This window comes from Loxodonta africana, chromosome 2 (assembly GCF_030014295.1).
Source record: "Loxodonta africana isolate mLoxAfr1 chromosome 2, mLoxAfr1.hap2, whole genome shotgun sequence".
In the NCBI taxonomy this organism is placed as follows: domain Eukaryota; kingdom Metazoa; phylum Chordata; class Mammalia; order Proboscidea; family Elephantidae; genus Loxodonta; species Loxodonta africana.
Genome location: NC_087343.1, coordinates 203653161 through 203725249, shown reverse-complemented (window position 1 = coordinate 203725249; position 72089 = coordinate 203653161). Strand labels below are relative to the sequence as shown.

At 42.2% G+C, this 72089-nt stretch overlaps 1 protein-coding gene and 1 long non-coding RNA gene across 2 annotated transcripts; both read right to left on the bottom strand.

Moving 5' to 3' along the window:
* Positions 1 to 32318: 32318 nt before the first annotated feature.
* LOC111751541 (uncharacterized) lies at positions 32319 to 55432 on the bottom strand. Its single transcript, XR_002786645.2, has 8 exons — positions 52815 to 55432; positions 46180 to 46238; positions 37098 to 37135; positions 36545 to 36638; positions 36022 to 36124; positions 34980 to 35129; positions 34221 to 34352; positions 32319 to 33369 (listed from the first exon to the last, which is right to left on the bottom strand). It is a non-coding gene; the product is annotated as an uncharacterized LOC111751541 (long non-coding RNA).
* Positions 55433 to 55760: 328 nt separating this feature from the next.
* On the bottom strand, positions 55761 to 64321 carry LYPD8 (LY6/PLAUR domain containing 8). The gene is given in 4 exon segments (XM_064279731.1): positions 55761 to 56243; positions 59920 to 60327; positions 61873 to 62009; positions 62142 to 64321. Coding segments are annotated over 4 exon segments (1203 nt in total). The 5' UTR covers positions 62390 to 64321; the 3' UTR covers positions 55761 to 55833.
* Positions 64322 to 72089: the final 7768 nt, after the last annotated feature.

Here is a 72089-nt window from a genome sequence, read left to right as displayed (position 1 = left end):
AACATAACACAGCATTGCCATCTTGGAACACAGCCAGCAATGACCCCAGACAGGGAGTATGAGAAGGCAACTTCAAGGACCTCCCAACAAGAGATAGAGTACCCAGTAACCAGAAAACATGCTTTCCTATCCCACACCTTTCTGCCCCATACACCACCCCCACCTTTTCCTGAAAAGCCACACCACAACACCGGTCTAGAGAGCTACCAGCCTATCATCACCCTGGATCCACCCCAGCCCCACCTGCCAGCTCCTGCCACACCATTTTTTTTTCTTTCTCCCTCACACCTAGCCCGGTAAGCCACCTCTACCCCTTCCCACCGGGTCATACCACACTGCCGCAAAGAGCAACTGTCCCTTCGCCACCCAGGGTTCCTCTCCCACCCCACCCATCAGCTCCTGCTGTGACATCTTTTTTCTTATTTTTTCTTTTCCTCCTTTTTTTTCCCTCCCACCTAACCCCATAACCCACCTCTACCCCTTCCCACCAGGCATCTCCACACCACTGTGGGTAGAGAGCTACAGCCACCACCACCCCAAGTCCACCCCACCTGCATTCACCAGCTCTTGCTGTGCCATTTTTTCTTTAATCCCTTTCTTCCTTATCTTTCTCCCTCCCACCTAGCCCCATACACCACCTCTCCCGTTCATTCCAGCCCCCAGGTTCACCCCACCCCCACTTGCCAGTTACATTTTTTTCTTTCTCTTTTTCTTTCTTCCCCCACCTATATACATATGCCACCTACCCCCCACCCCCACCTGCTGACCCTCGCTGTGCTGCCAAAGCTAGAGCATCCCCAGCCCAGGCCCATCACCACACTGGGCCTGCACTGTCCCTCCCCTCCTGCCACTCAACCAGCTGCTAAATGGTAGGAAGCAAGCCCACACCACTCCCTGTCTGACACTCCCACCTATCTGGCAAGGGGCTGAGCATGCTCCCACGCTACTGGACCAGCATCAGGAGGCAGACAGTACCTGCCCAGTCAGACCTCAGCAATGTCAGCAATCATCATACAGCAAAGAGGGCTTTCCCTGCCTGCTGCTCCTCTGCCCACCCAGAGAAGGTAGTGAGAGCTATTGCACAACCAGACAAGCAACCAGCAAAGCACACCTGGATCGCCCGCCCTGATATATCAAAACAAAGAAGCAGGACAAAACAAATGAGCATATAATCAATAAATAAAGAAAATAATACAAAATATCTCAGGGACAGCAGACAATATCAAAATATAAAAAATCAGGACAAGATGGCTCCAGCAAGAGACCAAAATAAAGAATTAGATGACCTTCTGGTAGAAGTAAAAGAAGTGGAACTACCTGATATGGAATTCAAAAGACTAATACGTAGGGCTATACAACAGATTAGGAAAGAGATCAAGGCAAACACAGACAAAACCAGTGAAAACATAGACAAAACCAAGTAAAACACAGAAAAAGCCAACAAAAACATAGACAAAAGCAAGTAAAACACAGACAAAACCAACGAAAACATAGCCAAAAGCAAGTAAAGTACACAAAGCAACAGAAGAATTAATGACAATAATACAAGAACAAAAAGTCAAAATAAATAATTAGAAATCATACAAAAATAGCAACTAGAAATACAAAAAGATAAACCACAAAATTTCAGAAATGGACAACTCAATAGAAGGTTTTAGGAGCAAATTTGAAATAGTGGAAGACAGAATCAGCAAGACCGAAGACAAATCTATAGGCGCCACTTTGAGGAAAAATCAGAGAAAAGAATGAAGAAAACCTAAGAATTATCTGGGACACAATCAAGTGGAAAAATTTGTGCATGATTGGATTTCCACAACATAGGGAAAAAAGAGAAAACACAGAGAAGATTTTTGAAGATTTGCTGGAAGATAGCTTCCCAAATATCATGAAAAGTTAAAAGCTGACCATCCAAGAAGCTTAATGAACCACATATAGGATAGACCCCAAAGAAAGTCAACAAGACATATCATAATCACACATGCCAAAACCAAAGACAAAGAAAGAATCTTTAGAGCAGCTTGAGAAAAAGAAAAAGTCACTTAACAAGGGTAAACAATAAGACAAAACTCTCGTTACTCGACAGAACCTATGCAGGCAAGGAGGCAATGGGATGACATACATAAAATCTTCAAAGAAAAAAACTTCCAACTAAGAATGATATATCCTGCAAAACTAACAAATATGGGAAATTAGGATATTTCCCAATAAACAGAAATTAAGGGAATTCATAAAGACCAAACCAAACTCACAAGAAATATTAAGAGTCCTTCAGTTAGAGAACCAACAACATTAAAAACAACCAGAGTCTACATCACAAAACAATATCAGCTAGATACCAACCTAGGTAAAGAACTCTCAATAATAAAACAAAGCTAAAAGACTTAAAACATCTCAATCAATACAGAAAAGGCATTCTATAAAGTCCAACACCATTCCTGATAAAAACTCTCAATAAAATAAGAATACAAGGGAAATTCCTCAACATAACAAAGGGCAAGTGTAATAAACCAAGAGCCAACATCATTCTCAAAAGAGAGAGCCTGAAAACATTTCCCTTGAGAACAGAAACAAGACAAGGATACCCTTTATCACCACTCCTATTTAACATTATGCTGGAAATCCTCGTTAGAGCGATAAGGCAAGAAAAAGAAATAAAAGGCAACCCTTGTGGCATAGTGGCTAAGAGCTATGGCTGCTAACCAAAAGGTCAGGAGTTCAAATCTACCAGGTGCTCCATGGGGCAGTTGGACTCTGTCCTATAGGGTCACTGTGAGTCAAAATCAATTCAATGGCAACAGGTTTGGTTTTTGGCTTGGAATTGGAAAGGAAGAAGTATACATATCCCTATTTGTGATGTATGATACTATACATAAAGAACCAAAAAAATTCCATAAGGATACTACTAGAACTAACAGATCAAGCAGAGTAGCAGGAAACAGGATCAACATACAAAAATCAGGTGGTTTTCCAATGGATTGGGCTGGACAATGGGTTGGAGAGGGATGCTGGTGAGGAGTGAGCTTCTTGGATCAGGTGGACACTTGAGAATATATTGGCATCTCCTGCCTGGAGGGGAGATGAGAGGGTGGAGGGGGTTAGAAGCTGGCGAAATGGACACGAAAAGAGAGAGTGTAGGGAAAGAGCGGTCTGTCTCTTTAGGGGGAGAGTAATTGGGAGTGCGTAGCAAGGTGTATATGGGTTTTTGTATGAGAGACTGACTTGATTTGTAAACTTTCACTTAAAGCACAATAAAAACTAGAAAAAGAAAAAAAAACTTCATGGATCAAGTAGACTCATAAGACTATGTTGCCATCTCCTCTCTGGAGGGGAGGTGAGAGGGCAGAGGGGGCCAGAAGCTGACTGAATGGATTCGAAAGTGGAGAGTGGTGGGAAGGAGTGTGCTGTATCATTGAGGGGAGAGCAATTGGGAGTATATAGCAAGGTGTATATAAATTTTTGTATGAGAGACTGACTTGATTTGTAAACTTTCACTTAAGGCACAATAAAAATTAATTTTAAAAAAATCGAGTGGTTTCCTATACACCAATAAGAACATTAAAAAGGACATCAGGAAAATAATACCATTTATAATAGCCCCTAAAAAAATTAAATACTTAGGAATAAATTTAACCAGGGTTGTAAAAGTCCTATACAAAGAAAACTACAAAACGCTACTGCAAGAAATCAAACGAGACTTACATAAATGGAAAAACATACCATGCTCATGGATAGGTAGACTCAACATTGTAAAAATGTCAATTCTTCTCAAAGCGATCTACAGATATAATACAATACAATCCCAATCCAAATACCAACAACATTCTTTAACGAGATAGAAAACTAGTCATTAACTTTATATGGAAAGGAAAGAGGCCCAGGAAAGTAAAGCATTATGGAAGAAGAACAAAGTAGGAGGCCTCACAATACCTGATCTCAGAACCTACTATACAGCCATGGTAGTCAAAACAACCAGGTACTGGTATGATAATAGATACATAGATCAATGGAACAGAATCGAGAACCCAGACATAAATCCATCCAGCTGATCTTTGACAAAGGATCAAAGTACATTAAATTGGGAAAAGACAGTCTTTTTAGCAAATGGTACTGGCAAAACTGGATGTCGCTCTTTAAAAAAGAAAAGAAAAGAAACAGGACCCATATCTCACACCATACACAAAAATTAACTCAAAATGGGTCAAAAACATAGATATAAAACCTAAAATGATAAAGATCACAGAAGAAAACACAAGGACAATGCTAGGGGCACTAATAAATGGCATAAATTCAATAAAAGCCATAACTAACAATTCACGAACACCAGAAGACAACTGGATAGCTGAAGTCTCCTACAAATTAAATATATATGCTCATCAAAAGACTTCACCAAAAGGGTAAAAAGAGAACCTACAGACTGAAAAAATTTGCGAGTACTACATAGTCAACAAACGTCCAATCTCTAAAATCTATAGAATACTTGAACACTTGCATAAGAAAAAGACAAATAATCAAATTAAAAAATGGGCAAAGGATATGAACAGACACTTCACCAAAGAAGACATTCAGGCAGCCTAGAGACACAAGGGGGAATGCAATCATTACCATTTAAAGAAATGCAAATCAAAATTAAAAGGAGACACCATCTTACCTCAAAATTACTGGCAGAATTCGAAATTTAATAGAACAAGAAAATAACAAATGTTGGAGAGATTGTGAGGAGACTGGAACTCTAATGCACTGCTGGTGGGAATGTAAAATGGTTCAACCACTGTGGAAAATAATATGACACTTCCTTAAAAACCAGAAATAGAAATACCATATGATCCAGCAATCCCTTGTCCTAGAGGAAAAAAATCCGTCACACAAATAGACAGATGCACACTCATGTTCATTGCAGCATTATTCACAATAGCAAAAAGATGGATACAACCTAAATGCCCATCAAAAGTTAAATGGATAAACAAATTACATTATGTACACAAAATGGAATATATGATAAAGAACAATGATGGATCCTTGAAACATCTCACAACATGGATGAATCTGGAGTGCATTATACTGAGCGAAATAAGTCAGTCACAAAATGACAAATATTGTATGAGACCACTATTATAAAAACCAAAGAATATGTTTACACACAGAAAAAAAAATAATCTTTGATGGATACAAGTGAAGGCGGGGTGGGAAGGGGAACCACTAACTAGATAAAACCAAAGACCAAACCCATTAGTATCAAGTTGATTCCAACTCATAGAACCCTATAGGACAGAGTAGGACTGCCCCATCGTGTTTCCAAGGGGAGCAGCTGGTAGATTTGAACTGCTGACCTTAAGGTTAGCAGCCAAGCTCTTAATCACTGCGCCACCAGTGCTCCAACTAGATAGATAATGGATAAATGTTAACTCTGGGAAAGAGAAAGAGAGCACACAATACGGAGGAAGCACAACTTGACCAAGGCAAAGCCATAGAAGTTTCTTAGACACATCCAAACACCATAAGGGACTTAGTTACGGGGGCTGAGGTGTGGGACCATGGTCTGGTAGGACATCTAGGTCAACTGGCGTAGTGTAGTTCATAAAGAAAATGTTCTACATCCCACTTTGGTGAGTAGTGTCTGGGATCTTAAAAGCTTGTAAGTGGACATCTAAAATACATCTATTGGTCCCATCAAGTTCGGAGCAAAGGAGAATGAAGAAAACCAAAGACACAAGGAAAATACCAGTCAAAAGGACTAATGGACCACATGAATCACAGCCACCACCAGCCTGATCCCAGAACAACTAGACGTTGCCCGGCTACCACCACCGACTGCTCTGACAGGGATCACAATACAGTGTCCCAGACAAAGCAGAAGAAAAATGTAGAACGAAATTCAAATTCACAAAAAATACCAGACTTGCTGGTCTGACAGGCACTTGGAGGAACCCCCAAGACTATGGCTCCTGGACAGCCTCCTAACTCAGAACTGAAGCTGCTCCCGAAGTCCACTTTTCAGCCAAAGATTAGACAGCCCTATAAAACAAATAATAACACACATGAGATACGTACTTCTTAGTTCAGTCAAGTATACGAGAACAAAGGGGCATCACCTGCCCAAAAGAAAAGATGAGAAGGCAGGAAAGGACATGAAATCTGGGTGAATGGACACGAGGAACCTGGGGTATAAAAGGAAAGGGGGAGAGCGCTGACACATTGTGGGATTGCAACCGATGTCACAAAACAGATTGTGTAAATTTTTTTTTAATGAGAAATAATTTGCACTGAAAACTTTCACCTAAAATACATTAAAACTAAAAAAAAGTGGGGTGGGCCCTGCAGGCATGCCTGTTTACTTTCTTCTAAGAATTTTATGGTTTTAGTTTTCACGTTTAGGTCCTTGATTCATTTTGAATTGGTTTTTGTGTATAGTGTTAGGCATGGATCCCGTTTCATTCTGCAACTTTCCTAGCACAATTTTTTGAAGATTCCTCCTCCCTTACTGAATTGACTTAACCCCCTCTTTGAACGTCATGATCATAACTAAAAAAAAAAAAAAAATTGCCATCAAGTCAATTCTGACTCACAGTGACCCTATAGGACAGCATAGAACTGCCCCATAGGGTTTTGAAGGAGCAGGTGATGGATGCAAATTGCCAGCCTTTTGGTTAGCACTGGGGCTCCCAGTTGACCACAGATATATGTCTATATGTCTGCACTCTCAATTCTGTTCCATTGGTCTATTGTTATACCGGTACCAGGCTGTTTTAATTACTGTGAATTTATAGTATGTTTTGAAGGAAGAGTGAGTCCTCCTAATTTACTCTTCTTCGAGATTGCTTAGCTATGCAGAATCTCTTGCCCTTTATGTAAATTTGAGAACTGATTTTTCTTTTTCTACAAAGAAGGTTGTTGGGATTTTGATAGGGATTGCATTGAATTTATGAATTGCTTTGGGCAGTATTGACATTTTAACTATATTAAGCCTTTCAATCCACAAATATGGACTGTCCTTCCATTTATTTAAGCCTTCTTTAATTTCTTATGAGCTCTAGTGACACAGTGGTTAAGAGCTACAGCTGCTAACCAAAAAAGCTGCCAGTTCAAATCTACTAGCTTCTCCTCGGAAACCCTAGCGGGCAGTTCTACTCTGTACTATAGGGTCGCTAGGAGTTGGAATAGACTTGATGGCAACAGGTTATTTTAGAAATGTTTTATAGTTTTCTGTATACAAGTCTTTCACCATCTTGGATAAATTTAGTCCTGGGTATTTTATTCTTTTAGATGCTATTGTAAATCATATTTCCTTAATCCCTCTTTCCACTTACTCATTGCTAATGTATAGAATCCTGATTTTCGTGTGTTGATCTTGTACTCTGTCACGTTGCTGAATTCTTTTACTACTTCTAATAGCTTTCTTATGGAGTCTTTGGGTTTTCAATGTATAGAAAATGTATAGGATCTGTGTATAGGATCTTGTCAGCAAAAAGGAATAATTTTACTTCCTCTTTCCCAATTTGAATACTTCTTTTTTTTTCCCCCTGCCCTAAGGGCTCTGGCTAGATCTTCCAAAATGATGCTGAATAGTGATGAGAGTGGGCATTCCTGTCTTGTCCATAATTATAAATAGAAAGCTTTCAGTCATCCTCCATTGAGTATGATGTTGGCTATGAGTTTTTCGTAAATCCCCTTTATTATTTTGAGGAATTTCCCTTTTATTCCTATCTTGTGGAATGTTTTTACCATGAAAAGATGTTGAATTTTGCCAAATGCCTTTACTGCATCTATTAAATTGATCATGTGTTTCTTTTCCTTTGTTCTATTAATGTGGTGTATCACATTGATTCATTTTCTAATGTCGAACTTCCGTTGCATTGATCAGGATGTATTATCCTTTTGATATGTTTTTTAATTTGGTTTCCTAGTATTTTGGTGAGTATTTTTGCATTTATATTCACTAGGAATATTGGTCTGTAGTTTTCTGTTGGTGTCTTTGTCTGACTTTGCTATCAGGGTAATGCTTACCTCATAGAACGAGTTAGGTATTGTTCCTTCCTCTTCTACTTTCTGGAAAAGTTTAAGTAGGATTGGAATCACTTCTGTGTGTGTGTGTGTGTGTGTGTGTGTGTGTGTGTGTGTTTTAGGCGAAAGCCTACAGAGCAAATTAGTTTCTCATTAAATAATGTGTCAACACTTTCCACTCCAGGTTCCCTGTTTCCATTCATCCAGTTTTCCTGTCCCTTCCTGACCTCTTGTCCTTGTGTTTGAGCTAGTGTGCTCATTTAGTCTCCTATAAGTGACTGAACTCAAAAGCACATTCCTCACATTTGTTATTGTTTGCCTTATAGGCCTATCTAATATTTGGCTGAAGGGTGAACCCCAGGAGTGACTTCAGTACTGAGTTAAAAGGGTGTCCGGGGGCCATACTCCTGGGGCTTCTCCAGTCTCTGTCATATCAGCAAGTCTGGTCTTTTGTTGTTGTTGTTGTGAATTTGAATTTTGTTCTACGTTTTTCTCCCACTCTGTCCAGAACCCTCTATTGTGATCACTGTCAGAGTAGTCAGTGGTGGTAGCTGGGCACCATCTAGTTCTTCTGAGCTCAGTCTGTGGAGGTTTTGGCAGTTGCGGTCTTTAGGCTGATTTTTCTCTAGTGTCTGATTATGTTCATTCTCATTTGCTCCAGCCAGGTTAGGACAAGTAGATGTATCTTAGATGGCTACTTGCGGGCTTTTAAGGCCCCAGACACTACTCACCAGTCAGATGTAGAACATTTTCTTTATGAACTATGTTATGCAAATTGAGCTAGATGTCCCCCAAGACCAGGGTCCCAGCCCTGAGCCCAGTAACTTGATCCCTCAGGGACTTTGAAAGTGTCTATGAAGCTTCTATGACTTTGCATTAGTCAAGTTGTGCTGGCTTAACCTATATTGTGTACTGTCTTACCCTTCAGCAGAGTTACCACTCATCTACTATCTAATTAATATTTTTCGCTCCCCACCCCTCCCATCCCTCATAGACATTAAAAATTGTTTCTTTCTGTGTGTACTTTTCTCGAGTTTTTATAATAGTGGTCTCATACTGTATTTGTCCTTTTGTGATTAACTTATTTCACTCAGCATAATGCCATACAGATTCATCCATGTTGTGAGATGTTTTGCAGATTCATCATTGTTCTTTATCATTGCATGGTATTCCATTGTGTGTATGTACCACAGTTTGTACCATTCTGCATTCCCATAGCAGTGCTTAAGAGCTCCATAATCCCCACAATCTCTCCAACATTTGTTATTTTCTATTTTTTTGATTGGTGCCAGTAATGTCAGTGTGAGATGGTATCTCACTGTGGTTTTGATTTGCATTTCTCTAATAGGTAGTGATTGCAGGTATCTCCTCATGTGTTAGCCGCCTGAACGTCTTCTTTGGTGAAGTGTCTGTGCATATCCTTTGCCCATTTTTAATTGGATTATTTATCTTTTCATTGTAGAGGTGTTGGATTTTCCTAGAGATTTTAGAGATTAGGCCTTTGTCAAATAATTTCTCCTAGTCTGTATGTTCTCTTTTTACTGTTCTGGTGAAGTCTTTTGATAAGCATAAGTGTTTAATTTTTAGAAGCTCTCAGTTATCTAGCTTATCTTCTGGTGTTTGTGTATTGTTAGTTATGCTTTGTGTCCTATTTATGCCATATATTAGGGCCCCTAGTGTTGACTCTATTTTTTCTTCTATGATCTTTATAGTTTTTCGTTTTATATTTAGGTCTTTGATCCATTTTGAATGAGTTTTTGTGTATGGTGTGAGGTATGAGTCCTGTTGATTTTTTTGCAGATGGGCATCCAGTTTTGCCAGCAACTTTTGCTAAAAAAAAACAAACTGTCTTTTCCTTCATTTAATGGACTTTGGGCTTTTGTCAAAGATCAGGTGCCGACAGGAAGATGGATTTACATCTGGATTCTTGATTCTGTCCCATTGGTCAATGTGTCTGTTGTTGTACCAGTACCAGGGTGCTTTGGCTACCATAGTGGTATAGTAGGTTCAGTGATTAGATAGTGCAAGGCCTTCTACTTTGTTCTTCTTCAATAATGCTTTGCTTATCTGGGATCTCTTTCCTTTCCACATAAAGTTAATAATTAGTTTTTTTCATTCTGCTAAAGAATGCTGTTGGTATTTGGATCTGGGTTGCATTGTATTTGTAGATTGCTTTGGGTAAAATTGACATTTTTACAATGTTGAGTCTACCTGTCCATGAGCATGGTATGTTTTTCCATTTATGTAGGTCTTTTTTGGTTATTTGCAGTACTGTTTTGTAGTTTTCTTTGTACAGGTCTTTTACCTCCATGGTTAGATTTGTTCCTATGTACTTTGTTTTTTAGGGGCTCTTATAAATGGTAATGCTTTCCTGATTTCTTTTTCATAGTTCTCTTTGTTGGCATATAGGGATCCAACTGATATTTGTATGTTTATCTTATACCCTGCTACTCTGCTGAATCTATTAGTTCCAGTAGTTTTCTTGTGGAATCTTTAGGGCTCTCTATGTGTAGTGTCATATCATCCACGAATAGGGATACTTTTACTTCTTCCTTATCAATTTTGATGCCCTTTACTCTTTTTTTTTTTTTTTTTTTTTTTTTTTTGCCTTATTGCTCTAGATAGGACTTCCAGCACAATGTTAAATAGCAGTGGTGATAAAGGGCATCCTTGTCTTGTTCCTGCTATCAGGGGGAATTTTTTCAGCCTCTCTCCATTGATAATGATGCCTACCAGTCTACTCCATGTCACACTCTGCTGTGGGTTCTGCCACCTTTTCTGCCCAACCTTGTCAAGCACTTCTTTACCTGGGAAGAAAGCTCCTGAATACATAACACTGGCTCTACCTGGCTCTAAGTTTATTTGGTGTCTTAGAGACCCAACCCAGTGCCGTCGAGAAGAGGGTGGAATAAAACAGCTGGTTTGATTCTTGCTGAGGCACATAGGATGCATGAGAGGAGGACAGGTCAGTTTTTTTTTCAGGGCTCCTGATATTACCTGGGTGCTTCATCTCAGAATCAGAAGCTGCACTTTCACCCCTATGTTCCAGCTCTTAAGATGTTGTAATCAGCTGCCTCTCTCCAACATGTCTGCAGTGCTTTCTTTGACACATGGTGAAGATGCCATACTTATTACTCACCTCAGATGCATCTAAAGTTGCTTATTCCAGAATAGAAAGAAGTGGAGGGAAAGAAGATTAGTGAGATGGGAAAATAATTAACTGAGAGATGAAAAGACTATGAGTTGAGAAATGAAATGAGAAGAAAGTGAATAGAGTTGAGAAGGAAGAAGAGAAGAAAAAGAATAAAAGCAAGTATCTATTAAGCAAATACTATGTACCTGATACTATACCAAGCACTTTATACATGAGCAATAGCTGAAAAACCTCACTCAATATGTCAATCCATTTCCTCTGTAATTTTTAGAACAACAGTATTACATAAAGGAGCCAGACTATCTGGGTCCCTGTTATTACCTTTCCTCCTCTGTAAAATTGGGGTGATGATAACTGTGAAACTCACCTGCTAGAGCTGTTGAGAAGTTTTTAAGAGTGGAACCAACATAAGATTTCCCACTGTTAATTATTCTTTAATAAGGATTTTCTTATAAAATGCCTCCCTGCGACTTCAGTTTTAATTTACTGGGTCTCTGAGGATTTTGGTGTTTGAACATTTCCAAATTTGAGTAGATGTGGGTTTCCCTTGCTCACACACCCCTCCCTCAAGACCTGTCTCAGTTTGCCACTTTGTATATCAGCATTGACTATGCTTCCTTTCCCCTTGCTGAGCTGTTCCTATCCCTACTGATTATCTATGCTTAGAGATTCATGCAGTTAACTACTATGCTGTCACTGTTCTCTGCATATTAGCTTTGCGCCCCCCTCCCCCCAGGAGGAACCTGCACTTTTCATGGCTCTTATCACTCTGTTGAGCACACAGGGAGGATGTGAATATTTTGGGAAATTAGCAAGGCTTTCTCACCTAGCCCAGTTGTCTTCTTATAATCAATTAGAAGTTGAAGTGCCAAGAGTACAGGGGGGAGGGAAAGGAAGTGGTTCACACTGCTCCATGAAAATTTAATAGAAAAAGACATATATGGTGCTAAATGTCATGGATGAAGAAAAATGTCAAGATGTTGGATGGAGTAACAGGAGGCAAGATGGCAAAATAGCTGGTTGCATAGTCACATCCCACTGCAGCAATGTCAGAAATAGACAACTAAGAAGTGATGTAACTGAAGATCTTGAAACCCCAGACAGCAACTGAAGAGTTAGAGAACCAAAGGGAAAGCAGAATCAAGTGGAAGATAGGATATACACAATGGGAATGTGGAGTTTGGCAGATCATACACACCTGACTTTGTATCCTGACTCATCATGGCCATTTTCAGATGGAGACAAAAATACCTCCAAGGAAACAGCACAGGAAGGGAGAGCACAGGGAAAGAGCAATACAAACAGACCAAGACAAAAAAAATTAAGAAACCAGCCTGGAATGGAGCAACAAGTTGGGAGGGGTGCATACTGGCACTAGGCAGATCTGGAAGAGAGTGGGGCTCTGGTATAGCACACAGTGCACTGAATACAGAAATTATTAACAGACATCTACTTTGATTTTAAGGTTTTTCTTATGCAGGAAACAAAATATTAACCATAAAAATCTGACCCAAAATGCAAAAGTCTGCCAGAAACTGCTCTACAGCAATGTGAATTTGACTTAGCCTGCTGGAAAATGGTAGTTGTCAAATCTTTGTGATGGCTCATGCTATATTGTCAATTTGGCTAGGCCATGCTTCTCAGTGGTTTGGCAGATATTATGTAATCATCCTCCATTTTGTGATCGGTTGTGGGCAGCCAATCAGTTGGAAAGAGTTTCCTTGTGAATGTGGCCTGCATACAATATATATGGATGTTCTGGCAAAGTTCATGCTCTCTCTCAATCCTACATTCATCTTGTCATCTTCTCACCTCTGGTTCTTGGGATTTGAGCCAGCAGTCTGCCTCCTGTCCTGCAGATTTTGGGCTCATCATCCCCTCCAGCCATATGAGGTGAAGAAGCCTCCAGCACGCTGTCTAATCCATGAATTTGGGACCTGCTAGCCTCCAGAATTGTGTGAGCGATTTCATTGAAATAAATCTTTTTATATATATTTGTATATTCATTTCAGTGGTTTTGCTCCTCTAGAGAACCCAGATTAAGACATTTGGTACTGGCAGTGGGGTTCTAAAGTAACAAAATTTTAAGGAAGATTTTTCTGCATTAGTTCTCCATCCCAGCTAGCCTTAAAAGCACTGATATCACTATCTCCAGTAGTAAAGAGGGCACCGTTAATCCATTGCATAAGGCAGCAATAAATCACCACCATTGGATCAAATATTTGTGAAAGACAAGACTCTGGGTGACTGCATATTTGACACTTTTCTACAGTTTTGTCAGAATGACAAGTATAAGGAAGCTGGCTGGTTTGTCCTACTTTTCTTATACAAAGTGGTGAAAGAAAGGGATGAGCTTAAGACTTCAGAGTCACGGCTCAAGTGTTGCATAAAAGTCCTGAAACTTGCCACTTGTGCCTGAAAGAAAACCTTATCTCGTGTAGTAACAGAGCTGATATTGCCAAAAACCAAACCCAGAGTTTTGTCCTAAGAGTGGCTGATTTACAGTATCAATTGAATTCCCAAACTCAAATGGTGTCTGAAGTTAAAGTGAGGGCATTGATTGGGAAGAAATGGAATTCTAAAACTTCGAATGGGAACATATGGGAAGATAATCAGGAAGCTGAGGACTTTGAGCCCCTAAATTTCATTGAATCACTCCTGTCCACAGAACCAGTGCTCTCACTCCTATCTGAAAAGATTAGTCTAGCTTTGTCTGCTAAGCCACCCTCCCCAGTAAAACCATTATCCCTTCCACCCGCATTTCATGAGATTAACCCAGCTGTGTCTAGAGGGTTTTGTCTGAGATACTCCCTAGGACAGTGGGTGGGGCATTACCTGGGGCATTGCCTGAGGCAGATACCTTACAAGACATTGCTAAATGTACCCAGGACCCACCCCCACCACCCACTTTAGCTTCTAGACCTATAACTAGATTTAAGTTCCAGGAACCCCAAGAGGTGAAGTACAAAATATGACCCACTAGGATTCTTCACTCAATATCTCAGGCCAAGAGATTGGAAAAGAATTTAATAGTTGATTTGGTTGATTCACTGAAGCATGGATTAAGCAGTGGCCTACACTGAATCAAGTTGAAATGCCAGAACTGCCTTGGTATCTTGTAGAAGAAGGTGTCTAAATGCTTAGGGAAATTGGTATGTAAGAGTGAAATTATCAGATTGGGCCCACAGACCTACACAGAAGGTGCCCAGAAGATACACATTTCATCACAAAAGTGAGGAACAAATTTGTAAAGGGAGCCCCAGCATCCTTGAAGACTGCTGTGATTGATACTTTATATAAGTCATATTTGAAAATTGGAACTTTCCTAGCTGAATTAAGACACCTAACTACAATGAGGCTAATTGGAGCCCAGGGTGGTAGGGGCCAAGTGGTGGCAATTAATCACCAAAGACAAGATGGGCATGGTTACTATAAAGGATGGCAGAGTCAAAGCAGTAATCAGAATAGTCTGACTCGCATGGACTTATGGTATTTGCAGTTTAGTCATGGTGTCCCTAGGAGTAAAATAGTTGGGAAATCTACTTAATTATTTACTCGATCTGTATAAGAGAAAAAATTCTAGGTCAAATGGTTGGCTGTCTAACTCAAGGCACCAGAATAGAGAGTTGTGGTCCTTCAATCAATTACTAGACTTAAGCCAATTTACAGACCCACAACCTCTTGAATGAAGGGGAGGCTGAGTCCCCTTAAGGAAGGACCGCACTGCACTGACAAAAATTTACACTGTTAATCTTTCTCCTAGCTTTCCCCAAAGAGATCTGCAACATTGTACCAGAGTACAATTGAGGAAAAGGAAATAACCAGAATTTTCAGGGAATACTGGACACTGACACTAATTACAAGAGACCAAAAACATCACTGTGACCCACTAGTCAGAGTAGGGTTGTATAAAGATCAGGTTATTAATGAAGTCTTAGCTCAGATCCGCCTTACAGCGGGTCCCAGATCCCATCCTGTAGTGATTTCCCCAGTTCTAGAATGCATACTGTATTTTTGCATGAATAGCGCTTGCCTTCTATGTTTGTTTGCCAACCACTCCCTCTCCCTGTGAGGTATTTTCATAAGTTCGGTATGCTGATTTTTTACAGCAACATGTAAAAACAATCGGCATAGTGGCACTTACAAAAATACCGCACGAGGGAGGGAGCACCTGGCAAAAAAGTAGATGCACATTATTTGCATAAAAGTGCGATAATTGGAATAGATATACTCAGCAACTGGCAGAACCTTCACATTGGATCCCTGTCCTGTGGAATAAGGCCTATGATGGTAGGAAAACAAATGAAAGCCATTAGAACTGCCCCTACCTAGGAAAATAGCAAGCCAAAAGCAATATCACAATCCGGGAAGGATTGCAGAGATTAAGGACTTCAAGGATTCAAGGGCAGTAATTCCCACCGCTTCCATTTAAACTTGCCTGTTTGGCCTCTGCAAAAAGACAGGTGGCTCTTGGAGAATGACAGCGGATTATCACAAACTTCACCAAGTGGTGACTCCAATTGCAACTGCTGTTCCAGACGTGGTTTCATTATTTGAGCAAATTAATACATCTCCTGGTAACTGGTATACAGCCATTGATTTGACCAATGCCTTTTTCAGCTTGGGTCTCACGGTGACTTGGTGGCCCATGGTTAACCATTCAATCTCTATTAATGCCCAGTATGAAGCCAAAAGCTCTTCCTCAAAAGGAAAGCAGTAAGCTGCAGAGAATGGCAGAGCTTTGCTCCAAATCCTAAGTGTCTGTGCTGTGATTCACCAACAGGGGCCTGCCAGAGACTCCAAACAGCATCTACATCTGCCACTTACACTTCAAGAACTGTTGAATCAGCTGGATCATACGACCAAAGTAGCAGAGGGGCTTGCATGACAGCCTGAACCTGTTGCAGGTTCTCTTCTGGGCCCCACTCAAAACCAGTAGCTTTCCAAAAAAAAAAAAAAAACTTGATAAATAGGCCAGAGAGTATCACACCTAAATGAGGTATATGTTGCCTCCAAAGTCCGAAGAGGCACACTAGGCACTGTGTCTCTTTTTCAGTTGTAGAAGGAGCCAGATGCAATAACTAATCTTTTACTTTAAAAGGAATATCTCAATAGGCCCCACACCACTGGACCCTTAGAAATTTACTTCAGGTGGAAGGCACCTGAATTTTCGTTGGGTTAATTTCCCACCCCCTAACTTGCAAGTGTCTTACCAGTGAGTCTATTGTCATGAATACTTCTTCCTTACTAGGTGCAATCAGTATAATGGCATAATATAATGGACCAGTGTGATGTATTCTGGAAGGGAAAGGTGATCAAAATCCCTGCAGACTAAATTATGACATAACACTGAACAGCTGATATACCTCTAAGGTAGGACAGTGAAGGTGTATTGCTGACTTTGTCAGCTGAAGGCAAACTGCTTCTGGTGGTCATTCCCCATCATGAACTGGGTATTGTCTGACCCACAGAGTCATAAAGTTTGACATGCATAGCAGCAATCCATCATTAAATGGAAGTGGTGTACAAGATTGGGCTCGAGTAGGACCTGAAGGCACAAATAAATTACATAAGAAGTGGCCCAAAAGCCTATGATTCCCACTTCTGTCATACTACCTTCCTACTCCCAGTCTGTACCTCTGGCCTCATGAGAAATTCCTTATGATCAATTGACTGAGGAAGAGAAAACTTGTGCCTTCATTACAGATGGTTCTGAACAATATGCAACCACCACTCAAAATTGGAAAGTGGCAGCCTCTTTCTGGGACCTACCTGAAGGACAGTGGTGAAAGGAAATCCTCCCAGTGGGTAGAACATTGAGCAGTGCACCTGTTGTTCACTTTGCTTGGAAGGAGAAATGGTCAGATGTGTCATTGTATACTGACTCATGGGCTATGGCCAATGGTTTGGCTTGATGGTTAGGGTCTTGGAAGGAACATGATTGGAAAAGTGTTGACAAGGAGATATGGGGAAAAGGTATGTGGATAGACCTCTCTGAATGGGCCAAAGAAGTGAAGATATTTATGTCTCATGTGAATGCTTTCCAAAGGGTGACCTCGGTAGAGGAGGATTTTAATGATCAAATGGATAGGATGATGTGTTCTGGGGATCCCAGCCATCCTCTTTCCCCAGCCACTCCTGTCATTTCCCAAAGGACTCCTGAACAAAGTGGCTATGGTGGCAGGGATGAAGGTTATGCATGGGCTGAGCAACACAGGCTTCCATTCACCAAGGTTGACTTGGCTACAGCCACTGCTGAGTGCCCATTCTGTCAGCAGCAGAGACCTATATGGCACCATTTCTTGTGGTGATCAGCCAGTTACATGGTAGCAGGTTAATTATTTTGGACCACTTGCATTTCAGAAAGGTAGTGTTTTGCTCTTACTGGGAGAGACACTTACTCTGGATAGGGATTTGCCTTCCCTGCATGCAATGCTTCTGCCAAAACTATCATCCATAGACTCACAGAATGCCTTATCCACCGTCATAGTATCCCACACAGCATTGCCTTTTATCAAGGAGCTTTCTTCACAGTAAATGAAGTGCAGGATTGGGCGCATGGTCATGGAATTCACTGGCCTTACTATCTCGCCCGTAATCCTGAAGCACTTGGCTTGTTGTTGTTGTTAGGTGCCATCAAGTCAATTCCAACTCACAGCAACCCTATGTACCACAGCATGAAACACTGCCCAGTCCTGTGCCATGCTCACAGTCATTGTGCTTGAGCCCCCTGTTGCAGCCACTGTGTCAATCCATCTCATCAAGGGTTTTCATCTTTTCTGCTGACCCTGTACTTTACCAAGCATGATATCCTTCTCCAGGGACTGATCCCTCCTGACAACATGTCCAAATCATGTAAGACGCAGTCTCGCTGCCCTTGCTTTTGTTCATTCTTTTGGCTGTCCATGGTATAGTCAATATTTTTCACCAACACAATTCAAAGACTTCAATTCTCCAGCCTTACTTATTCATTGTCCAGATTTCACATGCATATGATGCCATTGAAAATAACATGGCTTGGGTCAGTAACACCTTAATCTTCAAGGTGACATCTTTGCTTTTCATCACTTTAAGGAGGTCCTTGCAGCAGATTTGCCCAATAAAATGCTCCTTTTGATTTCTTGACTGCTGCTTCCATAGGTGTTGATTGCAGATCCAAGTAAAATGAAATCCTTGACAACTTCAATCTTCTCCATTTATCATGATGTTGCTTATTGGTCCATTTGTCAGGATTTTTGTTTTCTTTATGTTGAGGTGTAATCCATACTGAAGGCTGTGGTCTTTGATCTTCATCAGTAAGTGCTTCAAGTCCTCTTCACTTTCACCAATTAAGGTTGTTTCATCTGCATAACACAGGTTGTTAATCCTGATGCCCCGTTCTTCTTCAGATAGTCCAGTTCTCATATTATTTGCTCAGCATACAGATTGAATAGGTGTGGTGAAAGGATACGACACTGATGCGCACCTTCCTGACTTTAAACCATGGAGTATCCCTTTGATCTGTTTGAACGACTGCCTCTTGATCCTTATACAGATTCCTCATGAGCACAAATAAGTGTTCTGGAATTCCCATTCTCCACAATTTTATCCGTAATTTGTTATGATCCACACAGTCGAATGCCTAAGCATAGGCAATAAAACACAGGTAAACATCTTTCTGGTATTCTCTGCTTTCAGCCAGGATCCATCGGACATCAGCAGTGATATCCCTGATTTCACGTCCTCTTCTAAATCTGGCTTGAGTTTCTGGCATTTCCCTGTTGATATACTGCTGCAGCCACCTTTGCACGATCTTCAGAAAAATTTTGCTTGCATGTGATATTAATTCCACATTCAGTTGGACCACCTTTCTTGGGATGAGGCATAAATATGGATCTCTTCCAGTCGGTTGGCCAGGTAGCTGTCTTACAAATTTCTTGGCGTAGATGAGTGAGCACTTCTGGCGCTGCATCTGTTCGTTGAAACATCTCAATGGGTGTTCCGTCGTTTCCTGGAGCCTTGTTTTTCAACAGTGCCTTTAGTGCAGCTTGAACTTCCATAGATACCTGAGCATATGTTACTTCCTGAAATGATTGAAAGTAGACCAATTTATTTGTGTGTGTAGTGATTCTGTGTATTCCTTCCATCTTCTTTTGATGTTTCCTGTGTTGTTTAATATTTTCCCTGTAGAATCCTTCAGTATTAAAACTTAAGGCTTGAATTTTTTCTTCAGTTCTTTCAGCTTGAGAAATGCTGAGTGTATTCTTCCCTTTTGGTTTTCTATCTCCATGTCTTTGCACATGTCATCATAATACTTTGTCTTCTCGAGCCGACCTTTGAAATCTTCTGTTTAGCTCTTTTATGTCATCATTTTTTCCTTTTGCTTTGGCTACTCGACATTCAAGAGCAAGTTTTAGAGTCTCTTCTGACATCCATTTTGGTCTTTTCTTTCTTTCCTGTCTTTTTAATGACCTCTTGCTTTCTTCATGTATGATGCCCTTGATGTCATTCCACAACTCATCTGGTCTTCGGTCATTAGTGTTTGACACATCAAATCTATTCTTGAGATGGCCTGTAAATTCAAGTGAGATATACTAAAGGTCATAGTTTGACTCTCATAGATTTGTTCTAATTTTCTTCAGTTTCAACTTGAACTTGCATATGAGTAATTGATGATCTGATCTGCAGTCAGCCCCTGGCCTTGTTCTGACTGATGATATTGAGCTTTTCCATCGTCTCTTTCCACAGATGTAGTCGATTTGATTCCTGTGTATTCTATCTGGTGAGGTCCACATGTATAGTAACCATTTATGTTGGTGAAAAAAGGTATTTGCAATGAAGAAATCATTGGTCTTGCAAAATTCTATCAGGTGATCTCAGGCATCATTTCTACCACCAAGGCCATATTTTCCAACTTCTTTGTTTCCAACTTTTGCATTCCGATCACCAGTAAATATCAGTGCATCCTGACTGCATGTTTGATCAATTACAGACTGCAGAAGTTGGTAAAATCCTTCAATTTCTTTGTCTTTGCCCTGAGTAGTTGGTGCGTAAATTTGAATAATAGTCGTAGTAACTGGTCTTCCTTGTAGGCATATGGATATTGTCCTATCACTGACAGTGTTGTACTTCAGGATAGATCTTGAAATGTTCTTTTTGACAATGAATGCAACACCATTCCTCTTCAAGTTGTCATTCCTGGCATAGTAGGCCCTATAATTGTCCGATTCAAAATGACTAATGCCAGTCCATTTCAGCTCACTAACACCTAGAATATTGATGGCTATGTGTTCCATTTCATTTTTGACAATTTCCAATTTTCCTAGATTCATACTTTGTACATTCCAGGATCCAATTATTAGTGGATATCTGCATCTGTTTCTTCTCATTTTGAGTCATGCCACATCAGCAAATGAAGGTCTCGAAAGCTTGACTCCATCCACGTCATTAAGGTAGACTCTACTTTGAGGAGGCAGCTCTCCCCCAGTGGTGTTTTGAGTGCTTTCCAACCTGAGGGGCTCATCTTCCAGCACTATATCAGACAACATTCTGCTGCTATTCATAATAATTTCACTGGCTAATTATTTTCAGAAGTAGTCTGCCAGGTTCTTCTTCCTAGTCTGTCTTAGTCTGGAAGCTCAGCTGAAACCTGTCCACCATGGGTGACCCTGCTGGCATCTGAACACCATGGCACGGCTTCCAGCATCATAGCAACACATAAGCCAACACAGTACTACAAACTGACAGACACACAGGGAATGTTCATTGCAGTACTGTTCACGATAGCAAAAAAGATGGAAACAATCTAAGCGTCCATCAACAGATGAATGGATAAACAAAATGTGGTACATACATACAATAGAATGCTATTCAAACATAAAGGAAAAATGAGTTCCCTTGCAGCATGGATAAACCTGGAGGACATTTTGCTGAATGAAATAAGTGCATCACAAAAGGACAAATATCATATGATCTCACTGTTGTTGTTGTTGTTAGGTACTGTCGAGTCGGTTCCGACTCATAGCGACCCTATGCATGACAGAACGAAACACTGCCCGGTCCTGAGCCATCCTTACAATTGTTGTTGTGCTTGAGCTCATTGTTGTAGCCACTGTGTCAATCCACCTCGTTGAGGGTCTTCCTCTTTTCCGCTGACCCTGTACTCTGCCAAGCATGATGTCATTCTCCAGGGACTGATCCCTCCTGACAACATGTCCAAAGTATGTAAGATGCAGTCTCACCATCCTTGCCTCTAAGGAGCATTCTGGCTGTACTTCTTCCAAGACACATTTGTTTGTTCTTTTGGCAGTCCATGGTATATTGAATATTCTTTGCCAACACCTCAATTCAAAGGCATCGATTCTTCTTCAGTCTTCCTTATTCATTGTCCATCTTTCACATGCATATGATGCGATTGGAAATACCATGGCGTGGGTGAGGCGTACCTTAGTCTTCAATGTGACATCTTTGCTCTTCAACACTATAAAGAGGTCCTTTGCAGCAGATTTACCCAATGCAATGCATCTTTTGATTTCTTGACTGCTGCTTCCATGGGTGTTGATTGTGGATCCAAGTAAAATGAAATCCGTGACAACTTCAATCTTTTCTCCATTTATTATGATATTGCTCATTGGTCCAGTTGTGAGAATTTTTGTTTTCTTTATGTTGATGTGCACTGTTATTAGATGACAAGAATAGGTATATACACAGAAACCAGTGTTCATTGGTGGTTACCAGGGGAGTAGAGGGAAAGAGGGGAAATCATTCCCCAGGTAGTAGCCACTTTTTGTTTATGGTGTTGGGAAAGGTAGCACCAAATGTGGGTGAAGTATGCACAGTTTGACTAATATAACTGATGCCACTAAACTGTACACAAGGAAAAGAATGTATTAGTAAATGCTATGTTGCATATAATTTTGCAACAACAACCAAATATATATATATGTTTATATATAATAAAACAAATAGGGGCTACAGATACTAATACTTCTTAGACATAACCAGTCACTTTAAGGGATTAGTTTTCTTGTTTTGAAGGTTTAAGTTCATAGTCTCATGGAACAATTCAGTCAATTGGCATGATATAGTTTATGAAGTTTATGGTCTACATCCCAGTTTGGTGAGTAGTGTCTGGGGATTTATGAACTGCCATCTAAGATACAACTATTGGTCCCTATTCTTCAGGAGCAAAAGAGGAAGAAGGAGACCTGAGAATCAGAGAAGGAATATGACTTCACATCAACTGTCTCCATGAATCATGGTCCCCTCTACCCTGAGACCAGAACTAGATGGTACCCAGCTCTCAGTACCAAACATTCTGATCAAAGTCACCATAGATGGATCCTGATAGCAAAGGAGAAAAATGTAGACCAGAACTTCAAATTCTCAAAGAATCTGGACTTACCGGACCCGTTGAGACTAGAGGAATCCCCGAAACTATTGCCTGAAGATATTCTTTAAACCTTAAACCAAAACTATCCCTTGAAAAGACCTTTTAACTTAATAGCAGGATAGCTCAAAAAATAAATAATGCTACCCTTGAGTACCGTGCTCTTTTGAAAAATTATTTATATGAGACTAAATGGACAACAGTTACTCTAAAGTATGGATGAGAAGGCTGGGGGGCAGTGAGACTAAGTAATGGGAATAGAACAACTAGAACAGAAAACAAGAATGTTGACACAATGAGAAGAATGTAACACTGAATATTATGTGTAGAAATTGTTAAATGAAGCCTGTTTTGCTGTGTATACTTTCACCCAAAATACAATAAAATATTTAAAATCAAAACTCAAACCCACTGCTGTGAAGTCAATTCAGACTCATAGCAACCCTGTAGGACAGAGTAGAACTGCCCCATAGGGTTTCCAAGGCTATAAATCTTTACAGAAGCAAACCGCCACATCGTTCTCCCATGGAACGGCTGGTGGGTTCAAACCACTGACCTTTTGGTTAGCCGCCAAGTTCTTTAACCACTGTGCCACCACGGCTCCTTAAAATATTTTTAAAATATATGCATATATATGTTGGGTGAAGCCAACCTGTTTGTCTCACGTCCTCATGGAACCTGTTCAAATGAAAATGTTGTTTATTAGTTGCCATCAAGTTGACTCCAACTCGTGGTGAACCCATGTATAACAGAAATAAATGTTGCCCAGTCCCACACAATTTTCAAGATCATTGGTAGGCTCAAGTCCACTGTTGCAGCCACAATGGAGTGCCTTTCAACCCAGGGGACTCATCTTCCAGCGTTATACTGGATGATGTTCCATTGTGGTATTTGAGGTTTTCATTTACCGATTTTCAGAAGGAGACCAACAGGCCTTTCCTTCTAGTCTTTCAGTCTGGAAGCTCAGTTAAAATCTATCCACCATGGGTGAATATGCTGGTATTTGATACCAGTGGCATAGCTTTTAGCATCATAGTAACACACAAGCCACCACAGTACAATAAACTAAGAGACCGATGGTGGCAAATGAAAGTAAAAATGGGAGGAAGTCCATACAAACAAAGAAAATAGAAATAAGAGGATGAGATCATCAGAGAACGTGAGATGTGAATAAATATCTGAAAAATACAAAGGTAATCACAAAAGCACCCAAGACTCAACAGAATGATGAAGCAGTGGAGGGAATGGTCTTCCAGTTCAAATCCCAGGAAGGCACAAGACTTGGATGGAACCAGTGAAATTGGGAGGACAGGATTAGGGGGTGGGGCTTCTAATGGGTGTGAAGGTCAGTGGTACAACAGCCATGCCAACAGGCCATCTCTCATCCCTGCTAGATGAAGAATAGTCAGCCCAGCAAATAATAGAGGACACAGTAGGAAAGCCACAAATGCTGGAGATCAGGAAGTTGCAAGGTCAGCAGGGCAGAAGACTAGAGAGGGACAGTCCAGAGGGTGACAGGAGTTGGAGGACACCAGGATAGGTGTCTTCAGGAAGTAAGTAGAGTCCATGTATAGAGGAAAAATATTTTTGAAATATTAACTGATACTGCCACACTCCTCAAAATCCCTCTTCCCCCTCCTTCCCCTCCCCCCACCTTTCCAGGACTCCTTTCTCTCCTTAAAGCAGCTAGGACATTTTCTCTTTATTGTCCAAGGGAGAAAACACAACAGAGTGAAGTGAGGAGAGTGGGGAGAAGGAGTCTCTTTTTGGCTTTGTTTTTCAAAATACCAAACCCTGAGGGGAATAGAGAGCATTTGAAAGTAGGGAAGTTGTAGAGAATATAGCTTCCTCTTCCTTCAACCCCTCCACAATCACAACTAAAAATATATTTCCAAGGCATAGGGTAAGGGATGCATATGAAACCAAACCCAAACCCACTGCCGTAGAGTTGATTACGACTCATGATGACATTATAGGACAGAGTAGAACTGCCCCACAGAGTTTCCAAGGAGTGCCTGGTGGATTCAAACTGTCAACCTTTTGGTTATTAGCCATAGCTCTTAACCTCTATGCCACCAGGGTTTCTGGATACATACAAAAAAAAAAAAAAAAAAAATCATACGAGGTGACTGAAAATGCCATGGCTTGAGTTAGGGCCACCTTAGTCCTCAAAGTAACATTTTTGCTTTTTAACACTTTAAAGAGGTCTTTTGCAGCAGATTTGCCCAATACAATATGCTGTTTGATTTCTTGACTGCTGCTTCCATTGGTGTTGCTTATGGATCCAAGTGAAATGAAAACTCAGACAACTTCAGTATTTTTTTCTGTTTACCCTGATATTGCTTATTGGTCCAGTTGTGGGGATTTTTGTTTTATATTGAGGTGCAATCCATACTGAAGGCTATAGTCTTCGATCTTCATCAGTAAATACTGCAAATTCTGTTCACTTTCAGCAAGCAAGGTTGTGTCATCTACATAGTGAAGGTTGTTAATGAGTCTTTGTCCCATCTTGATGACACATTTTTCTTCATAGAGTCAAGCTTCTCTAATTATTTGCTTAGCATACAAATTGAATAAGTATGGCAAAAGGGTACAACCTTGACTCCCACCTTTCCTGAATTTAAACCACACAGTAGCCCTTTATTCTATCCAAATGACTGCCTCTTGGTCTATGTACAGGCTCCACATGAGCACAACTGAATGTTCTGGAATTCCTATTCTTCACAATATTATCCATAATTTGTTATCCATGCAGTCGAATGCCTTTGCACAGTCAATAAAACACAGGTAAACATCTTTCTAGTATTCTCTGATTTCAGCCAAGATCCATCTAACTTCAGCAATGATATCCTTTGTTCCATGTCCTCTTGTAAATCCAGTTTGAATTTCTGGCATTTCCCTGTCGATGTACTGCTGTAATCATTTTTTAAATTATCTTCAGCAAAATATTACTTGAATGTAGTATTAATGATATTGTTTGATAATTTCCACATTCTGTTGGATCACCTTTTTTGGAATGGATACAAATATGGATCTCTTCCAGTTGGCTGACCAGTCAGCTGTCTTCCAAATTTCTTGGCATAGACTGGTGAGTGCTTCCAGCATCACATCCATTTGTTGAAACATCTTAATTGGTATTCTGAAAATTCCTGGAGCCTTGTTTTTTGCCAAAGCCTTCAGTGTGGCTTAGACTTCTTCCTTCAATACCGTTGGTTCTTGATCATATGCTACCTCAAGAAATGGTTGACCATGGACCATTCTTTTTGGTACAGTGGCTCTGTGTATTCCTTCCATCTTCTTTTGACATTTCCTGCATAGTTCAATATTTTGCCCATAGAATTCTTCAATATTGCAACTCGGGCTTGAATTTTTTCTCCATTTCTTTCACCTTGAGAAATGCTGAGCATGTTCTTCCCTTTGGATTTTCTAAATCCAGGTCTTTGTACATTTCATTATACTCCTTTATGTCATCTTCTTGAGCCACCCTTTGAAATCTTCTGTTGAGCTCTTTTATTTCATCAATTTCCTCCATAAGCTTTAGCTAAGAGTAGCTAAACTTCCAAGAGGAAGTTTCAGAGTCTCTTTTGACATCCATCCTGGTCTTTTCTTTCTTTTCTGTCTTTTCAGTGACCTCTTGCTTTCTTCATGTATGATGTCCTTGATGTTATCCCACAACTCTTTTGGTTTTTGGTCATTAGTGTTCAATGCGTCAAATCCATTCTTGAGATAGTCTCTAAACTGAGGTGGGATATATTCAAGGTCATACTTTGACTCCTGTGAACTTGTTTTAGTTTTTTTCACCTTCAACTTGAACTTGCATAAGAGCAACTGATGCTCTGTTCTGCAGTCAGCCCCTGGCCTTGCTCTGACTGATGATATTGAGCTTTTCCATCACCTCTTTCCACAGATGTAGTTGATTTGATTCATGTGTAGTCCGTCCGGTGAGGTCCACATATAGTCGCTGTTTATGTTGTTGAAAACAAGTATTTCCAATGAGTAAGTCATTGGTCTTGTAAAAATCTATTATGCAACCTCTGGCATTGTTTCTACCACCAAGGACCTATTTTCCAACTACTGATCCTTCTTTGTTTCCAACTTTCATATTCCAATCACCAGTAATTATGTACCTTGATCGCATGCTTGATCAATTTCAGACTGCAGAAGTTGGTAAAAATCTTCAATTTCTTCATCTTTGGCATTAGTGGTTGGTGTGTAAATTTGAATAATAGTTGCATTAACTGGTCTTCCTTGTAGGCAAATGGATATTATCCTGTCACTGATTGCATTGTACTTCAGGAGAGATTTTGCAATGTTCTTTTTGACAATTAATATGATGCTGTTCCTCTTCCATTTGTCATTCCAGGTATAGTAGGCCATAGGATTGTCTGATTCAAAATGGCCAATACCAGTCCATTTCATCCCATTAATGCTTAGGATATTGATCTTCAAGTGTTCCATTTCATTTCTGACAACTTTCAATTTTCCTTGATTCATACTTAGTACATTCCATATTCTGATTACTAATGGATATTTGTAGCTCTTTCTTCTTCTCATTTTGAGTTGTGCCACATCAGCAAATGAAGGTCATCAAGGTCGACTCTACTTTGAGTAGGGAAGAATTGATGCATTTGATTTATGGTACTGGCGAGGAATATTGAATATATAATGGACTGCCAGAAAAACAAACACATCTGTCTTGGAAAAAGGACAGCCAGAATGCTGCTTAGAAGCGAGGATGGTGAGACTTCATCTTACATACTTCAGACATGTTTTCAGGAGGGACCAGCCCCTTGGAGAAGGACATCATGCTTGTAGAGGGTTACCAAAAAAGAGGAAGCCCCTGAAAAGATGGATCGATACAGTGTCTGCAACAGTGGACTCAAGTATAGCAATGATTGTGAGGATGGTGCAGGGCTAGGCAGTGTTCCATTCTGTTGTACATAAAGTCACTATGAGTCAGAACTGACTCAATGGCACCTACAAACAACAGAGGAGAGGAACGATATAAGAATAGTCAGTCAGTCCTGGGTAGCGGAACCTTGCTCCCTATCTCCTCAACAGTCCTGGGTAGCGGGACCTTGCTCCCTATCTCCTCAAAAGCCCACAGAGGTAAAACATGGGAGTCTATGTCTTCCTCTTTGAGTTGAGCACCAAAGAGAAGACAAGGCCCAGTCATTCAGTCTTCGTAGACAAAGGCACAGACTGCCTTACAGAGTGCTAGACCCCAGCATTATATTGCCAACAGAAGGCATCCAGGCTTCAAGAGTAACAGGGAAGTGTGGAGGAGGCCAGACTGAAACAGGCCAGGAACCGGGAGAAGCAGCAAGTCAAATGAGCTGAGATACTGAAAAGAAAGAGTGTTGTGGATTGAATTGTATCCCCCAAAATTTTATGTTAAAGTCCTAAACTCCACTACCTGTGAAGGTCACCTTGTTTGGAAATAGAGTTTTTTGAAGATGTAACCAGTTACGTAAATACGAAGTCAAACTGGAGTAAGGTGAGTCCTAATCCAATCTAAGTGATATCCTTATTAAAGAAAAGACTCAGATATACACAGGGAAGAAGCCATGTGACAATGGAACTATGCTGCAGGTGCAAGTCAAGGAACTCCTGGAGTTACTAGAAGCTGAACCAGGAACAGCAGCCCTAGGAAATTAAAACAGAGGGGATGCAGTGAACATTCTGAGACTGGGAGGCACATAGAGGAGGAAGAAATGGGAGTGGGCAAAGCACTAGCTCCAAAAGAAAAGGAGAGGCATTTGGGGTCTTAATGAATTCAAGGGCAGGAAAGATAGAAGTTTACGGCTACAGAGTGTAACGATGCCACAAAATATTTCACAGGTGGGGGATTTCTACATGTTGAACATGGGTTTGCTGAATTTGAGGCAAAAGTCAGAGACACTAGAGGGTTTGAGAAGCATTGAGTCTGGGTGTTAAATGGGTCATCTCCACAGATTTGAAGGAGAGGGAGGCTTCGGGCTGGGAGAAGACCAGACCTTTATCTTAGAGACTTAGCCTCCAAGAAGGATGTGTTTAACAATGGGAGCTAAGACGTTGCTGTAATCTTCCTTTGTGTGTGGAACAGGGCGTAAAGAGCAGCCTCTACCTCATTTGAACACAAGTATTTCCTTCCCTCATCAAGTTAAGTTCCCTCAACCAAACTACATTACTTTATCTTCTTGTACCAATGTTTTGCATTATGTATCATATTCTGTTTTCATCAGAAGGCAATAGAAGAATACTTCTGCATTTTTGTTGTATTTCTGTTAGAACACCATCCATAATGTCCAGTGTTCATTATGTAAAGATTCCTGGTGCAGTGGCCCTCCCCAGACCTCCAACCACTTCAAAACAGGGCTTCCAAGTCTTGTCTTTATTGTGATGGTGCCAATAATTCTCATTAATGAATACCTTTCATCAGAAACTGTTCAATTTTTTTTTTTTTTTGCAAATATATGGGTTATGTGGAAGGCTAAATAAATGGCCCCTGAATGTGCCCATGTCCTAATTCCCAGGATCTGTGAATGCTACCTTATGTGGCAAAAGGAACTTTGCAGGTGTGATTAAGTTAAAACATTTGAGATGGAGAGATTATTCCAGTTGTCTGGATGGGCCCAATATGACCAACAAGGCCTTTATAAGAGGAAGGCAGAAGAGTTAGAGTCATAGGGGGAAAATGTGATAATAGAAACAGGAACCAAGAAATACAGGCAGCCTCTAGAAGCTAAAAAAGGCAAGGAAACAGATTCTCTCAGAGACTTCAGAAAGAACCATATTTGCTGAAATCTTGACTTTAGCCCAGTGAAACTATTTCAAACTCCAACCTCCAGAATTGTAATAGGGTAAATGTGTGTTGTTTTGAGCCAATGAGTCTGTGATAATTTGTTACAGCAGCAATAAGAAAGTAATACAGGTTATAAAAAATAAAGAATTAGTTACTGAATTCTAAATTCCTGAAACTGGTAAACTGGGCAGCCCCATTCTGTCACATACAGAAAGATTGGATTTAAATCTCAATCCCTCTATTTACTAGCTGAACAAGTTCCTGAGCCTCAGTTTCTTCATCTGTAAAATGGGGGAGAAAAAACTACATACTTTACAGAACGTTTGTGGAGGTCAATTGAGTTAATATATTTAAAGTGCTTAAAACAGTGACTAGTACATAGTAAGCCCTCAATAAATGTTAGCTAGTAATTTTTATCATTATTAATATTTGCCCATTAATCTTAAGCACAATACTGCAATGACCTATATACTACTTCCTAGATCAATTCTGGAATGCAGCAACTGAAAACAATATGTAAATGCTTAAAAATTTCATGTATAGGAAGAATATTTCCTGCTTTCTAATATTTCCATTAAAGAATAAGAAACAGTTGTTCTTCAGTGCCCCAAATGAGGTAAGGGGGTCAGAATCTAGATGTCATCACTGACCTGAAATGTCTGCTCTGGAAAAATCAGTAAAAGGAGCCAAAGCACATTCTCTAGGGAAATTCTGCAGCATTAGTAGTCAAGGTCTGGCTGAAAGTAGCCCTTCACTTTGTTATCTAGCCCAGAGCCCTAGTGTCCTGGGTTTGTTCTGGGCTCTCCTGATCTACTCAAACCCATTGCCATCGAGTCTATTCCAACTCATAGTGACCCTATAGGACAGAGCAGAACTGCCCCATAGAGTTTCCAAGAATCTACTCAAGCAAGTGGAAATACCCACTTTCAGGAGAGGGCAGAAACAACTCCTAAATCTCAGAGTATTGTTTAAGACTGTGTTCCTTAGATGGCAAAGGGCAATACAACCCTTTCAGCTACTCTCTGCTCTTGGATCTCTGCCCTCGTATTGCAATTAAGATCGATTCATCAGGACAGGCTAAATGATATAACAGACAACCCTCATGTTTCATTGAATTAACACAAAAAGAATTTATTTTCTACCCACATCATGGTCCAAATTGGACATTGCTTGTTGGAACACTTTCTGGGTGTCTCTCCCATAAGTAACAATTCATGGGTCAGGCTTCTTTCGTGTGGAAACTCAGCCCTCCTCTGGGGCAACAAAATCCTCTTCACACAGTCATCAGGGGTGGAAAGGGCAGAGGATCATGCATGAGAGGTAGAAAGGCTCCTCCCTTCAGTTAGCCCACATAAGACTTCAAAGGGAACTGAGAGATGTGGCCTAGCCATGTTCCCAAGAGGAAAAGAGAACCAACTGGTAAGAGAATCAAATGAAGGACTGACCAGTGTTATAAATTAAATCATATTCCCCAAAATAATGTGTTGGGATCTGTTATGGATTGAACTGTGCCCCGCCAAAATACATGTTGTAATTCCTAACTTCTATGCCTCTGGTTATAATCCCATTTGGGAATGGGATGTTTCTGTTGCATTAAAGAGACAGGATTAGTGTCCTAAGTCAATTTCTTTTGAGCTATAAAAGAGATTAAACAAGCAAGCAAAAGAAGCAGAGATGGGGGACGAGAGATGCCAAGCCACATAAAGATTACCCAAGAGCAGAAGCTGAGAAAAGACAAGTACCTTCCTTCAGAACCAACAGAGAGGGAAAGCCTTCTCTCGGAGCTGGCACCTGAATTTGGACTTCTATCCTCCTAAACTGTGAGAAAATAAATTTCTGTTTGTTGAAGCCGTCCAGTTGTGGTATTTCTGTTATAGCAGCAGTAGATAACTAAGACAGGATCCTAACCCCTATTCCTGTGGATGTAATCTTATTTTGAACTAGGATTTTCTTTTTTATGTGAAATAGATCATACCCAAGTAGGATGGGTTCTAAGTCTAATCACTTCTGAGTTATAAACAGAACAAATCAGATACAGAAATACATACACACAAGGAGAAGACAGATGCCATGTTAGGATCATCTACAAGCCAAGGTACTAAGGAATGCCTGGGACTACCTACAAGGAAGGAAATGACACGGTAGAGACCCAGGTTTGGACTTTTAGCCCCCAGAACTATAAGAAAATAAATTTCTGTTCTTTAAAGCCACCCACTTGTGGTATTTCTGTTACAGCAACACTAGATTACAAAGACACCTGGAGAGAAACATCCCTGGTTTTTACAAACTCTCAAATAAGAAATAAGTAATAGGGCATTTTTTTTTTTTTCTTTTATGCAACTTCAGAAGATAACTGTGTCTTGTAGGAGACTGAATGTGGGCAATCAAGGGGTCCGTTTGAGCAGATTACAGGGACGCTCAGCTGGGGGGTCAACACCATAAGGACATTATACATGTTTGGAAGTTACAGCAGAAACATGGTCAATTTTTCATATGTCAATGTCAGCCCGTGTTCATTAACCCAGCCATGTGAGGGCATGTTCTTCTGGATCCCCAGTATACACACCTCCATCTTCCTCAGTATTTGAGACTGCTTTCACAAACCCCGTTTTCTATGTCCTTCATTCCTGGTACCTGTCCAGTGTTGGAAGCAGAGGAATTCAGAGTATGTGGCAAAAAATTCTACACGCATGGTTCTTAGGTGGAGGAAATTCTGCTATACCTGGGATTTCACAAACTGTGGGAAAGGACCTTCTGGGCACTGAGCTGTTCATACAACATCACATTCCTTGTCAAAGGGCAGTTAAGGTTTAGGAGTAGAAATTAAGAATATTGGAAATGTGGACAGGAATTTTAATTCTCATGGAATCTAGACTTTCTGGAGCCGTCATAGCTGAAACTCCCCACCCCAAACTACTGCCCTGAGATAATCTTTGAACCTTAAACTTTGAGCCAAAACTGGTCTCCTGAAAGCCATCTTTAAGTCAACAACAAACCAAAAAAAAAAAAAAAAACTCGTTGCCGCAAAGTCGCTTCTGACTCACAGCAACCCTATAGGATAGAGTAGAAACTGCCCCATAGGGCTTCCAAAGACCATCTGGTGGATTCAAACTGCTGACCTTTTGGTTAGTAGCTGAACGTTTAACCACCGCACCACCAGGACTCAACAACAGTTTAACTTAATTAGTAAAGAATGTTTTCTTTGGCTATTGTGCTGTTTAAAGAATTATCTTCATACAGTCAGTTTTGACACCAGCAATTCCAAAGGTCAGGATAGAAGCTATGTTTTAAAGTCAATCAGTAATTATTTGAATTGTTCTTCAAGTAAATACTGTATGGAATCCTGCATGTCCACAAGTTATGTTGTAAATTTTATTCTGGCCCTGTTTCCATTAAAGCAATAAGCTGGGATAAAAAAAAAAAAACTGTAAAACATTTTCTTTTCTGGAACATTTTTGACTCTCTAGTCAGAAATGTTGCCCCAATTTGCAAATAGTCTGTTAAATAAACTTGTATTATTGACTTAATATAATTTTATTTTAACAGAAATGAGGCATGTTCTAGGGGTGTGTGGCCGAGCATATGGGTTGTGACAAAGTTGAGGTTACAGTAATTCTTGAAGATACCCTTGTCTAAAGTCCTGCCATCTCAGACTTCATCTGAAACGTGCTGCTTGGGATAAATAAAAACGCCATTAGAGGGGTGAATAGGATTTTTTCTTTTTTAACCTAAAATACAAACAAGTCGTCACACACGCACTTATGGAAGTATCAGCTCTTTAATTTTCCAATGTCAGGGAAATGTTGGGGAGGAGAATCATTTGAGGCCTCCAATTTTTTCAGGTTTATAGCCATGTGAGCTTGGCAGTGTTTGAGAGGTCACAGCAAGGCGTTTAGCAGGAAGAGACCAGTGAGCATTGATGAGATGATGGGCATCAGGGGGGGTTCCCACTGATGGGGTCTATACAATAGGTACGAATGTCTATGTTATCCAGTATGGTTGCACTCAATTTGCAGGCGCTTTCAGTGGTACAACCCATAGCAAAAGCTGCAAAGTAAGGACCAACTGCCAAGAGAAAAATCCAGGAGTTAGTTTTCCCTCTCACCTTGTCCCTCCTCCTCACATCCTCATGTCTACCTATCTTGAGGGGGATTCAAATTTTTTCCCTCTGGTTTCCCCAAGGAAGCAAAGGTAAGGAAGAAAACATATCACAGAGGTGCTTTAGCTGAACATATGAGGTCTGACTTCCAGCCTTCTTCTCTATGTCAGTTTTCTCTTCCCTAATCAGCACCCATGGACCCTAGTCTCAGCCATGCTCTGTACTCTCCTCTTCTGCCAGATGGTTCCTTCCAAGCCTTGGAGAGATTACCTAGCATCTGGCCCTGTGCCACCCCTTGCTTACATGTACTCAGCCCCTGGGAAGGTCCCAATGGCTCCTGTCTCCCGTTATTTATGCCCTTGTGTGGTCCCCTCCCGCAAGGAATTCAGATTGGGCTGTGTAACCAATAGGAGACAACAGAAGTGATGCCATGTCACTTCAGAGATTACATTATAAAAAATACTGCAGCTTCTGACTTGCGCCCTCTCTCTCTCTCTGATCACTTGCTCTGGGAGAAACCAGCTGATATGTCATGAGGACACTCAAAACTGAGGCCTTCAGACTACCACATGACTGTGTTTGGAAGTCAGTCCTCAATCCAGATGACCACAGCCCCTTTTCAACACCATGAATACAACTTCACGAGAGGCCCTGACCCAGAACCACTGAGCTAAGCCACTGAGCTGATCCACAGAAATTGTGAAATAAGGAACATTTGTTATTTTAAGCTGCTAAATTTTTCCATAATTTGTTACATAGCTAATACACTGTACCCTTTAAGAAGATGAACACCAAAAACCTGTGGAAAAATCCATACCTGTGCCAATAATCACAGCACACTTTGTTTCTGTCCCTGTGCAGTTAAGGGGGACTGGGTCACAGGAAATATTTTGATCAGTGTAGCAGGCATAACATTTAACGCCATTAGGGTCTGAGGATTTCTGAGGCCCTGAATGAAGAGAGAAAATTTTCATCTTAAGAAATAGAAAAAGGAACTGAGAGCATTACTACTCCCCAAGAACATGATTATTCCATAATCCTTCCACCAAAAATCAAAATTATTTACAACTGGGAGGGCATGAGGGTAGATACTATTTGGGAAAACATAATCAAAATGAACCTTATATAAATTCAGTGTTATTGGCCCCTTTCATGAACAGCCCCTCTCTGACTGGAGGAAAAGTGATTACATAACAGTAGGGAAAGTAATCTGTAGTCTGAAAAAAATACTGTTAAGGCTGTGAAGAATTAAGTAGGCAAGGAAAGACCATTTTCTCTGCTAGAAAGAGAAAGCAAGTAACTTAAATCTACACACCGATACTTAGATAAAATCCTCAGTACCAAGCCCTACCACACAGCTGTCATTCATTCTCTCCTTGCAGGTGAGGGGGTCATATCCATTTCTAACTCTTCACCAGAGCCACCAGGAGAAGGAGAGGCAATCAGTGAGAGGACAACTTAGAAGCAGAGAGATGGGTCATGAAATGGTACTTAAAGCAGAAGGGTAGAGGCAAAGGATTGGGAGCAGGCATGGGAAGAAGAGAGAAGCAGAGATATACAGCCTGCAGGCACTTACCTGAGATATCATCTTTGTTGCATTTCTCAGAATGGCAGCATCGGTGGTCGTACCAAAATGTATATCCATTTCCCAGTGATGCCGTGAAGGCCAGTGAGGTACACTCTTTTTGATTACAGCCTTTACTCTGCTTAGAGTTTAGGACATCCCCTGCACAGAACCAAACCCCAAACAGAATTTTCCCACTGACCCATAGAGAAAGCGATGCTCCTAGTGTTAAAGGATTAGGTGTCTCAACTCCCTTTGTCTTTAATCTTTCCACTTCTCCAAAAGAGTCCTTCTGCTTTGGTTCATTTCTCGGAATGAAACAATGGAGGAACAATTTCTTAGAATTTATTAGGGTTGGAATGTCATGCCTCAGTGGTCGCCAAGAGGCTGATGTGGGAACCAGGATTAAAAAAAAAAAAAAAATTGTAGTAGAATCAACTCGGACTTTGCTGTCAACTCCATGTGTGTCAGAGTAGAGCTGTGCTCCATACACTTTCCATGACTGTGACCTTTCAGAAATATAGATCTCCAGGCCTTTCTTATGAGACACTTCTGGGTGGATTCAAACAGCCAACATTTTGCTTAGTCATTTGTACCTCTCAGGGATTCCTGGAGACCAGGATTTCCTGGTCTTTTGAAGCACTGAGCAATCTGCAGAGAGTCTCCTGCTCAATGCCCCACCCCTGACACTTCCCACCACCACATACGCCCAACCCCTAGCCTGGTAGAGCTATGTAAGGGAAAAAAAAAATGTGTTACCATGGAGTTCAACTCATAGACTCATAGTTGACATTATAGGGCAGAGTAGAAATGCCCCATAGGGTTTCCAAGGAGTCCCTGGTGGATTTGAACTGCCAACCTTCTGGTTAACAGTGGAGTTCTCAATCGCTGTGCCACCAGGACTCCTGTGTAAGGAAGCAAGGATAAAAAAAGAAGATGCACAGGGGAAGGTGGAACTACATCAAGTTGCCTAACAAAGTACCCACATCATTCTAAGCACCTTCTCCCTCTGGCATGCCTAGAAGCCTAGGCAGGGTATCTGGGTGCTGCATACTTAGTGACTGGAGTTGTTGCTTATTATTGAAGCAGCCTTGGGTGGCTTCACATGTCTGGTCAGGACTACATGGATTAGAACTGCAGCTTTCACAATTATAACTCTAGGAAAAGGAAATAAAAAATTATTCAAAAAGTAATTCAGGAATGAAAATGTCAGGAGTCATTTTTGATATTTCCGATACTCAAATATTCCTGGGTGTCAAGGTATTGTGAAACTCACTCCCTGTACTGGCTGGATGGGCAACTGGAGACCCCTGGAATCCACAGTCCCTCCCTGAGGGGTCTACATCAGGCCTGCTCTGACCCACTACCACCACCAGCTCAGTCCCTCTCAGCTCCCCACAGCCTGGGTTGCTAATAAGCTTACTATTGTGCTCAGAGAAAGGGTCTTCAACCCTGCAAAGCTTGTCACTGTTCTCATAGGTGAACCTGGTTTCTCCTAAGTGGGTCATTCCTCTTTGTTATAGTCTATCTTACCCTTCAGGGTCTTTGAGAGAAAAAGGTCATTTGTTTGTTCTCACCCACGCAGTGCTGAAAGCAAAGGCTGCAAGGACACAGGTGATGAGGAGACTCTTGAGAGTGGAGGATGAAGGCATGATTGGCTCCTAAAACACACTACACAAGGCACAAGTGAGAGCTGAGAGGCCAGGGTTATAGGGTCCAAGTCTCTTATCCTAAACACTGCAGAGCATCGCCCATTCATTCTAATTTGGCAAGCAAAAATTTGTCAAGGATTAGTTTTGTGTCAGATAAGCCTTTGACAAAAATGTCTCTGTCATCAAGGCACCTGGAGACAGGAGCCTACTTTCCCTGGGAAAGACTGACGTGGATCCTCCTCACATGGATATGGAAGGTGTTAGAGCTCCCTCCAAAGCTGAAGTAGGATGATTTGACCAAGATGAACATATCACTCATCTGGGGAGAGGAGGAGGCTATTTATGTAGTAAGCATTCCGTTAGCCAAGGACACCAATCTCTCAATTCCAAAAACCCCTTCCCACAAACAGCCAAATTCCACTGCATTTGCAACTGGCTAGCCCCTACAACACAAGTTCCATCACCTGGAAACTCTCACCTTCAAGTAGTTCCAATCTTCCTTTGAAGGCACTAACTCTGAAACAGAGAAGAAGGTAAATGATTATTAGGGAACCTCACCTAGAAAAGAAATGAAACTTAGACGATGAGTGAATGCCATAAATGAGCTCTTTATCTTACCTCTAGCATCTTTCGGCTCCTTTTATAGCACCAGAGCCAAGTGGTCTAGTAATTAAAGCATTGTAGCTACATATGGTTTTGACTTAAAGCCAAACACACGAAATCGCATTTACCCTCTAGAAAGATACTGTGAGAACAGCCATTTCTGACCCTCTCGTCTCCTAACAAAAAATTCTTTAGTGAAGTAGATTATTGTGAGTTTAGCAAAAGAGTGTTAAAAAAAGAAAAAAAAAAAAAAAAGTAAGAGGACCGGCTTGTAATTCTGAACCCCCATTTGTAATTCAGAGCTTCCCAGTCATAGGTGTCTTCACCAAATATTTTAATACCCTGAGCTTTTATCAAGCATTAGCTCTGTAATGCATAAGATGCAACTGCAGTTGTTATGGAACTGAAGACACCGTCCACTGAGTAAGGTGCCACTCACGTAAGACTACAGGTAATACATTCCTTTTAGAATGTAGTGCCAGAAAAAGAAGTGTTTCTCTTCTGAAGTTCCAGCATGCTTCTTTTTCCAAATAATAGATATGAACTCTTCTCTCCTTGGCCACCAGAAAGTTCAGGATTATATTTTATGCTAAACCACAACTTCCTTAGTTGCTTTTCATTATGTTGCTATGTTCATCTTTTTGAAGCATCAGAGAAAAAGGATGAGGTGCAGGCTGCGATATTAACAACAAACCCAGCTATGAAGGAACATAACCCAGCAGAGAGTGGTTAGAAGGGAGGAAGTGGGACATTGGCGAGGATGAGAACTCCAGGGTCAACCTTAGCAGAGCTTGAATCCCAGCTCTGCTGCCCACTGGCTGTATGAACAAATTGGGGCACATAACAACACCTGTGGGCCTCAGTGCCTTGATGTTAGAAAGGCTTAAAGCTCACTCACTGAGTTATGTAGTGAGTTACACACTCACCCTATGTAAGTGCCTGGCACGTGGTGGACATCACTGTCCAGCTATTCCTAAGTTCTAACTCCCAGTTGCCCTCCTGCTTGGAAGCTGTGACCCTCCCTTTCTCCTCCTCTATCCACGGCCCCAGGACCCTCTTGAATTTCTCTAGAAGAGAGACTGGGGGTCTCCCCACCCCCACCACTACACACGCCCATTTTCCTTCTCCTTCTGCCTTTATTTTCTTCCCCATTTATTGCTAGGGCATAAACTCTATGTTCTGAAAACCTGTTTGGAATGGGAGAGAAAGGCTAAAACACAGGAATTAATATTTCAATAGGAGCCCCTGGGTGGCACAAACAATTAAGCACTCAACTACTAGCCATAAGGTTGACAGTTTGAACCTACCCAGAGGTGCCTGGGGAGACATGCTAGCAATCTGCTTCCAAAAAGTCACAGCCTTGAAAACCCTATGGAATAATTCTACTCTGCACAAGTAGGACCACTATGAGTAAGAATCAACTCCAAAATAACATTTTAATAAACTCTCCTACCAGGCATAGAAATCTGGATTGCATGTTTTGAAAGTTCTGGGAGGTTATGGTGGTCTACAATAGTCAAGGACTGCCCAGGGTCCTGGGAGTGCCATCTCAGCTGAGTGCTGAAGAAGGAGAAGGAGCCAGGCCTGCAGGTGAGGAGGGGTGTGGCTGCCTTGGGCCTCAGAGGCCAGGGTGTGGAGAGCTCAGGGCAGGCAAGGGAGGCCAGTAGGGCTTGCTCAGTGCCCCTGCAAAGGCTGGGCATGAGAATATGACCAAGCAGATGCCTATCATTTAACCAAAGTCAAATGAAGAACTTTGTTATTGTTGTTGTTGTTGTTAGGTGCCATCAAGTTGGTTCTGACTCATAGTGACCCTAGGTACCACAGAACAAAACAATGCCTGGTCTTTAGCCACGCTCACAATCGTTATTATGCTTGAGCCTCTTATTGCAGCCACTGTGTCAGTCCATCTCATTAAGGGCATCCCTCTTTTCTGCTGACCCTGACTTTACCAAGCATGATGTCCTTCTCCAGGGACTGATCCCTCCTGAAAACATGTCCAAAGTATGTAAGACACAGTCTTGCCATCCTTGCTTCTAAGGAGCATTCTGATTGTACTTCTTCCAAGACAGATTTGTTTGTTCTTTTGGCAGTCCATGGTATATTCAATATTCTTCACTAAGACCACAATTCAAATGTGTCAGTTCTTCTTCAGTCTTCCTTATTCATTATCCAGCTTTCACATGCATACAATGCCATTGAAAACACCATGTCTTGGGTCGGACACACCTTAGTCTTCAAGGTGACATCTTTGCTTTTCAACATTTTTAACAGGTCATTTGCAGCAGATTTGCCCAATGCAATGTGTCTTTTGATTTCTTGACTGCTGCTTCCATGGGTATTGATTGTGGATCAAAGTAAAATGAAGGCCTTAACAACTTCTATATTTTCTCCATTTATCATGATGCTGCTTATTGTTCCAGTTGTGAGGATATTTGTTTTATGCTGAGGTGTAATTCATACAGAAGGCTGTGGTCTTTGATCTTCATCAGTAAGTGCTTCAAGTCCTCTTCATTTTCAACAAGCAGAGTTGTGTCATCTGCATGACGTAGGTTGTTAATGAGCCATCCTCCAATCCTGATGCCCCGTTCTTCTTCATATAGTCCAGCTTCTCATTTTTTTTCTCAGATTATCTGCTCAGCATGCAGATCGAATTGGTATGGTGAAAGGATACAACCCTGACACACACCTTTCCTGACTTTAAACCATGCAGTATCCCCTTGTTCTGTCTGAACAATTGCCTCTTGATTTATGTCCAAGTTCCTCATGAGCAAAATTAAGTGTTTTGGAATTCCCATTCTTTGCAATTTATCCATAATTTATGACCTGCACAGTCAATTGCCTTTGCATAGCCAATAAAACACAGGTAAACATCCTTCTGGTATTCTCTGCTTTCAGTCAGGATCCATCTGACATCAGCAATGATATCCCTGGTTCCATATCGTCTTCCAGATCCAGCCTGAATTTCTGGCAGTTCCCTGTTGATATACTGCTGTAGCTGCTTTTGAATGATCTTCAGCAAAATTTTGCTTGCGTGTGATATTAATGATATTATTTGATAATTTCCGCATTCAGTCAGATCACTTTTCTTGGGAATAGGCTTAAATATGGATCTCTTCCAGTCAGTTGGCCAGGTGGCTGTCTTACAAATTTCTTGGCTCAGGACCACTTCCAGAGCTGCATCCATTTGTTGAAATACCACAATTGATATTCTGTCAATTCCTGGAGCCTTGTTTTTCCCCAATGCCTTCAGTGCAGCTTGGACTTCTTTCTTCAGTACCACCTGTTCCTGATCATATGCTACCTCTTAAAATGGCTGAACATCAACCAATTCTTTTTCGTATAATGGCTCTGTATATTCCTTCCATTTTCTTCTGATGCTTCCTGCGTCATTTAATACTTTCCCCATAGAATCTTTCACTATTGCAACTCGGGGCTTGGATTTTTTCTTCGGTTCTTTCAGCTTGAGAAATGCCAAGTGTGTTTTTCCCTTTTGGTTTTCTATCTCCAGCTCTTTGCACACATCATTATAATACTTTACTTTGTCTTCTCGAGCCACCCTTGGAAATCTTCTGTTCAGTTCTTTTACTTCATCATTTCTTCCTTTTGCTTTAGCTGATTGACATTCAAGAGCAACTTTCAGAGTCTCTTCTGATATCCATTTTGGTCTTTTCTTTCTTTCCTGTCTTTTTAAAGACTTCTTGCTTTCTTCACATATGATGTCCATGATGTTATTCCACAACTTGTCTGGTCTTCAATCATTAGTGTTCAATGTGTCAAACCTATTCTTGAGATGGTCTCTAAATTCAGGTGGGATATACTCAAGGTCGTACTTTGGCCTTTGTGGACTTGTTCTAATTTTCTTCCATTTCAGCATATGAGCAATTGGTGATCTATTCCACAGTTAGCCTCCGGTCTAGTTTTTTGCCCTCTGAGGAACTGTAGAAGGCACAAAAATGCAGGGTCTAGAAGGATGGACCGGGAGGTCAGTGGGCAGGGCTCAGTTTCTCTGGGCGCCCATGAGTCTCATGCCTTCCTTTTGGTACCAGTGTCAGAACGTGATGCTTTCTGTTTCTCTATAATGGTTCACTGTGAAACTTCTCTGTAAGCACATTACTAGGCTGTGGGGTGAGATGGGAAAGGGGGTGAAGGGATAGGGTGCCCTTTACTTCAGGGGGAGAAAGTCAGCCTTTGTTATGCACTAACCGACTTATTAGAGAGCCATCACACCATCTCCACAAAATGACAGAGCCAGAATTTGCCAGACAGATCTGGGAGTTCTTTTTAAATGGATATCATCAGTATTCCTTTCAATGAGGCTGTTTGAATTTTGCTAACTTAGGAAGACAAATCCCAATCTCCCTGCCCTGTTGAATTTCATGAGCCCTCCCATCTTTCTAGCCATCAAGCAGGCCTCTCAGGTACAAGAAAAAAACCTGCAAAGATGGAGGTGTGTTCAGGTTCCCATACAATTTCTTTCCTAAAGGTAGGTTTTCAGAAAATGGCAAAGCCTTCTTTTATATTCTTTTTCTACCATAACCTTGAGCCAACTAAAATAGCCTCACAGACAATAAATAAATAAATAACCCAATGCCCTTTCCAAAAACCATCTCCAACCTCATTCCAAATTTCCCCTGGTGTCAGGAGAGAGGTCACAACCTCAAAGTAGTAGCTACAAATGCTGTCTTTATTTTGCATGGAGAGAGCTGGGTTTGAGGCAGGGAGAATAGGCTGAAGAGTGAGGCCAAGGGGGACTGTCTCCTCTTTCTGCCCCTGAGCACCATGTGGCCCTGGCTGTGTCACTTTTCAAAGTCAATTTCCTGATGTGGGCTTACTTTGCAGGGTGAAGGCGAAGGGTAGGGGCTGTGGCAGGCAGTCAGTCGTGTCTTTGCCCTTCGGCCACCTTAGACTCATGTGAACAAAATGAGCAGCTATTTGCTTTGGCTAAACAGGGGCAGTTGGGTGCCTCACCCTAATGAAATGCTCAGTCTATGCTGATGCGGAAGTATAGGATTTTAAATATTCAATAATGAAAACTTGATGCTAAGTTTGCGAGTTGCTTTTTCCTCTGTCATCTCGACCCTTCTCAATGGGCAGGGAAGCCTGAAAGTCGCCCAGTCGCCTCAGAGCCCCAGAGGCTTGGACTCACCTGGGTACTCTGCAAACTGGGAGAGGAAGAAGGATCACACTTTCATTTACACTAATCTCTGAAAGGAAACCCTTGTGACATAGTGGTCAAGAATTCTGCTGCTAACCAAAAGGTCAGCAGTTCAAATCCACCAGGTGCTCCTTGGAACCCTATGGGGCAGTCCCACTCTGTCCTATTGGGTCACTGTGAGTCAAAATCGACTTGACAGCAATGGGTTTGTGCTTTTTTAAAAAAAAAAAAAAACCTCTGAGAAACGAAGTTTTTTAATTTTCACAGAATCCAGATTTCTGGAGCCGTAGAGGTTGAGGTGATTATACCACCATGATATAATCTTTGAACCTTAAGTTCTTAGCCAGAACTGGTCTCCTAAAAATCACCTTTAAGTCAAATAATAGTCTAGCCTCAGGCCTGTGGTCTTTTGAAGAATTATCCACGTGCAGCCAGTTTCAAGAAACAGAAACTCCAACATCAGACTAGAAGTTATATTTTAGGGTAAATTGTTTTTATGCAAACATTATTATGGTCCCATTTTCATGTCAATGAATAATTACTAGCAATAAGATGGCATAGTAATTATTCATTGGAACATTTTTGACTCTCGAGTTGGAATGTGCAGTGCACAATGAATGTTTGAGCCAAGATTTGAACCAAAGTATTCTAACTTTGGAAACACTGGTGGCGTAGTGGTTAAAAGCTATGGCTGCCAACCAAAAGGTCGGCAGTTGGAATCTACCAGGCACTCCTTGGAAACACCAGGGAGCAGTTCTATTCTGTGCTATACGGTCATTATGAGTCAGAATCAACTAGATGGCAATGGTTTTGGTTTTGGTTTTTGGTATTCTAACTTTAGACTTTTTGCTCTTAACTGCTATATCAAATGTCTAATAACACTAGTGTGGCGTGATGGATCTCTTTTGTGTGGCTTTTCTCACTTTAGTCTTGTATGTAACTCCCACCCAAGTGATTGGGTGGGACTATGTAAATAAGCTAATCATGGCCAACCAAGGGGATTGGTCAGTTTTGCCAAACTGCTAGGCTTAAAACAGAGCCAATTCCAGAGCAGGAGAGGATCTCACCACTACTAAGCAAGAAGGGCTAAGAGCGGAGCTGGGATCCCTGCACTGAGAAGCTCCTGGAACCAGGAGACTGGAAGAGAGAGAGCTGTAACACTGAAGATGGCGAGAAGTGGTGGCAGAGAAACTGCAACAGGAGAGAACAGCAGGAGATCCCACAGTGGGCTTCCCACCCCACAGATCAAGAAAGCTGAGTGTCTTTGGGCAAGAAGCTTGCTGTCAGAGTAGGGTGCCTTCAGGAATTTGGTGGAGCTGGGTTTTCTGACACACAGAGGTAGAGCTGAGTACCTTCAGGCCAAGGCCTGCTGGTGGAGTAGGGTGCCTCCAGACACTTATCAGCAGAGTTAAAAGAGTTTTGTAACACTTGCCCAAGCAGAGCAGGGGCCAGGCTGAGGGGCCAAGTGCCAGGGAGAGATCTACCTGAGGGCAAGGCTGGGAAGAGGCTGTATGTATACTGAGCATTCCTCAACTTGAATTATAACCTGTTACTTCCCTAATACACCCCATAATCATGAGTATTGTCTGAGTTCTGTGTGGCCCTTGCAATGAATTATCGAACCCAGCAGAGAAGTAGAGTGCTGTGGGAGGAATAGTTCGCATCAGAATTGATAAAGATGGTGGAGGGAGGAGGCATGTCTGATTTCCACCTCATAGGACTAAGCTTTGGGCTATTAATCTTGGTTCTCCTCCCCCCTTGTGAAGTTAGAGGAGGTCAGATGCTGTCCCCACACCATTCTTACAGAATATTACCCCAGTTTGCAAATAGTATATTAAATAAAAGTAGCCCTGGTGGTGCAGTGGTTAAAGCAATCAAGTGCTAACCGAAAGTTCATCAGTTCGGAACCACTAGCAGCTAATCAGGAGAAGAATGAGGCAGTCTGCTTCCATAGAGAGTCACAGCCTCAGAAACCCTATGGGGTCACTATGAGTTGGAATCAAGTCAACAGCAGTGGGCTTGGTTGGTTGCATATTAAATAAACGTCAATTAGTTTCTATTATTGGCTTAACATGATTTTTGTTTCAACATCTCTAAGTGAAATTTAGCCCTTCCTTCATGGAAACTCTGGTGGTCTAGTGGTTAAGAGCTATGGCTGCTAACCAAGAGGTTGGCAGTTCAAGTCCACCAAGTGCTCCTTGGAAACCTTATGGGGCACTTCTACTTGTCCTGTAAGGTGGCTAAGAGTCGGAATCGACTCAATAGCAATGTTTTTTTTTGGTTTTCCACGATAAATGAAGTCTACAAACCACAACAAAACCACCCACCCATGGAACCCCTGAGGCTTGCCTATCAGGTGGCATCTGCCCACAACTCAAAGTAATTCTTTACCCTCACCAACTCTCTGCAATTCTTCCTTACCAGTCCCAGCCAGGTCTTGTGGTCCGATATATTCATAAAGAAGCACACTTGTTTTATTTTACATGTTTTAACTATTTTTTATAAAAGTGTTGCAATGTAATTCTTGCTGTTAGTTGTCATGGAGTCAATTCTGACTCATGGCAACCCCCTTTGTGCAGAGCAGAACTGCTCCATAAAGTTTTCAAGGCTATGACTATTCAGAAGTAGAGCACCAGGCCTGTCTCCAGATGTGCCTCTGGGTGGGTTCAAACTACCAACCTTTCACCTGGTAGTCGAGTGCTTAACTGAGCCACCCAGGGTCTCCTAATTTAATTGTAATCCTATACATTTTCTTTTTTTCCCATGAGAAGGAGTCCACAGTCTCTACCAGACTGCCAAATGTCCCATCACACAGACAGGGCTGACCCTCACCCTACTCAGTTCCCGACCCTGCCCTGTAGAGGCCTGGGTCAAGGTTATATGTTTTATGGTTCTTTTACCTCTTTCTGTCCCCCATTAAACCTTTTAGTTTCTTCTTTCAGTGCTTTTCTCGTGAACTGGCTGAAGTGGCTGGGAGATGAGGATCTATTATTTGACAGGAAGAGGTAAGATCCAGAGGCCAAGTTTACCGCTCAATCCTGGTTACTGAATGTACTAGTTAAATACATCCTGGTTACTGAATGTACTAGTTAAACTGCCTGCTGTAATTAAATGGTACAAAAACACCTACCCCACCTTAGCTCCCAGTACGGCACAGAGCTTCAAGGACATGCTGAGGGAAGAAGAGGAAGAAGGACAGTGGGATGGAATGAGCCAATTGTGTCATCGCAAGGCTGATACACATGGCCCTGTTACTTCTTTCACACATAGAACAGATGTTACACCTGGTACCTCCCTACTGTGGGCCACCTTCTTGCTTCCTAGTGCCAGTCCACAGCAAGCCCTCCCGTGCCCTTCATGCTGAAATCTGGGATGACCTCTGGTTGTGGTGGGAAAGCTGCCAGAGGCCTTGAGAACATCTTTCCTGGGGAAAAGAAAAGAGAGGCAGAGACAGATAGCAGGAACTGGCCTGGACGGTAGAAGTTTCCTGCATGTTTGTTATCTTTGAGTTGTACCCTCCACAGCCTCCACTGGCTTCAGAATCATCACACAGATCCACTCACAGGGACTCTCACTCACATTCTTATCGTGAGGAATTATACCCCTCCCATAATGGGCAGCATGGCCACCTCTGGCCAGCCCAGTACCCAACCTAAGTCCTTAGAGGGATCTTCTGCATTTGACAAAACCAAGAGGCCTGGAGAGAGAATCATACCTTAGCACACAGACTTGGCACCTCTCACTCACCTCTCTGTCTCTATTTTGCTGCTCTGTAAAGTGGGGATAGGAAACAACTACTCACCTCTTAGGTGTGTGTGTGTGGATGATACGAGTCAACCTGGCGCGTCTGTCTTCTTTACTCTGAAAGACACCAGCATGCAAGCAACAAAAGAAAAAATAGATCAATTGGACTAAATCAAAATTAAAAATGTTTGTTCATCAAAGGACTTTATCAAGAATTTGAAAAAACCTATAGAATGGGAGAAAATATATGGGAACCATATACCTGATAAGGGTTTAATATCCAAAACATATAAAGGTCTAGTACAACTCAACAAGAAAAAAATAAATGATCCAACCATAAAATGGGCAAAAGATTTGCATCGACATTTCAGATATACAAATGACCTACAAGTACATGAAAAGATACTCAATGTCAAAAGTCATTTTACCAGTTGCCATCAAGTAAATTCCAGCTCATGGTGACTCCATGTATATCAGAGTAAAACTATGCTTCATAGGGTTTTCAATGACTGAATTTTCAGATGTAGATCACCAGGCTTTTCTTCCAAGACATTTTTGGGTGGACTCGATCCACCAACATTTTGGTTAGCAGCCAAGTACTTTAACCATTTTCCCTCTAGCAACAAGAAATGCACATCAAAACCACAACGAGATACCACTTCACCCCCACTAAGATGGCTATTGGAGCCCTTATGACACAGTGGTTATGCATTTGGCTGCTAGCCAAAAAGTAAGCAGTTCAAATCCACCAGCCATTCCTTGGAAACCCTGTGGGACAGTTCTACTCTGTCCTATAAGGTCACTATGAGTCAGAATCAACTCAATGGCAATGGGTTTTGTTTTGGATTTAAGAAGGTTATTATCAGAAAACCAGAAAATGGCAGGTATTAGTGAGGATGTGGAGAAATTGGAACCCTCACCCATTGCTGGTGGGAGTGTAAAATGACACAGCAGCCCCTGTGGGAAAGTGTGGCAGTTCCTCAAAAAGTTAAACATAGAACTACCCTGTGGTTGTTGTTCTTACGTGCCATCAAGTTGGTTCCGGCTCATAGAGACTCTATGTACGACAGAACAGAACACTGCCTGGTCCTGTGCCATTGTTGTTATACTTGAGCCCATTGCTGCAGCCACTGTGTCAAAGCATCTCATTGAAGGTCTTCCTCATTTTCACTAACCCTCTAACATTACCAAGCATGATGTCCTTCTCCAGGTACTGGTCCCTCCTGATAATATTTCCAAAGTATGTGAGATGAAGTCTCGCCATCCTTGCTTCCAATGAGCATTCTAGCTGTACTTCTTCCAAGACAGATTTGTTCATTCTTTTGGCAGTCCATGGTATACTCGGTATTCTTTGCCAGCACCATAATTCAAAGGCATCAATTTTTCTTTGGTCTTACTTATTCATTATCCAGCTTTCCCATGCATATGATGTGATTGAAAAGACCATGGCTTGGGTCAGGCCATTTATGAAAAACAATACTCCAACAAATTTGAAAACTTAGAGGAAATGGACACATTTCTAGAGACAGGTTACCTACCTAAACTAACACAAAGTGACACTGAAAATCTGAACAGACCCATAACAAGAGAAGAGATTGAAAAGGTAAAAAAAAAAAAAAAACTCCCAACCAAAAAAACCCCTGGCCCAGAAGTCTTCACTGGAGAATTCTAACAAACATTCAGAGAAGAGCTTACACCAGTACTACTCAAACTATTTCAGAACATAGAAAAGGAAGCAATACTTCCAAATTCATTCTATGAAGCCAGCAAGACCCTGATACCAAAACCAGGCAAAGACACCACAAAAAAAAAAGAAAATTACAGACCAACATGTCTCATGAGTATAGATGCAAAAATTCTAACTAATAGAATTCAACATCATATCAAAAAAATAATACACCATGACCAAGTAGGATTCATAGCAGGTATGCAGGGATGGTTTAACATTAGAAAATCAATCAATGTAATCCACCACATAAATAAAAGGAAAGAATCACATGATCATCTCAGTTGATGCAGAAAAGGCATTTGACAAAGTCCAACACCCATTCCTGATTAAAAAAAACTCTCAATAAAATATAGTAGGGAAATTTGTCAGCACAGTAAAGAGCATCTATGCAAAGCCAATAGTCAACATCATTCTCAATGGAGAGAGGCAGAAAACATTCTCCTTGAGAACAGGAACAAGACAAGGATGCCCTTCATCACCACTCCTGTTTAATGCTGTGTTGGAAGTCTTAGCTAGAGCAATAAGGCAAGAAACAGAAATAAAGGGCACCCAGATTGGTAATAAAAGAGTTAAACTGTCCCTATCTGTTCATGATATGATACTATACTTAGAAAATCCCAAAGACTCCACCAGAAAACTACTGGAACTAATAGAAAGATTCAGCAGAGTAGCAGGACACAAGAGCAACATACAAAAATCAGTTGGATTCCTATACATCAATAAAGAGAATAATGAAAAGGAAATCAGGAAAACAATACCATTTATAACAGCCCCTAAAAAAAATAAAATACTTGGGAATAAATCTAACTAGGGATGTAAAAGTCCTATACAAGGAAAACTACAAAACACTACAATGAGAAACCAAAAGACATCTATATAAACGGAAAAACATACCATGCTCATGGATAGGTAGACTCAACATTGTGAAAATGACAATTCTACCCAAAGCGATTTACAGATACAGTGCAATACCAGTCCAAATACCTAAGACATTCTTTAAAGAGATGGAAAAACTTATTAAGTTTCTATGGAAAGGGAAGAAGCCCCGGATAAGTAAAGCACTATTGAAAAAGAAGAATAAAGTAGGAGAACGCCCACTACCTGACCTCAGAACCTACTATACAGCTATGGTAATCAAAAGAGCCTGGTACTGGTACAACGACAGATACATTGACCAATGGAACAGAATTGAGAACCCAGACGTAAATCCACAAAGCTATGGTCACCTGATCTTCAACAAGGGCCCAAAGTCCATCAAATGAGGAAAACACAGTTTTTTTTTTTTAACAAATGGTTCTGGCAAAATTGGATGCCCATCTGCAAAAAAAAGAAACAGGACCCATACCACATGCCATATACAAAAACTAACTCAGAATGGATCAAAGACCTAAATATAAAGCCAAAAACTAAGAAGTTCATAGAAGAAAAAATAGCATCAACCCTAGAGGCCCTACAACATGGCATTAAGAGGATACAAATCACAACCAACAACACACAAGCTCCAAAGAATAAGCTAGATAACTGGGATCTTCTAAAAATTAAACACTTATGCTCATCAAAAGACTTCACCAAAAGGGTAAAAAGATAACCTACAGACTGAGAAAAAAAAAATTGGCTATTACAAATCAGACAAAGGTCTAATCTCTAAAATCTACAAGAAAATCCAACACCTCTACAACAAAAACTTGAGTAATCCAATTAAAAAATGGGCAAGGGAAATGAACAGACACTTCACCAAAGAAGACATTCGATCAGCCGACAGACACATGAGGAAATGCTCACAATCACTAGTCATCAGAGAAATGCAAGTCAAACCACAGTGAGTTACCATCTCACCCCGGGATTACCGGGATGAACCAATAAAACAGAAAATAACAAATGTTGGAGAGGCTGCAGGGAGACTGGAACTCTTATACACTGCTGGTGGGAATGCAAAATGATACAACCACTTTGGAAAATGATATAGCACTTCCTTAGAAAGCTAGAAATAGAAATACCATATGATCCAGCAATCCCACTCCTAGGAATATATCCTAGAGAAATAAGAGTCATCACATGAATAGATATATGCACACCCATTATCTTAGCCATCTAGTACTGCTATAACAGATATACCACAACAGTATGGCTTTAACAAAGAGAATTTTATTCTCTCACAGTCAAGTAGGATATAAGTCCAAATTCAGGGCATCAGCTTCAGGGGAAGACTTTCTCTCTGTGTCAACTCTGGAGGAAGGTCCTTGTGATGCATTAGTCTGGGACCATCTCAGCGGAGGAACCTCAGGTCCAAAGATACACTTTACTCCTGGTGCTGCTTTCTTGGTGGTATGAGGTATGAGGTGGTATGAGGTCCCCAACTCTCTGCTTGCTTCCCTTTGCTTTTATCTCTTGAGAAATAAAAGGTGGTGTGGGCTACATCCCAAGGAAACTCCTTTTACATTGGATCAGGGAGGTGACTTGAGTAAGGGTGGTGTTACAATCCCATCCTAATCCTCTCAACATAAAATTACAATCACAAATCAAAGGACAGCCACACAATACTGGGAATCATGGCCTAACCAAGTTGATACACATATTTTTGGAGGGACATAATTCAATCCATGACACCCACGTTCCTTGCAGCATTGTTCACAATAACGAAAAGATGGAAACAACAAATGAATGGATAAACAAACGGCAGTACATACACACAGTGGACTACTACGCAACGATGAAGAACGATGATGAATCTGTGAAGCATCTCATAACGTGCATGTATCTGGAGCACATTATGCTGCACGAAATAAGCCAATCATAAAACCAAACCAAACCAAACCCAGTGCCATCGAGCCAATTCCGACTCATAGCGACCCTATAGGACAGAGTAGAACTGTCCCATAGAGTTTCCAAGGAGCACCTGGTAGATTCAAACTGCTGAGCCTTTGGTTAGCAGCTGTAGCACTTAACCACTACGCCACCAGGGTTTCCAAAGTCAATCATAAAAGGGCAAATATTGCATGAGACCACTACTGTAAAAACTCATGAAAAGATTTACATACAAAAAGAAACAATATTTGATAGTTGCTAGGCATTTTTTTTTTTTTAGGCATAGTGGTTAAGTGCTACGGCTGCTAACCAAAAGGTCAGCAGTTCAAATCTGCCAGGCGCTCCTTGGAAACTCTGTGGGGCAGTTCTACTCTGTCCTATAGGGTCGCTATGAGTCGGAATCAACTCAACGGCAGTGGGTTTGGTTTTTTTGGTTTAGGGTGGGGAGGAGTGGGGATGGAAAAACACTTAATAGATAAGTGGTAACTTTGGTTAAGGGTAAGACAGTACACAGTGCTGGGGAAGACAGCGCAACCTGTACAAGGTAGGGCCAGGGTAGCTCCATAGACACATCCAAACTCCCTGAGGAACCGAATTGCTGGGCTGAGGGCTGTGGGTACCATGGTCTCAGGGAACATCTAACTCAATGGGCATAACAGACTTTATAAAGAAAATATTCTACTTTCTACTTTGATGAGTAGCACCTGGGGTCTTAAAAGCTTATGATCAGCCATCTAGAATACTCCACTGACCTCACCCCTTCAGGAATAAGGAAGAATGAAGAAAACTAAAGACACAAGGGAAAAATTAGTCCAAATGACTAATGGACCACATATACCATGGCCTCCACCAGACTGAGTCCAGTACAACTAGATGGTGCCTGGCTACCACCACCGACTGCTCTGACAGGGATCACAATAGAGGGTCCTGGACAGAGGTGAAAAAAATATGGAACAAAATTCTAACTCAAAAAGGAAGACCAGACTTGACGACCTGACAGAGACTAGAGAAACCCTGAGAGTATGGCCATAGGAAACGTTTTCAGGTCAGTAATGAGACCACTCTTGGGGTTCACCCCTCAGCCAAAGATTGAACAGGCCCATGGAACAAAACAAGACTAAAGGGGTTCACCAGCCCCGGGGCAGGGACTGGAAGGTAGGAGGGAACAAGAAAGCTAGTAATAGGGAACCCAGGGTTAAGAAGGGAGAGTGTTGACATGTCGTGGGGTTGTTAACCAATGTCATAGAACAGTGTGTGTACTAACTGTTTGTTGAGAACCTAGTTTGTTCTGTAAACCTTCATTTAAAGTTCAATTAAAAAAAAGAGAAAAAAAACTCATTTGACTGTACACTTAAATGAGTATATTTTATTGCCTATAAATCATTCCTTTATAAGTTGATTTTAAATAAAATAGCCCAGGCAAAAGAAGTTTTCATAAAGTGTAAAATCAGTCCTGTGCTGTTAAACTGACCGCACCTCATGGCAAACCCGTGTGTGCCAGAGTAGAACTGTGCTCCACAGAGTTTTCGATGGCTGATTTTTCTGAAGAAGATCCCCAGGACTTTCTTCTGAGACACCTCTGAATGGATCCGAATTGCCAGCCTTTTGGTTAACAGCCAAATGTGTTAATTGTTTACACCACCCAGGGACTCCAATAAACTGTGAAGTACTATAGAAAGATAAGGTAGGGCTTTCTTATCAGTCCAGCCATACAGTATGAGTGTAGGATTCTGAGTCTTCTCAGACATAAGCCCAGGCCGGGTGCAGGAAAGAACTGGTAGTAAAGTGCTTAACCTTGGTGGGAATCTGAGAACCAGCCTCAATTTCCAGGTAACAGGGGTCCAGAATTAAGCATAAACATCCAGGGGAAAGATGCAGGCATTGGGCAGAAATGGTGCTTTGACCTCTTCCTTGGCTTAATGCACTCTGCTCTGGTGAGGAGATGGAAGACAGCAATGCTAAGAAAAGTGCATTTCTACACATTCTAGCTACTCTTGTTAACAGTGGCATGACTGGGGTCTGCCTCTGGGCAGGGCTGCAATTTCTCTGCTTAACCCTCTTCTGCCCTCTCTCTCCTGCCATCTAACCCCCCTGCGTATAGCAGTCTTGGTGGCTTTCCTACAATGAAAGCCCTGTACCATTCCCACTTCTGCACTTACCTCTGCAACCGATCCCCCAGGCCCTCAGTCAAAACCTGGAGTTCTCAGAAAAGTTGCCGCAAGCTTCTGTGTTCTGGCACCTGCTCACCTTCCACCAGGCTTTTCAAAGTTCTCAGAACCCCAAGTTCCTGGTTTGTGCAACTATTTCCAAACATGATCACTATTTCATCCCACCAACACTGAACACCGGAACTTCCAGAAAATTTTAAGCACAGATCAGCTCTGGCTGTGCCCCTGATCACTTGGCATAAGCTCCCACCCACTTGGAGATGCAGATGAGACTGCCCTGTGCTCTGTGGGGCAGTGGTGGCAGAAGCCATGAAGGGTCTGAGAAGGTTTGAAAAGGAGATGGGATCTCTAAATGGAAGTAGCTATAAGCTCAGTGAAATCAGAGAGATCTGAGGGAAAAAGGCCAAGGCTGTGCCTTTTATATCACCATCTCTGGTGGTCTCCGCTCTCCCTGGTATGCCAGGGGACCAGCTTCCAAACTGGCCTCCTTGCCCAGCACTGAGCTAAGTGCTTCAATTGGAGAATCATATTTACAGCTGTCAACGATCCCATGAGGGAGGAATTATCACTATCCCATTGCACAGGTGGGGAAACTGAGGCACAAAAGGTTAAGTCTTTCCCTGAAGGTCCCACAGCTGGATTTGGAAACCACGCTGTCTGGCTCTAGAGGCCACATGGATTGTCTTATCTCTCAGGCTCCCTTCCAGTTTGGTGCCATGTGACTGAGTTCTGGCCAGTGAGATAGGAATACCAGTAGTGAATGACTTCCAGGCCTGACCCCTAAAGCATCCTGTGTGGCCCTCTAGGCTCTTTCTCTTTACTTGTCCACCAGATGCAGGCAAAGTGCTTCTTATGGATTGAAGTATGGCTCCCCCCCAAAAAAATATGTGTTGGAATCCTACCCCCTGTACCTGTGGATGTAATTCCATCTTGGAATAGGGTTTTGTCATGTTAATGAGCCCATATCATAGAGTGTGTCTTAAACATAGTCACTTTTGAGATCTAAAAAGAGCAGGTTAGGCACAAAGAAGCAAGCATAAATGCGGGAAAGATAGATACCACATGGAGATCACCAAAGAACTGAGGAACACTGGGACAAGGACCTTCCCTTAGAGCCAGTGCTCTGAATTCAGACTTCTAGCCTCCTAAACTCTAAGAAAATAAATTCCTGTTCATTTCTGTTACAGCAGCACTAAGAAACTAAGACAGGACTCAACAGGAGATTCCAAGGAGTACCACAGGATGGTAGAATCACAGGGTAGGAGAGGCCTGGCTGCTTCATCAGTCTTGAAGGAGAGTTGCCCAGGACAGCTGCCCAACCTGGAACATCAAATATGGGGTTTGTGTAAGCAAGAAATGAACTCTCATTGTATTAAACCCCAAAGAGTTTTGAGTTGCTTGTTACAGCAGAATGCCCTATCTTAGTATTAATGGCAGAGAGAAGAATAGTAACCTGGAAGACACCCCCTTAAGCAAGGGATCAAAGTTAGCATTACCAGTAATAAGACACATGGACATCATGTGCCTCCTGATGTCATGTATTGAAAGGGCACAACCCTCCTGCGGCCTTCTTGCCAAAAACACTTAACCTCAATCTCATCATGAGAAAGCTTTAAACAGATATGCTCAAATTGAGGAACATCCTGCACAATAACTGGCCAAGATTCTTCTAAATTATCAAGATCTTGCAAGAGAAAGAACTGTCACAGATTGGAGGGGACTAAGGAGATATGACAATTAAACACAAAGAATTGGATCCTGGGCCAGAAAAAGGACATTAATGAAAGTGGTGAAATGTGAGTGAAGTTAGGTAATAATGCTGGTTCAATACAATTTCCTAGTTGCAATAATTGGATTGTGGCTATGTCAGATGTGAACCTTAGAAGAAGCTGTGCAAGGGGTATTTGGAAACTCTTTGTACTATTTTTTGCAACTTTTCAGTAAATCTAAAATTATTTCAAAATAAAAAGAGAAGTAGAAGTAATATAAACTATTTTCAGATAACCTCCCTAGCAGCATTGCTCTTGATGCATTGTCAGCAATCCTGGACAAAAGAGACCCACATCTATATATGCATTTAATTTTTTTTTTACAGAAAACCCCATCCTCAAAGTCCAGCTCAAAACTCAACTTACTTAGACTTTGGCCTCTGTGCTTATTAGATTGAATGGTTTTCTTGCTCCCTTGTATTTGATATTAAGCCTACAATGCTGCATTTGATGGTAAATTCTTTGTGCGGGGAGGGGCAGGGGAGAAGGACTGGGTCTCTGTAGCCACATTGCATTCAGTGCTGCTAGAAACCCCACCAGCCAGAGTATAAGCCAGGGGTTTCTGATTGTTCTGTCTTCATTGTGTCCCAGACAGTGGTAGTCTGCCAGCCCTCAGCAACCCCTCTACCCAGCCCCTGGGGCTCACGTGCTGACAGGACCCCAGGATGATTGGTCAGCAATGGAGCAACCACATTCCTGTTGTCCTTACTCACTGCAGGCCTCTTACCACAGCCAGGACAACTGTTGGAACGTCAGGGTGTCAGCCAAGACTGAAAGGCCAAGGGAGCTTCTGTATCAGCGCAGGGGTCAAAAGGGGAACTATGGGTCTTGACTGGGGCATGAAAACTGAAGGGAAAGGACACTCTGAGTGTGTTAGGGTGGGGATGGTGGCATGTGAGTCCCAAGGTAGAGGATAGGATGTAGAAGGTACCATCAAGGTCAAAGGATGGGCTTCTCAGAACAAGATGAGTAGGGAGCACAGGGGTCCTTGGAACCCAGAGACCAGAATGTGTAAATTTCAAAGGCGTAGACTCCATCCTCAGCCCAGGCCTAGAAGGTGGTACTGGGGGGAGGCCCAGCCCAGAACATATTGGGACAGATTTGGCCAGTGAGTGACGCAATGCTTTAATAAGGGAGAAAAAAGTGGGCCATCTTGACTCCCTATGACTCCCATTGATGGAGCACTTAGAGTGGCTCCAGGGACAGAAGACACAGGAGGCTAGAGGCTGAGTTCCAGGGCCTCAGAGCAGGAGCCCTACCAGGAGGAGGTTGGCAAGGGCCAAGGGGGCGAGAGAGACTTTAGAGCCTGTGCTGGCTTTGGTGGTCTGGGAGGAGTTAGGCATGGTGGGTCGGTGTGGGATGGTGGCTGAAGAAGCATTAGGGGTGGACAGGGAAGGGATAGGAGTTGAGGTGGTAGAGTTGTCTGTACACTTAAACTTCTAAAAGAAAATCCTTCCAACTATCTGGTTTGAAGCGGACAGGAATCGACAGGTGGAGTCATTGACGTTTGAACAGTCTTTCAGCACAAGTGTTTCAAAGCCAGCGTCTGTGAATGCAAAGGAGAGAGTGAGGCTCCTGGCAGCCACCCTCACTTCGTTCCCTCCACTTGCCCCTTCTCCTCTTACTAGTACCTTCTTTCCCCACCTGCAGCCTGACACTCAGAGACCTGCAAGAGGGATCTGCTCCTGAAATGAGGGGAGGAGCAAGGAGACCAGGAGCACGAAATGGTAATGATAACCAGAGGGACCACAGAGCACAGAGGCCAGACCCCTGCTCCTATCCAGCTCCAGATGAAACTGGGGCTCCAAGAGGTGGGTCAATACTCCAAGCTCCCAAGTGATGACTGGAGCTGGGCCTAAGAATTCAGATCTCCTGTGCTCCTGCTTATCTGGAGGGGACTAAAGCCAAGGACAAGCTCAGCCAGCAGGCCTCTGTCTTCAATCCAGGAGTGTGTGGGGGCGGTCAGCAGGCTGGATCCCACCCCTCAAGTTTCCAACCTACAGGCTCTGCTTTTGGCCCCCTCTCTTCTCTGAGCCAGAGTTCCCTGCTCTGAGAAAAGAGAAGAACAGCCAGAGGGGATGCAGGGAGGCCACAGCGTGTCTACTCTAAAACTGAGTTTTTGTGTTTAACTGTGTGTTAAGATGTGGGTCCTAGAAAAAGACCAAGGGCATTAGTGAAGTAGATGTAGTTATGCTGTTGTTGTTAGCTGCCATTGAGTGGGCCCCCAACTCATGGCAATCCCATGCACAACCTGGTCCTGCAACATCCCTGAGTCGTGTTCTAATTTTCAGAAGCATAGTTCCCAGACCATGCTTCCTAGTCTGTCCTTGTCTGGAAACTCTGTTGAAATCTGTTTAGCATTGTGGCAACAAACCAGCCTCCACTGACAGACAGGTGGTGGCTGTGCATGAGGTGCAAATCAAAAGCAAACCCATTGTTACTGAGTTGATTACAACTCATAGTGACCCTGTAGGTGCATGGGCCAAGAATTGAACCTGGGTCTAACACGTGGAATGTGAAGAACCTAGCACTGAACCACCACTGCCACTGTCATTATGCTAGCAGTGGCCTTTCATGGAGCACTGACTCTGGGCCCTCAAGAACTCAAACATCCCTGGAGACAGGCAAGAATAGGGAAGGAGCCGGCTCACAGAGGTGAAGTAATAGGACTAACCATCTGTGAGAGGCAGGGCTTTGACTTGAGTTCAACACTGCTTGACTCTAAACTTGCTCCAAGAAGTGGGGAGATACCTCCCAATTCCAGTGAAGAAAACAACTCACTGCAATTTTATAGCAAATATGGGAGCTGGAGGTAGAGTCAAAATTACTTAAGAAGACATGTTGCTTGGCACATCTCTACAGTAAAGAAAAAAAAGTGATCTTGGGCAAAAATCAAACAAACTAAAAACTACACTCAAGACGACTTTGATCTGTCTGGTTTATAGCTTAAGTCAAACTCTATAGCCTTTGCTGGGGTGGGGGAGGAGGAGCGTGGAAATTCATCTATTGAAGCAGAAGACAACTGGAAACAGGGTGAGCAGAAAGGGCACATCCTTGTCTGTGAGACAAAACTTTCTAATTAAAGATCAGAGCAGTGTAAACATCCCAAAGATTTTATAAGTAAAAAAGCCGTTCAGCATTATCATGGTGCTTGAGAATCCCACTGAGAAATCTGAGGTTATAATTAAACACTGATTTCCAATACCATAATTGACACTTAACAAAAAAACCTAATTGAACCTGGCTGTTAGGGCTGTTTGTAGCAGAGACTGGTGGTTTATTTCAAACTTAATGCCTTTTCCTTTCCTCCTGGGTCACTGCTAGCCACATTCACAGTCTCTATTGCAGTCCAGATGACCACGTGATTGGGTTCTGGGCGATGGAATGTGGGAGGAAGTGAGGCATTCATTTCTGGTCCTGGTCTATAAAGCCCTTCTTATCCTCCCCAGCCCGTCTCTTCCTCATCTGCTAGTGAGATGCAAGAGATACAGCACAGAGCTGTGAAGTCCTGGGCAAGAGGGCCCAAAGTCAAGAGATGGAAGGAGTCCAGACCCCTGGACTCTGCACTGAACTGCTACATAAGCAAGAAATAAACATCTGTGTTGTCTTGAGCCACCAGGATTTGGAGGTTGCCCTTTAACAGCAATTAACTGGCGATCTTTCTGAAAAATTCACCATTGAAAACCCTATGGATCACGATTCTACTCAGACATATGTGGAGTTGCCATGAGTTAGAGTCAACTCAATGGCAACTAGTTTTTGTTTTGTTTTGACTAACAAATGTATTACTCTTTAACAATCAGACAAATGCTATAAATTTGTATTTTACGCTAATATCAAATTACTTTTATAGAAAAGTGTCGTTGATTGGATATTAAAGTCCAATTTGATTCTTTGTGCCAGGTAGCCCAAGTTGCCATAAACCTACACTTTCCAGTGACAGGTAGAGAAGAAAAATGCAGATATAAAAGGAAATAAAAGCCCACTCACCCACACCTCCAGAATGATGGCAACCTAGTAAAGAAGTAAGTGCCAGGAGTGACATGACCAGGAGAAACAGCGTAAGGAGTAGTAGCCTGGTTTTATTACAGGACACAGGAGGACAGGGGCTCAAGAGAAGCAACCTCTCTGGACTAAGATGGAAGAAAGTATAACCAGTTTATGACCACATTAACAACCTCCCAGTCTCAAAGGCGTTCTGACCTTTATGCCTTTTTCCCACTGCCTTTCCCTCCTTCTTTATTAAGTCAGCACTTATGACCCAAGGCTTGACATGTTTCCAAGTCAAGTTCTGTGAAGGAATTGGAACCATTCTTAAAGTGTGCAACTATATCAACACTCCATTCTTCTTGATAACATTTCCAGGATTTCACAGTACAAGAAGCTTCATCAGGTCCATAACAAGCAGAGAATTCCATGTTGTTGGACTCAACTTCCAGTGATGGGCCTGGGTAGACAAGAGTCATTACTCAGAACATCTTACTTCCCTGGGAGGGGAGGGGACAGGCAGGCAAAGAAGTTGGCCGGAGAGATCCTGAGAACGAAGCAGTGGGGTGGCTTCTAACTTCATCCTTGAGAAATCACATCCAGCCTTTAGTCTAGAGCAGCAGTTCTCCAGTTGTGGTTCAGAAACCCCTAAGGAGTCTCAAGACCCTTTTAGGGAGTACACAAGGTCAAAACTATTTTCATAATAATAGTAAGGCATTATTTTCCTTTTTCACTCTCACTCTCTCAGAAGTACACAGTGGAGTTTTCCAGAGGCTACACAACATGTGATATTGCAACAGACCAAATGCAGAAGTAACTATGAGAACCCAGTTGTCTTCTATCAATTCAGAAATTAAAGGACTTTGTAGCAATGCTACTTTCTCACTAATTTGTTTTTGTTTTGGAAAATACAGTCATTTTTCTTTAAAATGTTATTAAAGTTAGCATGTCATGGGTTTATTATTATTACTTTTTAGTGAAATAAACACTTTCAAATGTCTTAGATTTGATTTTGAATCAGTAATTATCAATAAATATAGCCCATATAAACAAAAGTCCTTTGGGTTCCTCAATCATTTTTTTAATAACATTTTATTGTGTTTCAGGTGTTCTCCAATCATTTTTAAGGCTGCAAAGGGGTCCTGAGATCAAAAAGTTTGAGAACTACTGATGAACATCTAATGTTCCTTCCAGAAGACACCTACACAATTTGGAGTGCTTATAAATTTAGTCTTTACTGAGAAAGGGGGAAAGTATGGTAATAGTGCTGTTTTCCCCCATTCGTTTCTCAAATAATTATTGTAACTCAGATGTCACTGTTATCTAGATATGCACTTAAGTGCCTGGATGTGTGATGTCTTCCCAAAGGTGAAGAGCACAGGTGAGAAAGGAAGGCCAGGAGCACGAAGAGAAAGATGATAGCACAGCCAGCACCCACCAGAAGCATCTTTGGCGTTGCAGTGTTCTTCCTCGGCAGCACTGGCTTGCAAAATGGACGTACTCTCTGTCAGACACGTGGACAGTGAAGGCTGCGACCACTTTCTCCTCCTCACTGCACTCCTCCACAGAGGAAGACGTATCCAGGTACAATTCAACGGATCCCCCCATGCAAATCCAAACACAGACTGTCAACCTCAGGTGAGGAGAGGCTATAGAGAGGACTGGGACCCTGACAGCAACTCTTTCAGGCAAGGGCAAAAAAAGCAACCTCAGCTCAATATGATTTTGGAAACACTGGAGAGGGTTTCCTGCAAAAAGAAAAGTCCTTCACCATTAGGTAGCTCCTTTCTACAGCAGAAGATGATCAGATATGCATGTTAAACTCTAGGTTAAAGGCTGATGGGAAACCTGCTTATGGATAGGTTTGGCCGAGACCCTTGAATGTGGCCATTGACCAGTCTCAGCATCACCAAAAATAGTCAGACAGACATGATGAGCCTTCTGTAAAATATGATGTCCACAGCACCACCTGTGATGTGTTCCTCCCTAAAATTTTACCCTAAGTCTAGTCGAGCCTCTAGACCAATGCTGTCCAATATGGTAGCCGCTAGCTGTATGTGGTGGTTTAAATTTAAACCTAAGCTAAAATTAAATAAAATTTAAAATTCAGTTCCTTACTCACACTAGCCATAATTCAAGTGTTCAATAGCCACAGTGGCTGGTGGCTATCCTATTGGGGGTGCTGACATAGACATTGCCATCATTGAAGAAAGTTCTACTGCACAGTGCTGGTCTAGACCTGATTTCTAGTTTACAGGAAATGCCAGGGAAACAGGAGAAAGTAAATGGCACCACAAGGAAGCAATCAACCAAAGCCAGAATATGAGACAGCTACGAAATAAATAGCCCAGTTGCTCCAACAAATCAATGACATTGAACAAAAAAAGTGTGGGAGCTGTTATAAAATAAGACGACAGATTTAACGATGAAATGCAATATGAAGATCTTGTTTGGATCCTAATTCTAACATATTGTCTGTTAAATAACATCTTTGAGACGAATGGAAAATTTTTAAGATTGCTTAGGTAGTAGAAGAAATTAAAGAATTATAGTTAATTTTGTAGGTGTGATAAGGGCTTGGTTGTCATGTTAAAAGGAAAGGAAAACAAAATAAGCAAAGGAAAAAGTTCTCATCTGAGATAAATAGTGAGGTATTTATGGGGGAAATGATATGGCATCTAGATTTGCTGTAAATACTAAGGCAAAAAATAGCAAAATGTTGATAATTGTTAACATAGGTGATTATACTGTAGTTCATATACTTTTTTTCTGCTTTTGTGTATGTTTGAAAATGTACATACTAAAAAGTTGAAATCTAAGTGCTCTGAGAGATTATAATCATGCCAGCAAAAAGCATCTGTGAGAGAATTTTGACTGAGAGTATGTTTGATCTGGCTCAGGAAGGAACACAAGGGAAAAAAAAAAAAGAGGGGCAGAAAAATAGAAGAATGCAAGTATCTAAAGCAAATTGCCTGATTATAATTTAACTAAGAGCTGCCCTACTTTTCATCCTCAGTAATATAAGTCTAGAAAAAGGCTTCAGTCTGGGGCAGCAATTGCCAAGAAGTTAGAGGGTTCATCTGCTTTCCATGTTCTCTGTCCCTGTGTTCCCTGTCTAACTTTTCCGTGTCTTGCTTATGGGCTGCTTCTCCTGTGAGTCCACCTCCGTGACATTCTCTCTCCTCTCAATAGCCCTGGCCCCACCTCTGCCTTCCTTTCCTCTCTGGCCACCCAAGCCAGCCCCTGCCTGATACAAATCCCAGAGGTGGGAGTGATGAGTGCCCTGGGCTAACCTAGATTGGAGTTCACCAAGAAGCTGGTACAGCTGATGTTGGCATCTCTGGGACATGAAGAGACAATGCTGTTGTTACAATAGTTGGTCAATGAATTGCACTGCATACACCTCAGAGACTCTGGGGAGACAAAACATCTGGCATCAGTCAACATTCAGTAGACATTTATAAAACATTCTCTGGGGAAGTTACTATGCCCCACCTCAGGGGATTCCCCAAACTTGATGCTGTGGATGGAACCACCCTATTAGTTTCTGTCCACAGTCTACCCTTCTTGTCGCTTCCTACACCACCATTCTCCAGTGAAGAGACTGAACTTTGACCCTTGGAGAGGTTCTGCTGAGGAGTAGTCTACACAGAAGGATCTCGTGTTCTCCATTGACCACACCATGACATGAGAGGCAAGAAGACTCAGGAAAGGTGAATAAGGGCCCCGAAATGGGATCATGTGGCCTCTCTCACCTACAGCCACAATGGTGAGTACGGCAATGATACCGGCAACAAAGATTCCCTTCATGGTGTTGGAGATGGCTTCTCTTGAAGATGGTAGTCACATACAGAGCCTCTAGCCTAAGGAGACACAAAGGAGACAGCCCTGGGGCATGCCATCACCAAGGAGTTTTAATCACACTGGGACAATCCCAGTGCTTAATCAGTACTTGTGACAGAAGTTCAGAATCCTTAGCTGTGAAGCACATGATCAGTTGTGGATCAGACCATTGTGACCCATAGGTTTTAACTGGCTGTGTTTCAGATATTCATCACCAGGTCTTTCTTCCTAGTCCACCTTAATCTGGAAGCTCTGCTGAAACCTGTTAAGCATCACAGCAACATGCAAGCCTCCACAAATTGACAGGTGTTGCTTGCTTATGAAGTGCATTGGTTGGAAATTGACCTTGGGACTCCCATATAGAAGGGGAGAATTCTACCACTGAGTGACCAAGCCCCCTCCAGTCAGTCCTCCTACCAGCCAGATTTTCATAATCTCAAATGCCTGCAGAAGCAGCTACACAGATATGAAGCACAGCCCAGGGGCATTTCCTGTGGAGCCACTTCCTGTACAAAGTTGGCAGGCTGACAAATCACCAGCCACACCGGGGTTGCAACTCAAGAAGAAAGAGTGGAATTGGGTTCTGCCCCCTTGTCTTCTCTCCCAGAGCAAGATGCCCATCCTGTGGCATGTATCTCACAGTATTCACATTATATACTTAAGGGTTCTCTCACCTCTCAGTGCCACCAGTAATAACAAGGTTGACACTGATAAAGTGTTTACTCTGTCCTGGGCACTTTAAGTGGGTTGTAGTTGTTGTCAGGTGCTGTCGAGTCGGTTCTGACTCATAGCGACCCTATGCACAACAGAACGAAACACTGCCCGGTCCTGCGCCATCCTTACAATCGTTGTTATGCTTGAGCTCATTGTTGCAGCCACTGTGTCAATCCACCTCATTGAGAGTCTCCCTCTTTTCCACTGACCCTGTACTCTGCCAAGCATGATGTCCTTCTCCAGGGACTGATCCCTCCTGACAACATGTCCAAAGTATGTAAGACGCAGTCTCGCCATCCTTGTCTCTAAGGAGCATTCTGATTGCACTTCTTCCAAGACAGATTTGTTCATTCTTTTGGCAGTCCATGGTCTATTCAATATTCTTCACCAGCACCACAATTCAAAGGCTTCAACTCTTCTTCAGTCTTCCTTATTCATTGTCCAGCTTTCACATGCATATGATGTGATTGAAAATACCATGGCTTGGGTCAGGCGCACCTTAGTCTTCAGGCTGACATCTTTGCTCTTCAACACTTTAAAGAGGTCCTTTGCAGAAGATTTACCCAATGCAATGCGTCTTTTGATTTCTTGACTGCTGCTTCCATGATTGTTGATTGTGGATCCAAGTGAAATGAAATCCTTGACAACTTCAATCTTTTCTCTACTTATCATGATGTTGCTCATTGGTCCAGTTCTGAGGATTTTTCTTTATGCTGAGGTGCAATCCATACTGAAGGCTGTGGTCTTTGATCTTCATTAGTAAGTGCTTCAAGTCCTCTTCACTTTCAGCAAGAAGAGTTGTGTCATCTGCATAATGCAGGTTGTTAATGAGTCTTCCTCCAATCCTGATCCCCTGTTCTTCATGGAGTCCAGCTTCTCGGATTATTTGTTCAGCATACAGATTAAATGGTGAAAGAATACAACCCTGACACACATCTTTCCTGACTTTAAACCAATCAGTATCCCCTTGTTCTGTCTGAACAACTGCCTCTTGATCTATGTAAAGGTTCCTCACGAGCACAATTAAGTGTTCTGGAATTCCCATTCTTCGCAGTGTTATCCATAATTTGTTATGATCCACACAGTCAAATGCCTTTGCATAATCAATAAAACACAAGTAAGCATCCTTCTGGTATTCTCTGCTTTCAGCCAGGATCCATCTGACATCAGCAATGATATCCCTGGTTCCACATCCTCTTCTGAAACCAGCCTGAATTTCTGGCAGTTCCCTGTCGATATACTGCTGCAGCCATTTTTGAATGATCTTCAGCAAAATTTTGCTTGCGTGTGATATTAATGATATTGTTCTATAATTTCCACATTCAGTTGGATCACCTTTCTTGGGAATAGGCATAAATATGGATCTCTTCCCGTCAGTTGACCAGGAAGCTGTCTTCCATATTTCTTGGCATTGACGAGTGAGCACCTCCAGCGCTGCATCTGTTTGTTGAAACATCTCAATTGATATTCCATCAATTCCTGGAGCCTTGTTTTTCGTCAATGCCTTCAGAGCAGCTTGGACTTCCTCCTTCAGTACCATCGGTTCCTGATCATATGCCACCTCTTGAAATGGTTGAATATCGACTAATTCTTTTTGGTATAATGACTCTGTGTATTCCTTCCATCTTCTTTTGATGCTTCCTGCATCGTTTAATATTTTCCCCATGGAATCCTTCACTATTGCAACTCGAGGCTTGAATTTTTTCTTCAGTTCTTTCAGTTTGAGAAACACTGAGCGTGTTCTCCCCTTTTGGTTTCCCATCTCCAGCTCTTTGCACGTGTCATTATAATACTTTGTCTTCTCGAGAGGCCCTTTGAAATCTTCCGTTCAGTTCTTTTACTTCAATTCTTCCTTTTCCTTTAGCTGCTTGACACTCTAGAGCAAGTTTCAGAGTCTCCTCTGACATCCATCTTGGTCTTTTCTTTCTTTCCTGTCTTTTCAGTGACCTCTTGCTTTCTTCATGGATGATGTCCTTGATGTCATTCCACAACTCGTCTGGTCTTCGGTCACTAGTGTTCAATGCGTCAAATCTATTCTTGAGATGGTCTCTAAACTCGGATGGGATATACTCAAGGTCATATTTTGGCTTTTGTGGACTTGCTCTGATTTTCTTCAGTTTCAGCTTGAGCTTGCATATGAGCAATTGATGGTCTGTTCCACAGTCAGCCCCTGGCCTTGTTCTGACTAATTATATTGAGCTTTTCAGTTGTCTCTTTCCACAGATGTGCACAATTTGATTTCTGTGTGTTCCATCTTGTGAGGTCCATGTAGTCGCCGTTTATGTTGGTGAAAGAAGGTATTTGCAATGAAGAGGTCGTTGGTCTTGCAAAATTATATCATCCGATCTCTGGCATTGTTTCTATCACCAAGGCCGTATTTTCCAGCTACTGGTCCTTCTTCTTTGTTTCCAACTTTTCCATTCCAGTCGCCAGTAATTATCAATGCATCTTGATCGCATGTTTGATCAATTTCAGACTGCAGTAGCTGATATAAATCTTCTATTTCTTCATCTTTGGCCCTAGTGGTTGGTGCATAAATTTGAATAATAGTCATATGAACTGGTCTTCCTTGTAGGTGTGTGGATATTATCCTATCACTGACAACGTTGTACTTCAGGATAGATCTTGAAACGTTCTTTTGACGATGAAAGCAACACCATTCTTCTTCGAGTTGTCATTCTCAGCATAGTAGACTATATGATTGTCTGATTCAAAATGGCCAATACCAGTCCATTTCAGCTCACTAATGCCTAGGACATCGATGTTTATGCATTCCATTTCATTTTTTACGGTTTCCAATTTTCCTAGATTCATACTTCGTACATTCCAGGTTCCAATTATTAATGGATGTTTGCAACTGTTTCTTCTCATTTTGAGTCGTGCCACATCAGCAAATGAAGGTCCCGAAAGCTTTACTCCATCTACGTCATTAAGGTCGACTCTACTTTGAGGAGGCAGCTCTTCCCCAGTCATCTTTTGAGTGCCTTCCAACCTGGGGGGCTCATCTTCCAGCACTATATCAGACCATGTTCTGCTGCTATTCATAAGGTTTTCACTGGCTAATGTTTTTTGGAAGTAGACTGCCAGGTTCTTCTTCCTAGTCTGTCTTAATCTGGAAGCTCAGATGAAACCTGTCCTCCATGGGTGACCCGGCTGGTATGTGAATACCGGTGGCATAGCTTCCATCATCACAGCAACACACAAGCCCCCACAGTACAACAAACTGACAGACATATGGGGGTTAAGTGGGTTACCATATATAATTCATCAACCTTGTGAAGAATCATCCTCACTTCATAGAAGAGGAAATTGAACCCAGAAAGATTAAGTATCACACTCAAAGCAAGGTCACACTACTGGAAGTGTTAGACCAGTAATTTGACCCAGGCCCTAACACTACTCAACACTGCTTTCCAACAATGGTGACTCCCAGAGGCCTAGGGCCTGTGACGTGCTTGGCTTCCAGGACTGAAACAGAGCCCCACCCACCCACCTCTGACTCCACCTCTGTGTCCCCTCTCTCTCTGCCCCCACAAATTCCTTGTCTGAAAATTGTCCAAGTTAGAACTTTGATGATTGCTAAAGTCCCAGGGTAGCACAAACGGTTAAGCGCTCAACTACTAGCCAAAGGTTGGCACTTCAAACCCACTCAGAGGTGCCTCAAAAGACAGACCTGGTGATCATATCCATAAAGATTATATCCTTGAAGACCTTATGGAGCAGTTCTACTCTACACACATAGGGTCACTGCGAGTTGGACTCAACTCAATGATAACAACAAGGTTTAGTTAAATCTAAGCTCCTGGAATTTCAACTTGCCAGTATATCAAAGCAGGATACATGTGAGTCCTTTCTAATTATTCCTAGTCATTACCTCATTTAATCTTCCAACCCATGAGCCACATGTAGCTTTTTAAGTTTAAGCTAATTGAAGTTAAATAAAATTTAAAATTCTTTTCCTCAGTCATGCCAGCCACATTCTAAATGTTCAATAGCCACATGTGGCTAGTAGCCAGGGCAGATACAGAACATTTTCATCATTTTGGAAAGTTCTTTTGGACAGTGCTCCTATGAAAGTAAGAAAAGTGCAGCTTGGAAGGATAATGAAAGCTTCCCAGGGTCACCCAGCTTGTAAGGCCAAAACTAGAATACCAATCTGAGTCCTTCCAGCTCTAAAGTTGCATAGTGATAGCTCCACTTATTAAGGTAGAATTCACCTAAGAGCTGCAGCCCCTCCCCACCTCAACACAACATACCATACCACATCACACATGCACACACACCACACCGCACACACACTACAATAGACATCACAACATATACCATACAATACGCACACATCATCACCACAGTACATCTCACCACAACACACCTCATCACCTCACCTACACGTCACACACACACACACACCACAGCACACCTCACCATTCCACACATACCATGCTCTACACACACCCCACATGCCTCACCACACCACACATACCATGCTGCACACACACACACACCCTACCATCACAACACACCTTACCACACCACACTCACACACACACCGTCACCATACCATACATACCATGCTACACACACTACATACAAGCCACAACACATCTCACCACACTACAACTCACAACAGCACACATATATGACACATGCCACCGTAACACATCTCACCACACGACACACACACAGTACAATACACCTCCTCATACCACACCTCACAGCACTACACACATACCACTGCACTGTGAATCTGGTTGATTTATTATGGGTCTTTGGAACAGAATAGAAACCAATTCAATCAGGAGAGACAAGGCCTGTTATCCATTTAGAGACCCAACAAGAAAAATAAATATGTCCGTTTGGAGTTTATAGTGCTGTGGGCTGGGTTCTCCATCCCCCACACATCGGTCATCCCTCCAGGCCCAGAACACCCACCCTTCTCCACAGTAGGGAAAATGTTTCAGCTGTCAGGCCTGCTGATGAAGGGTCTATTAAGCTTTATTTGTGGAAAGAAAGGAGAGGAAGAAAAAAAAGGGCAAAAAGAGACCACAACAGCTGACATTAATAGACCTGATTATTAGCGTCATTTTCAGAGGAAAATAACAAAGGCTCAGAGTGGTCAGAAACCTGCCCAGGGACATGTAACAGAGAAGCAGAGCCTGGAGGTGGCCCAGCAGTAGGATCCAGGGTCCCTGTTCACCACTCTATGGACACTGCCTCTGTGGAGAGGTAATGGCAAGGCTGAGGGTCAAGACAAGGGGACTTTGTTATGGATTGAATTGTGTCCCCCAAAATTATGTATTGTAAATCCTAATACATATTCCTATTCTGTTCCTGTGGTTACAATCCCATTTAGGAATGGGTCATCTTAGTGTAGGGTGTGTCTTGAATCAATCTCTTTTGAGATAGAGATTAAACAAGCAGAGATGGGGGAAGAGAGAGGCCAAGCTACATGAAGTTTGCCCAGAAGCAGAAGCTCAGAAAAGACAAGGGCCTTCCTCCAGAGCCAACAGAGAGAGAAAGCCCTCCCCTGTAGCTGGCACCCTGAATTTGGACTTCTAATCTCCTAGAGTGTGAGAAAATAAATTTCTGTTTGTTAAAGCCATCTAATTGTGGTATTTCTGTTATAGCAGCACCAGATAACTAAGACTGGCCTCAGGTGGCGATTGAGAGTAAGTACTATCTATACAACCCATTGCTAAGTTCTTCCCACTCATTCTCTTATTTCATCTTTTCAGCAGTCAGGGAGGGCCCTACCACAATTACTCTTGTCTTCCAAAAAGAAAAAAAAAAAACCATTGCCATCGAGTCAATTCCGACTCATAGTGACTCTGTAAGACAGAGTAGAACGGCCCCCAAAGGGTTTCGAAGACTGTAAGTCTTTACAGAAGCAAACTGCAACATCTTTCTCCTGCATTGTGGGCTGGTGAGTTTCAACCATCTACCTCTTGGTTAGCAGCTGAGTGCTTAACTGCTTCTCGACCAGGGCTCTGCTCTTGTCTTACACAAAAGGAAAACAGAGTGCAGAGAAGTGTAAGGACATGGTGCCACAAAGACAGAGGGCAGCAGAACAACAAGCAAACCAACTAGCAAACCATGTCCCAAGCCCGTGCCCTCCCATCTCTCCAGCCTTCCCTCTCCTGAGCATGCAACGCCCAAGAACAATGTCAAAGAGAAGAAGTACCACAAGAAAGTCCCAGGATCTCCACTTGGACTGGGGCTGAGCTGGCCCTGAATGCCCTCCCCAGTTTCAGCTTCTCCTGGGGCTCAAGCCCAGCCTTGCAACCCAGCATCACTTCCCTCACCTTCTGGGTCTGGCCTGGAAACTGCCTATCAGAGGTGGAGCCCCTTGGACAGCTGGGTGTGTGAGGGACATTATATAGCAGGTACACAGCCTCTTGCCCCTGGGTCAGATGGGCCTTTCTCTCAAGGTCTCTGGCTGCCAGACTGTGCCCTACCCAACGATAAGGCCACAAGCAACTTAACCCTTTGGTAGCTGTCAGTTCTACCAAGGCAATTGGCACCCTCCCTGAGGCATCCCAGAATTGGGAGAAATTTTGGTCACGGCTTGCCTTTGGCAAAATGTGCAAGACAGCAAGGTGTATCTTTGGTGCCACCTTAATTCCATGACCTGTTAATGAGTCACAAACATCACTTTTTATCAACCTTGTAATATAGTCACTAGTAGCCCCATTCTACAGATAAGGAAGACAAGGCACAGAAGAAAAACATAAGAGTCTTGCCCAAGGTCATACAGCTAGGGCAGAATCAGAACTCAGAATCAGACTGGTCTAATAGTGAATGCCCTGGTCTGAGCTCTTCTGTCACATGGGGTCCATGTGGCTAAAGGAAAGGGGCTCCACTCAGGCCAGTGGCTTAACTTAAGTCTCAGGGCCTTCCAGCTGAAATGAGGGTAAATCCACTATGCAGGCTACAGCTCAGCTGAGCAACCATGGCCATGAAGCCTCTGGCCACTCTACATACCAAGGCCCACAGTGGTGGCTGCTGCCACTCCCCACATCATGCAGTCTGGGTGAAAGCCCTGTGTCAACTGGGTGCCCCTTCAGTCTTCCCCGGTTCTCCTCACATCATGCCATGGGTACTCCTGGCTTGGAGTGTGTACTCACATTCTCCTCACTCCTACTGTCATTGACATCTCAAAAACACACATACGCACACACACACACACACATCCACACACACGCTCACAACTGCAAAGGATGCAGAAAATGGAGCGGAGAGTGCATATCACACAAACACCACCAGCCTGCAGTCAAACAGTGAAATTTCCTGCTCTTGAAAGTATCCCTTGGACATTTGCTTTCCATCTGCCCCAGTCTGTGGCTCAGCTCTGTCTGTCTCCCCTAAATTCATTCATTTATCCAACACATATTTTTGAGCATACAGCATATGTTCGCTCTGCTTTAGGCCTTTGGAACGTATCTGTGGGCAAAGAGACAAACACCTTTGCCTTCCTGGAGGGTATTCTAGAGGGGGAGACAGATAAGACAAATAAATGCAATGAATAAGTAAATTGCGGGGTATGTTAGAATGTGATGTCTGCTGTGATAAAAAGACAAAAGAAAGTAGGGTGAAGAGATGTCTGTGATGGTGCAAGGTTGCAGGTTTCAAGTTTAAACAGGGTGGTCAGAATTGGCCTCAAGGAGAAGGTGAAATCTGAGCCAACTTTATCAGCAGAGCATCTGGCCATCTTTTGTTTTTTCCTCTCTTCAAGTTCTGCCCTCTGATGCTTACCACAGCATTTTCCTAAACAGAGACAGTTCCCTCCCTAACAGAATCCTGTTGTTCTGCACCATGCATTAGTCCCCCTCATTACTCTAGCCAGGGCACAGTGAAGAAAGATGATGCAGGAGCAGCAGACAGGGTGCAGGTAGGAGAGATGTCCCACGCACTGACCTCCCAAGCCCCAGACGGAAGACTGGAAGGGCCTACCATCTTAGGCTGGGTTCCCTAAAGAAACAAAACCAGTAAAGTATATAAATATGTAGAGAGAGCGATTTATATCAAGGAAATGACTCATGTGGTTATAGAGGCTGAAACACCCCAGGGATAGAGGCTTCTCCTGATTCACATAGCCACAGGGGCTGGGGAATCCAGGACTGACAGGACAGACAGCAAGACTCTCACTCATAGGCTGCAAAGATTGAGGAATCCCAAGACAGCAAGCAAGACAACAGGTAAGCTACTAGCTTAAGTCCCACAAGTCTTGCCACAAAGTTCACTTATATATTCAATGTAGGCCACACCCAGAAGGGAACTCCCTTTCAACTGATTGGCTACTCACAGCAGATCCCATCATGGAGGTGACTGCATGATATCAAATCTCATCATAGAAGAGATCAGGTCATCATAAGACTGGCAGACTACATCATAACTGCCAAACCACTGAGAACCTTGGCCCAGCCAAGCTAAAACATAACCTTAACGATCACACCCACTTCTGCTGCCTTTGAGATAACAACCCTAAGGAGGGCTTGCTCTGGTGTCAGGCCAAGAAGCAGCACAAAAAAAACAGGCTAATCAATGTTAATCCTTCTCAAAAGACACAAGATACCAAGGCAAGTACGCCAAAAGTAACCAGGAAGGTCTGAGTCTGAATCCAGGCTTTGTCCTTCATGTCAGGACTTAGAGTAAGTTGGTTATTAACCCCTCTCCCTGGGCCTAAACTTCCTGTCTGTGAAATGGGAACATCAGATTCTGAGGAAATGCCTGTCGATGATTTATTTCCTCCTGGAATCATCACTCCTTCCATTGTGTTTTTTCAAAGACCATTTCATAGTGATGAAATGGGGGCATTTCTGTGGGAGTTAAAAGCTTCACAGCACATGTTCCACATGTGACCTCATTCAGGGCTGCCCAACAATGGGGATGCCATTGGCATTGCAGTCTCTGCAAATGGCAGCCCCTGAGCAGTCCTGCATGGCCACACGCAGAG